The 71184-nt window shown below is 47.4% G+C and overlaps 2 protein-coding genes across 2 annotated transcripts in view; one reads left to right on the forward strand and one right to left on the reverse strand.

Annotated features, from left to right (window-relative positions):
• Positions 1-16379: 16379 nt before the first annotated feature.
• ZNF18 (zinc finger protein 18) lies at positions 16380-32925 on the forward strand (the record flags this gene model as incomplete). The annotated part of the gene is made up of 8 exons (XM_080713940.1): positions 16380-16766; positions 18607-18796; positions 19928-20019; positions 23487-23571; positions 25131-25276; positions 28328-28457; positions 29927-29938; positions 32138-32925. The coding sequence occupies 8 exons, from the start codon at positions 16380-16382 to the stop codon at positions 32923-32925; spliced, it is 1830 nt and encodes a 609-aa protein (XP_080570066.1).
• Positions 32926-37222: 4297 nt separating this feature from the next.
• DNAH9 (dynein axonemal heavy chain 9) overlaps positions 37223-71184 on the reverse strand; it is a gene marked incomplete at both ends in the record, with an annotated part of 402526 nt that continues 368564 nt past the window's right edge. The window contains 8 exons of the mRNA XM_080712788.1: positions 37223-37450; positions 41077-41466; positions 48457-48639; positions 52677-52847; positions 56720-56911; positions 59621-59812; positions 61454-61681; positions 65648-65775. Coding sequence (XP_080568914.1) covers positions 37223-37450; positions 41077-41466; positions 48457-48639; positions 52677-52847; positions 56720-56911; positions 59621-59812; positions 61454-61681; positions 65648-65775 — 1712 coding nt within the window. The remainder of the gene's footprint in view (positions 37451-41076; positions 41467-48456; positions 48640-52676; positions 52848-56719; positions 56912-59620; positions 59813-61453; positions 61682-65647; positions 65776-71184) is intronic.

The raw sequence follows: 71184 nt of genomic DNA on the forward strand, positions 1-71184 counted from the left end.
CAGATATTATATCAGGGGGAAGGCATGATATTGTGGGTTTAGCCATCCTCCTTTTTTTTTTTTTTTCTTCAGTACTGGGGATGGAACCCAGGGCATTCTACCTACAGGCTACACCCAAAGCTCTACTTTTTATTCTTTGTTTTGAAACAGGGTCTCACTGAGTTGCCAAGGGCCTCACTAAGTAGCTGAGCTTGTATTCGAACCCCTGTCCTCCTGTCTCAACCTCCCAAATGCTGTGGTTACAAGCTTGCACCATCACGCCCGGCTAGCCACCCTCTTTTTGAGTCTGGTGTGCAGTCAGGTGTAATGAAGCACTGATATAGGACAGGAGTTTCTCCACTTTTTGGTCATACATTCTTTTTAACCCTTGGTTCTGGAGATTGAATTGAGGGGTGTTCTACCTCTGAGATATACTCCTGGCCCTTTAAACATTGTTTTTTTCTTAATTCTGAAACAAGTTCTCATTAATTTGCTGAATGCCCCACTGAATTGTTGAAGCTGTTCTCAAACTGAAATCTTATGTCTCTACCTCCCATGTACTGGGATTACAGGCCTGCGTCACCATGCCCCCATAGTCACCACTCTTTATTAATAAAAATATTATAAAACACCAGGTGTGTTGGCACACACTTGTAATCCCGGCACTTGGGAGGCTGAGACAGGAGAATCACAGTTTTGAAGCCAGCCTCAACTACTTAGTGAGGCCCTGTTTCAAAACAGAAAATAAAAAATAGGGCTGAGGGTGTAGCTCTGAGGCAGACTGCCCCTGGATTCAGTCCCCGGTACTGGAAAAAAAAAAAAAATTATAGCTGAGCATGGTGGCACACGCTTGTAATCCCAGCATTTGGGATTGTGGTTCACGGACAGCCTCAGCTACTTAGTGAGGCCCTCTGCAACTTAGTAAAAACCTGTTTCAAAATAAAGAATAAAAAATAGGGAAGGAGGTGTAGCTTGAAGATCAAATGCCCCTGGGTTTCATCCCCAGACCTGCAATACATATATTATAAATATAATAATAATAAATATAAATAGATATAAAATAAATATAAATAAATAAATAAAAAATATAAATAGCAGTATTTGTATATATATTTTTCATAAATAATATGCTAGTATTATTTTGCCTCCATCTTATATACTGTAAAATATGCAAAAAGCATGTAAGAATGAAGAATGTTTTTAAATATTTATGTTATTTATTGAATAAAGTTCACACTAAAAATATAGTGGACATTGAATTTGAATATGTCTTATCTGAGAAAATCTTGGCTCAGCGTTCTGTGATACAGGGATGTGTGTGTGTGTGTGTGTGTGTGTGTGTGTGTGTGTGTTACTCAGGATTGAATCCAGAGGTGTTCCTTCTCTGAGCTACATCTCTGGCCCTTTTTATTTTTTGACAGTTCTCAAACCTGTGACACTCCTCTCTCAGAATCCCAGTAGTAGTAGTAGGAGGAGGAGGCATGGTGGTCACACTTCTAAATCCCAGTATTTTGCGGGGCGTGGTGGTGCACACTTGTCATCCCCGCGCTTGGGAGGCAGAGACAGGAGGATCGCGCAGGTGTGAAGCCAGTCGCACGCGCTGGCTTAGGAGACCCTGTTTCCAAATAAAAATGTAAAAATAGGTCTGGGAGTGTAGCCCGGAGGTAGAAGGGCTTCCAGGAACCCCAGTACCACCAAAATAAATAAATAAATAAATAAATAAATAAATAAATAAATAAATAAATCCCAGTATTTTGGAGGCCAAGACAGGAAGGACAGCACATTTGCGGGCCAGCCTCAGATACTCAGTGAGGCCCTCACAACTTAGCGAGACCCCATGTCTAACTATAGAATAAAATATTGGGAGACGGGTATAAGTAGGAGGTAGACTGCCCCTGGTTTCAATCCCAAGTACTGAAAAAAAATAAATAAAAGGATCCCAGTACTGGTATTACTGGCATGAGCCACCTCACCCAGCCAGAGATGATTTTTATTTTATTTTATTTTTTTTATTTTTGGTGGTACTGGGGTTCCTGGAAGCCCTCCTACCTCTGGGCTACACTCCCAGACCCATTTTTACATTTTTATTTGGAAACAGGGTCTCCTAAGCCAGCGCGCGCGGCTGGCTTCGAACCTGCGCGATCCTCCTGTCTCTGCCTCCCAAGCGCGGGGATTACAAGCGTGCGCCACCACGCCCGGCGAGATGATTTTTATTTTTATTTTTTTGTGGGACAGGGGATTGAAACCAGGGGCGTTCTATCTCTGAGCTACACCTCCATCCTTATTTTTTATTCTAGAGTTAGAAATGGGGTCTCAGTAAGTTGTGGAGGGCCTCACTAAGTAGCTGAAGCTGGCTGCGAACCTGGGATCCTTTTGTCTCAGCCTCCCAAGTACTGGGATTACAAGTGTGTATCACCACACCCAGCTCAAAGAGGATCTTTTAAGGTCTGTTTCTAAGTTTAGGCTTTTTTTTTTATACTAAATTTAGTGTTTGCCAAAAGTTAAAAAAAATTACAAAACCTCCAAATGGATAGAGTACATCACTGGCAGCACACAAAAAATAACGATATTGCATTTTCAACACCATCTGCTGATTAAACACAAGTTTTGATGAAATGTGACTACTAATTTCCATAGTCCTTGATATGAGTCAATAGCTCTGGTAAACTATAAGATACACTACATTTTAATTGTTTTAACTAATGGGCTTATGCTGATAAACACTAAAACTTTTTTTATTTTTTATTTTTTATTTTTTTTTGCATTTGTGATACTGGGGATTGAACTCAAAGGCGTTTTACCTCCAAGATATACCTTCAAACCTTTTTATTTGGGGAGGAGGGTACTGGGGATTGAACCCAGAAGCATTCTACCTCCAAGTTATACTCTCAGCCCAATTTTATTTCTTATTTGGAAATGGGGTTTCACTAAGTTGCCGAGGCTGGCTTTGAACCTGTGATCTTCCTGTCTCAGCCTCCCAAGTACTGGGATTACAAGTGTCTATTACCACATCTGGCAGTTGTTTTTTTATTTTGAAATAAGGTCTCACTAAGTTGCAGAGAGCCTTACAAAGTCGCTGAGGCTGGCCTCAAACCTATAATCCTCTGTCTCAGTCTTCCAGGTACTGAGATTAGAAATGTGGGCTCCCACACCCAGTCAGTAAAACTTTTTATTTGGAACATTTTATGTAAGGCTGCCAAACAGTTTTCATCAGACTTAATGAAATTTCATAAAGTACTTGATAAAATATTGTATGGCCTTGAGCTTTGCTTAAAAAAAAAGTCCCTTATATTTTGGAGCTATACTCATACTATTTGTGTATAAATATTATCTGTATACATAATTCATCTACATAATCTGTATACATATAAAATCTTTATACATGCAATCTGTGTATATTTTCATATATCACAAATGTACATGCCTATGTATAAGCCTATATATATAGCAGTGCAAATACACACACACACACACACACACACACACACACTTATTTTTATTTTTTTGTGGGACTGTGGATTGAATTCAGGGACATTCTACCTCTGAGCTACACCCCCAAATACAGCACAAATTTAATATAGCGTAAGCACCCTTATAAATAAATAGATAACATTCATTAATGACAGATTTCTGAAGCCAGGCATAGTGGTGCATGCTTGTAATCCCAGTACTTGTGAGGCTTAGACAGGAGGATTGCAGGTTTGAGGACAGCTTCAGCAAGTAAGCAAGTAATGAGACTCTCATCAACCTAGTGAGACACTGTTTTCAAATAAATAAAATCAGACTGGGGGAGTAGCTTGAAGGTAGAATGCCTCTGGGTTCAATACACACACACACACACACACACACACACACACACACACACCTCCCAGATTTCTAGTAAACTCACTCTTTCTTTCTTTCTTTCTTTCTTTCTTTCTTTCTTTCTTTCTTTCTTTCTTTCTTTCTTTCTTTCTATACTAGGGATTGAACTCAGGGATCTTCTACCACTGAGCTATGCTCCCAGCCCTATTTTATTTCTATTTTGAAATAGGGTCTCACAGCTGGGTGTGGTGGCACACACCTGTAACTCCAGTTTTGGGGAGGATGAAACGGAAGGATCACATGTTAGAAGCCAGCCTCAGCAATCCAGAGAGATTCTGTTTCAAAATAAATCAAGTTAGGGGCATGGTTTGGAGGGAAAATGCCCCTGAGTTCAGTGGCCAGTCTAAGTCTCCCGAAATTGCTTGAAGCTGGCCTGAAAACTGAGACCCTCTTGTCTTGACCTCCCAAGTACTGGAAATACAGTTGTGTATCACCACACCCCTGCTCCTAGTAGACTAATTCATATTTGTAATTATTTTGCTTGACTTTTGGTCAAATCCAATTAGGTCAACGTGGTGCTTACTTCCCAAAGTATCTAATAAAGTCTCAAGTTCCCAGCACAGTTCTGCTATTCTCTTGTCTACTCTTGTCTACCTTTGTCCATTTTTTGTTATGGTTAATCTAGTTAAAACTAGATAAGCCTGGCATGGTGGCGCACGCTTGTAATCCCAGCACTTGGAAGGCTGAGACAGGAGGATCGCGCAGGTTCGAAGCCAGCCTCAGCTACTTAGTGAGGCTCTCAGTAATTTAGTGAGACCCTGTTTCCAAATAAAGTATAAAATAGGTCTGAGAGTATAGCCCGGAGGTAAAAAGCCCCTGGGTCCCACCCTCAGTACCACAAAAAATAAAAATAAAAATAACCAACTAGATAATACAATTCACAAACCCACTGAACCCAGCACTTGTCAACCTCAGTCTGTCTTAGTATGATGAGAGCAAATAAAAACGTGGGAACTCACTGTCCACTGCTCCGTGACACAGACCTCCTTCCTCCTCTTCCCTCAAGACACCGCCCACACTGCCACCAAGTCTGTTCAACAGGCTACCAAATGAGGGGGCTGCTCCGTCCATTATGTCCAATACTGGAGAAGCTGGATTTCTTTCTTTCTTTTAGCTCCTAGGCATTGAGCCCACCTCCAAGTTATACCCCCAGCCTGATTTTATTTCTTATTCGGAAACAGGGTTTCACTGAGTTGCAAAGGGCCTGGATAAGTAGCTGAGGCTGTCCACGAATCGCGATCCTCCAGTCTAAGCCTCCCAAATGCTGGGATTATAAGCATGCACCACCGTGCCCAGCCTAGATTCTGTTTGTTTTTTGAAACAGGGTCTTGCTAAGTTGCTGAGGCTGTTTTCAAGCCCAAGATCCTCCTGCCTCATCCTCCCAGTATTGGGATTATAGATATGAGGCACCATACCTAGCTTTGATTTTCTTTTTTCTTTCTTATTTATTTTTTATTTATTTTTCAGTACCAGGGATTGAACCCAGGGGTATTCTACCTCCAAGCTACACCCCCGGCCCTATTTTTATTATTTATTTTAAAACAGGGTCTCACTAAGTTGCAGAGGGCCTAAGTTGCTGAGGCTGGCTGCAAACCTGGGATTGTCTTGTCTCAGCCTCCCAAGTACTGGGATTGTAAGCATGCTTCACCACACCCAGCTTGACTTTCTTCATTAAAAATAAAAATCATAGCAGGCCAACTGTATAAGTCAGTGTTTGAGTGATTACCTAGTATCACGGTTTGCATCTGATATGTCCCCATAGAGGCTACTGTATTGAAGGCTTGGTTCCAAAAGCAGCAAAGTTTAGAAGCGGAGATTTGGGTATATGATTGAATTATTGTTACCACATCCTGGTACCTGCCCCAAAAGCCAAGCCTTGGGAAAGGTTTGCAACAAGAAAAGAAGGAAAAGAAATGTATTGATTTACTAGTTAATTGGGGAAACCAGTTAACTTCAGAGCTTGGGAACAAGGCCCAGATTCTCTCCGAACAAAGGAATCAAGTCCCTTTTAAGAGGTAGCTCTTAAACTGGGCGTGGTGGCGCACGCTTGTAATCCCAGCATTCGGGAGGCTGAGACAGGAGGATCACGGTTCAGGAACAGCCTCAGCTACTTAATGAGGCCCTCTGCAACTCAGTGAGACCCTGTTTCAAAAAATAAAGAATAAAAAACAGGGCTGGGGGTGTAGCTCGGAGGTAGACTGCCCCTGCATTCCATCCCCAGTACTGCAAAAATAAATAAATAAATAAATAAATAAATAAATAAATAAAAATAAGTAAATAAAGACTGTGTTATAAACAGATTTTAGGGGAGCCACAGATAAAAATTCATGAAATCAAAAGTAACTTGGCAAAGCAATTTACTTCTGTGCAGAAGGGCACCAACACACTAGGCAAGCTGCTGCCTCAGACTTTTATTCCCTAACAGGAAAGCCACTGTGCTGTCCTTCCCCATTGGCTGGGGTATGGCTTGCTTTACACTCAAACGTGATTGGCTAGTTTTTTTTTGTTTGTTTTTTTTTAAACTGGGTAGATTTTACAGAAGGAAGAGACATGAAACTGGTATACTTGGGGGTAGAATAATAGACTGCAGTGTAGAAAAAAATGGCAGCATAACGCCGGGCGTGGTGGGCACGCTTGTAATCCCCGAGCTTGGGAGGCGGAGACAGGAGGATCGCGCAGGTTCGAAGTCAGCAGCGCACGATGGCTTAGGAGACCCTGTTTCCAAATAAAAAAAAAAAAAAAAAAGGAAAGAAAAACTGGCAGCATAGATGTCAAGGCTACAGTTACAAAACGGAAGCCTGCCAGATTTTTTGTTTGTTTTTGTTTTTGTGGTACTGGGGTTCCTGGAAACCCTTCTACTTCCAGGTTACAACTCCAAGACCTATTTTATACTTTTTTATTTGGAAACAGGGTCTCTTAAGCCAGCGCAGCTGGCTTCGAACCTGCACGATCCTCCTGTCTCCGCCTCCCAAGCGCGGGGATTACAAGCGTGCGCCACCATGCCTGGCGTCAAGAAGCCTGCCAGTTTTTATGTGATCTTGTAACTTTGATAGAAAAGATGGCTTTCTTTTCTTACACCTGGGAGTATAAATTGGAGGTAGAATGCCTTGGGGTCAATCCCCCAGAACCCTTAGAAATTACAGGCACAAAAGAGACAGCTGGAAAGCAAGGAATGTTACGGTTTGGTAGAATATGATTGTGGGGAAACTGTTCCGGGAATCCCTGCTACAATCCCGGACACAATTTCCCTCAAACCACAACAAAACTCAAAACTACCAAAAACAGAAAAACCGTGGGTTCTTGTCCTAAGCTAAGAATAAATATGCATAGCTTGGACAGTTGCTGAAGATTTAAAGAAGTTTATTAAAAAGATAGAAATACAGAAAATAGAAATACAGCCCCATGCCAAAATGGCATGGGGGGGGTGGCCCATGCCGACTCACCACTCCCCAGATACAGCACGTGGACCGGACTTTTTATACCCATCACCTCCATCTTGTTCACGCTATCCTGACGTAGTGAACGTCTCTGTAAGGTACCTCCCCCAGCCAGGTGAGGCAAGGTGTCTCCTTCCATGAAGGTCGACCCCTCCTACCATTTTAGCTAGTTTATCCAATCATGTAGATCTGTCTTTAGAGAAATGCCTAGTTCTCTTAAGATCTGTCTTTAGATAGAGAGAGGCCTAGTTCTCCTCTCCTATTGACTTGTTAATTGCTTTTAGCTAGGTTAATTTACATTGGAATAGTTGCCTGCTTTTAGGCAGAAATCAAGTACTTGCACAGATTTGCCCCTCACCCGATTTTTGAAATATAATAATCAGAGCTTTCTCAAATCTTCCTAGGCCATTCCCAATACTGGTACAGGGAACAACAGGCTTTATTCTGGGATATAACCTGGGAGGAGGCTGAAACAGGATCGTGGCTTGTGGACAGTCTCAGCTACTTAGGCCCTTTGCAACTCAGTGAGACCCTGTTTCAAAATAAAGAATAAAAAATAGGGCAGGGGGCATAGCTCGGAGGTAGAATGCCCCTGGGTTCTATCCCCAGTACTGCAAAACAAAACAAGACAAAACAAAAAACACAATATGGAAGGGAGCCACTGGCTTGGGGATTTTTATGGGGACAGGAAGCGGGAGAGCAGAAAGCACTCATGTATTCCTCCAATTGCTAGGCTTGACACCGGGCCAGAGTTGGTAAGCTTATGGGCTGCAGGTGGAAGTGGTGAGGGGTATTTCTCCGTTTGTGTGCCTTTTCTTTGGGTTGTTCTCGATCTCCTCTGGCAAGACCTCACAGTGTCCACAATAACAAACAAACAAACAAACAAACAAACAAAAGCCAACCTTCTGTCTCTTTTTGCTATTTTCCTCTGTAGCAAAACTTTATTTTTTATTTTTTGGTACTGGAGATTGAAACCAGGGGCATTCTATCTGCAAGCTATACACACCCCCAGCCCTACTTTTTATTCTTTATTTTGAAACAAGGTCTCACTAAGTTGCAGAGGACCTCACTAAGTAGCTGAGGCTGGTGTGAACCCACATCCTCCCGTCTCAGCCTCCAAGTACTGGGATTACAAGTTTGAATGACTTATTGCTATTTTCTGCTCACCGTCTTATGTCACTCTCTATTGGTCTGATTTCATTCAGGCTTTCTCTATTCCCAACCAGTCTTGGCTAAGTCCCCGCTGATCTCCTTGTGGCTAAAACCAATCACCACTTCTCAAGACTCATCTTCCACCTGATCCCTAGCATTTGATCCGGTTGGCCAATTCCCCTTCTTCGAACAATTGATGCACTGGGCTTTCTGGCTACGCATCTCTCTGTTTTCCTTCTACCTCAATGGTCCTTTAGTGTCTCTCTTCTCTGATAGGTCTTATTTCTTTGGCTCTGATAGTGCTACGGTGGCTATGTTACGGACTGGGAGAATATGGTTTTGGGGAAACTATCCCTGGGGACCCCTGTTAGGGTCCCGGACACAATTTCCCTCAAACCACAACAAAACCCAAAAAAAACAGAAAAACCGTGGGTTCTTGTCCTGAGCTAAGGATAAGTATACATAGCTCAGACACTGCTGAAGATTTAAAGAAGTTTATTAAAAAGATAGAAATACAGAAGATAGTTACAGCCCCATGCCAGAATGGCATGAGGGGGGTGGTCCGAGCCAATTCACCACCCAGAGATACAGCACGTGGACCGGACTTTTTATACTCACGACCTCCATCTTGTTTACATAATTCTGACGTAGTAAACCTCCCTGTAAGGTACCTCCCCTTACCCTGTAAAGTACCTCCCCCAGCAAGGTGTGGCAAGGTGTCTCCTTTCATGAAGGTCGACCCCTCCTCCCATCCCAGCTAGCTTATCTAATCATGTAGACCTGTCTTTAGGCAGAGAAAGGCCTAGTTCCCCTCTCCTACTGACTTGCTAATTACTTTGAGCTAAGTCAATCTAAGCTTCAATAGCTGTTTGCTTCCTGACCAAAGCCAAGCCTTTCTCTCTCCAGGTCTGCCATTTTGACACAATCATTTCTGAAAAAAAAAAAAAAAAAAAAAAAAAAAAAAAATATATATATATATATATATATATATATATATATATATATATATATATATATTCAGAGCTTTCTCAAATCTTCCTAGGCCATTCCCAATACTGGTACAATAGTCTCATTTCTATGTTGCTGTGGTCCAACATATCTTATACCTGTGTATGTGAGTGTGAATGTGTGTGTGTGTGTGTGTGTGTGTGTGTGTCAGAGAGAGATACTGGGGATTGAACCCAAGAGCATTCTACCTCTGATCTACACCTTCAGTCCTGTTTTATTGTTTATTTTTAAACAGGATCTCAGAACCGGGCATGGTGGTGCGGCATGGTGGTGCGTGCTGGTAATCCCAGTTCTTGGGAGGCTGAGACAGGAGGATCACAGATTCGAAGCCAGTCTCAGCTATTTAGTGAGGACCCCTCTGCAACTTAGTGAGACCCTATTTCCAAATAAAACATAAAATAGGCCTGAGGGTGTAGCCTGGAGGTAGAAGGCCCCTGGGTTCCATCCCCAGTATCACACACACGCACACATAAAAAAATAAAAAATAAAACAAAACAAAACAAAAAAACCCACAGGATCTCAGTTCCAGAGGGCCTCCTGTTGCTGAGACTGACCTTTAACATATGATCCTCCCAAGTGCTGGAATTTCAAGTGTGCGCCACCATACCTGTGATCCGTCTGTCTCAGCCTCCCAAGTACTGGGATTACAAGCGTTCTAGCCCTCTTTTATTATTTCCAAACAGGTTCTAAGTTGCAGAGGGCCTCAATTACTGAGGCTGGTCCTGAATCGGAGGCTCTCCTGTCTCAGCCTCGCAGGTTATCGGGTTTGCAGGCTTGCGCGGCGTTGGCCTAGATAGAGCCTTGCACAGGGCAGGCGCGCAATGGAAGTCAGCTTAGCGAGCAGCGTAAAGACGCTGGAAACTTGAATGAAGGGGATCGTGGGCGGTGGCGCGAGACGGGGCGGGGCTTCGCGGAGACCAATCAGAAGCCTTTCCTCAGTCCCAGCCCCGCCCCGCCCGGCTTGGCCCGCCCACCGCCGGAGGCGCGCGCAGCCTCCCAGCTCCCGGAAGTGCGCCCGAGCCGGCGCCGCGGGTCGAGGTGAGCGCAAGGGCTGGGCGGGCCCGGCCGCTGGCAGCCCCAGATCGGTTCTGGCGCCACCGACCTCTGCGTGGGTTTGCGCAGAGCCCCGGGAGCGGCGGCGGGGCCCGCGGGTGCGCGCCTCCGTGTGCCTGGGAGCGCGCACGGGTGCTGCGCGGCGGGAGGGCGCGGGGGAGGGGCGGCCCGGGCTGTTTGCGAACTGCAGATCCTTGGGGATGCTGAGACCCGACCCGGCTGTGATTCCCCGCGCTCTGGGGCGGCGCCAGGCTCCATGCTGGGTCCCCAAACCGGCCCTTAGCTGCTGCTTTCCTTTCAAGACTGAAATGAGCCTGGAGTCCCTGTGATCAGGGTGCTGTCGGCCGGGTTGGGGGGTGCAGGATGGAGACAACTCCATTGGTCAGCACTAACCTCGCTGAGTGCCACTAGCTGGTCCCAGCTGTTCGTGACAATCCCCCCAAAACGCCCCTGCAAATTAGCCAGCGTTGGAAGCTCTCCTTCCCAAAGTATGGGCTTCGCCCTAACCAGGTTTGAATCTATGTGGCTGCCACTTTGAGCCTCAGAGGTACCAGATCTCTAATCTAGAATACCTAGAGGCTTGGATATAACAGGAACAGTCACACAGCAAGCTGATAAATAGGAGACGTTCAACAAATGGTTACTCGTCTGTGTAATATGTGTAACTATGTATGTAACTTATGTTTGTATGTTAAGAATGCTTACAGAGCCGGGCGTGGTGGTGCACACCTGTAACCTCAGTACTTGGGAGGCTGAGACAGGAGGATCACAGGTTCACGGCCAGCCTCAGCAATATAGTGAGGCCCTCTGCAACTTAGTGAGACCCTGTTTTAAAATAAAGGATTAAAAAAATAGAGCTGGGGGTTTAGCTTGGAAGTAGAATGTTCCTTGGTTCAATCCCCAGTTACACACACACACACACACACACACACACACACACACACACACACACACACAGTGCTTACTGAGTTGCATGTCCAAAAATTAATTCTCAGCTGGGCACGGTGGTGTGCATGCTTGTAATCCCAGTACTGGGAAGCTGAGACAGGAGGATTGTAGGTTTGCAGCCAGCCTCAGCAAATTAGTGAGGCCTTGTTTCAAAATAAAATGGGGCTGGAACTGTAGCTCAGAGGTAGAATGTTCCTGGGTTCCATTCCCAGTAATGAACACACACACACACACACACACACACACACACACACACACACAAAGTTAACTCACTTGTTAAAGCTTTAGTAAATGTAACAAGTATACATTTTTGATAACCTTCAATTTTCTCATGAAGTTATTGTTATAAAAACTTATAGATGCTATAAAATAATTTCATTTTGAATAATTAAGATGTTATTCTTGCCATTATGGTATACAATGTCATTTCTCCTAAATGTTATCTAAATTACTGTCTTAATTAAAAAAAAACAGATTTTGTGTGTGTGTGTATGTGTGTGTGTGTGTGTGTGTGTGTGTGTGTGTGTGTTTGTGGTACTGGGGATTGAACCCAGAGGCATCCTACCTCTGAGCTACACCCCCAGCCCTATGAGAGTCTCACTATTTGCTGAGGCTGTCCTTGAACCTGTGATTCTCCTGTCTCAGCCTCCCAAGGTACTGAGATTATAAGTGTGTGCTATCACACCTGGCTTCATTCTTCTGTGTGTGTGTGTGTGTGTGTGTGTGTGTGTGTGTGTGTGTGTTTGACCAGGGATTGAACCCAGAGGCACTCTGCCTCCGAGCTCCACCCCTAGGCCTGTTTTTTAATTCTTTATTTTAAAACAAAGTCTCACTAAGTTGTGGAGGGCCTCACTGAATTGCTGAGTCTGGCCTGGAACCCTCAATCCTCCTGTCTCAGCCACTACACCGGGCTGACCGATCACTTTTGACTTGTGTAAGCTGGGTTTTATGCTTTGTGCAAATCTTTGGAACGTTTAAGGTATTTCCCAATTTCTGAGTTGACGAAACTAGACCCCTGGGCAGAGACTCCCACATGGATTTTATTTGGGCTTGGTTTTAGGTTTTGCTAGGTCAGATGAGAACAGGGCCTCTTCTAGTGTGTGGGCCGTACTCTTTTTTTTTTTTTTTACACTGGGGGTGGTACCCAGGGGGCCTTCTACCTCCAGGCTATCCCCCCCCTCCCCTCCTCAGCTGTATTTTATTTTTTTACTTGGAAACAGGGTCTAAGTTGCTGAGATTGGCTTGGAACCTGCGATCCTCCCATCTCAGCCTCCCAGGTACTGGGATGACAAGTGTGCGCCACCAGGCCCGGCTCTGGTCTTTACACTCGGCCTCTCTCAAATCCCAGGCTGCCTTGGGTGTTGGTTGGGGGCATCTGGAGTCCCCCGAGTCCCCAGTGGCAGGTGGGCTTGGCTGAAGGAACCGGGTCCCTGGAGGTGTGTCTTTGGGGGCTGTATCCTGTCCCTTCCCTCCTCCTATCCCAACCCCCTGTCTGATGCCCTCCCTGCTGCCCCCAGGCTTTACTTCATTTCAGTTCCACCAGAGCAATGGAGCCAGATCACCATGGACCTGAACTGTGAGCCAAAATAAACCTCTCCTCCTCCCTAGTGGTTTGCGTCGGGTGTTTTGTTCTCAGCGACCAGGAACTAACATGGGTGTTAAGGCTGGGAACTCCAGTGTCTGTCATTGCCCGTTGGCCTCTGGCATCTCTGGTTTGCTCTTTATCCTTTGTTGGGACTGCTCGGTCTTAAACCTGGCAGCTCCATCTTGCTGATGTGCAGTCCGACCCTTGTCTGAGGGCTTACAGGGGACCCCATGCCGACTTCTGTTCCCCCACTCCCTCCCTGCCCCATTTTTTTTCTTTCCAATTTCAGGGGCCTCAGTAGCTCCAGATCTAATCTCTTTCTCCTCGGCTTAGTGGGACCACCATTTGCTACTTGAATCTCAACTGCCCGCACTGTGGTTTGGAAGAAGTCTGCAGGCCCACGGCCAAGATAATCCTGGGGCCACCGCACGCACCTCTCTCCTTTCAGGGCCTGCCTTCTTTCTAGTCGGCTGATGGAGAGCTTGAAAACTTGCCTTATTTGTTTTTCCTAGTTTTGTAGTTGTTTTCTTTAAGTGGGTTAGTCTATATTACCAATTACTCTGCCCAGAAAAGAAGCAGAATTGCAGCTATTAAAAAAGCTAGAGTGTGCTGAGCATGGTGGCACACACTTGTAATTCTAGTATTTGGGAGGCTGAGATCGGCGGATTGTAAGTCTGTGGCCAGTCTCAGCTACTTAGTAAGGTCCTCTGCAACTTAGACCCTGTTTCAAAATAAAGAATAAAAAATTAGGCTAGGGGTGTAGCTCAGAGTTAGAATGGCCCTGGGTTCAATCCCTAGTACCACTAATAATAATAATAATAATAATAATAATAATAATGAATAAATAAATAAATAAATAAAAGGAAGAAGATAGAGTGAGCCAGGCATGGTGGTGCATGCCTATAATCCCGTATTTGGGAGGCTGAGATGGCAGATTTTTTTTTTTTCTTTCAGTATTGGAGATGGAACCTAGGGGCATTCTACCTCTAAGCTACACCCCATCCCTATTTTTTATTCTTTATTATTTTTATTTATTTATTATTATTTTTTTTTTGGTGGTACTGGGGGTGGAACCCAGGGGCCTTCTTCTCCTGGGCTATATACCCAGACCTATTTTATACTTTATTTGGAAACAGGGTCTCACCAAGTTGCTGAGAGCCTCACTAAGTAGCTGAGGCTGGCTTCGAACCTGCGTGATCCTCCTGTCTCAGCCTCCCAAGTGTGGGGGATTACAGGCGTGCGCCACCACGCCCGGCAGTTATTGTTTATTTTAAAACAGGGTCTCACTAAGCTGAGGCTGTCGGCGAACCGCGATCCTCCAGTCTCAGCCTCCCAGATGCTGGGATCACAAGCGTGCGCCACCACGGCACACGCCTCAAGACGGCAGATTTGAATCCAGCCTCAACAACATGAGACTCTCAGCAACCTAGTAAGACCCTGCTTCAAATCAAACAAACAAAAAGAAAACGGCTGGGGGTATACCTCAGAGGTAGAGTGCCCCTGAGTTTAATCCCCTGTATCACCAAAAAAAAAAAAAAAAAGAAGAAGCTAGCATCTTATACTGATCTTTGATCAAGCTAGAAACTTAAGTAGTAGTTTTCATTTTTTGATTTTTATTTTTTGTTACCGTTAGTGCCATGGAAGAATGAGGACCTTCAGCTCCTTTGTAATATTTAAGGATTGATCCAATCATCCACTCTTAGAGTACTGGCAAGAAAGCTAACCAGGAAAATAAAGTTTCTAATCCTTTTAAAATATCTTAACCCCTTGTGATTTACTATCTCTCTCTCTCTCTCTTTTTTTCAGTACTAGGGATGACACCCAGGAGCATTCTACCTCCAAGCTACACCCCCCAGCCCTATTTTTTATTTTTTATTTGGAAACAGGGTCTCACTGAGTTGCAAAGGGCCACACTAAGTGGCTGAGGCTGTCTTCAACTACCATCTTTCTGTCCCAGTCTCCCAAATGCCTGAATTATAAACTGGCACCACCACGCCTGGCTACTGTTTCTCTTTTCACTTTGTTACTTTCTTCCAAATTTCAATACTCTGTCAGTCAGTTTTGCGTCACTGTGACAAAATACCGGAGGTAACTTATGAAGAGGAAAGGTTGATTTTGGCCCAGGATTTCAGAGGTGTCAGTCCATGCTGCGTGCCCCGTTGCTTTGGGCCTGCGGTGGCATAGTGTATCATAGAGGGAGCGTAAGGCAGAGGAGGCCCGTCCACCTATTGTGGAAACATCTGATCCTTTCCACGTTAGCCCATATGCTTAGGGACTTAATGTTCTTGCCCAGCCTTATTTACAGTCTGCAGGTACAGAAGAGTTGTGTAGAAGAGCTGTTTGCCTGGAAGCCTGGAGTAAAAATGTTTTCATAGAGTCCATTTCATTCTTCTACATGGTCCAGACATTTGAAGATCAAGGGAGAATGTTGTAAAAGGGGTAGGGTGATGGTGGTGTTTAGATGTGGTATCGCTGGTTTGCTTTAAGGCATTCTGTCTCCAAACTATATCTTAGCCTTTTTTTTTTTTAATTTCAAAACAAGTTCTTGCTAGGTTGCTGAAGGTCTTACTAAATTGCTGAGGCTGGCTTCAAACTTCCCATTCTTCTGTTTCAGCCTCCCAAATACTGGAATTACTGGCGTGTACTACTGTACCCAGCAGCTTAGAGTCTTTCAAAATAGAATAGTGTAGCCGGGAGTGGTGGCGCATGCTTGTAATTCCAGCATTTGGGAGGCTGAGACCAGAGGATCGCCGTTCGTGGACAGCCTCAGCTACTTCATGAGGACCTTTGCAACTCAGTGACACCCTGTTTCAAAATAAAGAATCAAAAATAGGGCTGGAGGCCGGGCGTGGTGGAGCGTGCTTGTAATCCCCGCGCTTGGGAGGCTGAGACAGGAGGATTGTGCAGGTTCGAAACCAGCCTCAGCTACTTAGTGAGGCTCTCAGCAACTTAGTAAGACCAAATAAAATATAAAAAAAATAGGGCTGGGAGTGTAGCCCGGAGGTAGAAAGCCTCTGGGTTCCACCCCCAGTACCACACACACACAAAAAAAGTAGGGCTGGAGGTGTCACTCAAAGGTAGAATGCACCTGGGTTCCATCCACAGTACCACAAAAAAGGAAAAGAAAAAAAAAAGAATAGTGTATATACACTGAGCACTTTTAAAAGACCCTTCGTTGACTTCAGGGACACTCAGGTGGGGCGTGTGCACTGGTCTTTCTGAAAATGTGGCCTTTTCCTCTGTACAATATTTGATCTCATCCTCTCTTTTGCATTCCTGCGAAGACTTGGTTCTCCCCAGAGATAATTCTGCTTCAGAAACACTTTGCCTGGAAGGTGTCATCAAGCCAGACCATGCCCGTTGACCTGGGGCCGGCCCCGGGCCTGCCGCCCTCGCTGGCGAAGACCGAAGACCACCCGTTCTGGGGAGCAGATGCCGCCCCCCGAGGGGAGCTCTCCAGCCCCGAGACTGCACGCCAGCTCTTCCGGCAGTTCCGTTACCAGGTGCTGTCCGGGCCCCACGAGACCCTGCGACAGCTGCGGAAGCTCTGTTTCCAGTGGCTCCGGCCAGAGGTTCACACCAAGGAGCAGATCTTGGAAATCCTCATGTTGGAGCAGTTCCTGACCATCCTCCCTGGGGAGATACAGATGTGGGTGCGGAGGCAGTGTCCCGGCAGCGGAGAGGAGGCTGTGACCCTCGTGGAGAGCCTGCGCGGAGATCCCCGCAGGCTCTGGCAATGGGTAAGCAGGGCGTGTTGTCTGCCTGCAGCTGCGGGCTCCCCTGGAGCACGCAGGGGTGTTGGCTTACTTCTGTTATCACTTATTTAATTTCTGTGTTCATTTATTCATTGGTAGTACAGATTGAACTCAGGGACATTCTACTTCTGAACTAGACCCTCAGTGCTTTTTATTTTATGTATGTATGTATGTATGTATGTATGTATGTATGTATTTATTTATTTATTCTTGGTGGTACTGGGGGTGGAACCCAGAGGCTTTCTACCTCTGGGCTATACTCCCAGACCTTTTTTATATTTTATTTGGAAACAGGGTCTCATTAAGTTGCTGAGAGCCTCACTAAGTAGCTGAGGCTGGCTTCAAACCTGTGCGATCCTCCTGTCTCAGCCTCCCAAGTGCAGGGATTACAAGCGTGCACCACCACGCCCGGCTTTATTTATTTATTTATGGCACTAGGGATTGAACCCAGGGACATTCTACCTCCAAGCTATATCCCCAGCCTTATTTTTAAATTATTATTATTATTATTATTATTATTATTATTATTATTATTATTTTGGTGGTACTGGGGTTCCTGGAAACCCTTCTGCCTCTGGGCTACACTCCCAGACCTATTTTATACTTTTATTTGGAAACAGGATCTCTTAATTAAGCCAGCAAGGCTGGCTTTGAACCTGCACCATCTTCCTGTCTTCGCCTCCCAAGCGCGGGGATTACGAGCGTGTGCCACCACCCCCGGCTTATTCTTTATTTTGAAACAGGGTCTCACTAAGTTGCAGAGGGCCTCACTAAGTAGCTGAGGCTGTGTGCGAACCGTGATACTCCTGTCTCAGCCTCCCAAGTACTGGGATTACAAGCGTTGCGCCACCACGCCCAGCTTATTTATTATTTTATTTTATTTATTTATTTTTGTGGCACTAGGGATTCTACCTCAGAGCTACATCCCCAGCCCTATTTTATTTTTATTTTGAGACAGGGTCTCAGTAGGTTGATGAAAGTCTATTTATTTATTTATTTATTTATTTATTTATTTATTTATTTGTGGTGCTGGGGATGGAACCCAGGGGCATTCTACCTACGAGCTGCACCCCTAGCCCGATTTTTTATCTTTATTTTGAAACAGGGTCCCACTAAGTTGCAGAGGGCCTTACTAAGTTGCTGAGGCTGGCCAGGAATCTGGGAACCTCCTGTCTCAGCCTCCCACATGCTGGGATTACAGGAGTACAACACACCCAGCTAAGACATTTCTTTCATTCCGGTCACATAGGAGGTTACAAGGGTTACCTAGAACTCTGTGCCAGGAACGTCCTCGAACTTGTGATCCTCCTGTCTCAACCCCCCAAGTACTCGGATTATAGGCATGCACCACAATACCCGGTTGAATGGTATGTTCAGGTCTCAGCTTTTGGTGTCTTTTGGGGACATTTTATTTTATTATTTATTTATTTATATATATATTTTTGGTGGTACTGGGGGTGGTACCCAGAGGCTTTCTACCTCCGGTCTATGCTCCCAGACCTATTTTCTATTTTATTTGGAAACAGGGTCTCACTAAATTGCTTGAGAGCCTCACTCAGTAGCTGAGGCTGGTTTCGAACCTACGCGATCCTCCTGTCTCAGCCTTCCAAACGCGGGGATTACAAGCGTGCGTCACCACGCCCGGCTTTTTGGGGACATTTTAACTGGTTCCTACTGGACTAAAAATAAAAGTTGATTTTTTGTTTGTTTGGTTTTTTGCTGCCTGCCCATGAAAACTCTCTTGTGGTTTGTTCCAGATGGCTAGCTCCGTATCCTTCTGAAATCCCGACTGTGCATCCTTAATTTAGTACTGTCTGTTCTCTAGATCAGCATCCAAGTCCTAGGACAGGAAGTCCTATCAGAGAAGAAGGAATCTCCAAGCTGCCAAGTGGGTGAAGCAGAGCCCGGTCTCGCAGCGGCCGCTCAGGAGTTGGGACCTCAAGATTCACCCTCAGGGCCCCCAGAGCTACTGAGTCACCTGGTGAAAGAGGAATCCGACCTGGAACCAGAACCAGGTGCAGGGTGCTTCTTCAGGGCAGTGCGTGGTGCTCCATGGGGGAAATTTGGGGATGTGGTTGGGCTCGAGTGTGAGTTGAAATGATATGGTATCCCTGTGAAATTTGGAAACAGAGCCAGGCATGGTGGCATACACTTGTAATCCTAGTACTTGGGAGGCTGAGATAGGAGGATCACAGGTTCCCAGCCAGCCTCAGCAGCTTTCCTCAACGTAGTGAGACCCTGTACAAAATAAAAAGTAAAATAAGGCTAGGGGTAATGCTCAGAGGTAGAATGCCCCTGGGTTCAATCCCCAATACCACCAAAAAAAAAAAAAAAAAAAGAAAGAAAAAGAAATTTGAAACAGGATAGGTTAGGCCTACGAGAACCACTTTGACGTAGAGATTCAAAGTCTGTATTTTATTTTTCTTATTTTTTATTTTTTTGTGGGTCTGGGGATGGAACCCAGGGGCATTCGACCTCCGAGCTTACACTCCCTGCCCTATATTTTAGTCTTTATTTTGAAACGGGGTCTCACTGAGTTGCAGAGGGCCTCACTAAGTAGCTGAGGCTATCTGCGAACCCTGATCCTCCGGTCTCAGCCTCCCAAATACTGGGATTACAAGCGTGCGCCACCACACCCGGCTTAAAGTCTGTATTTTAAACCACATTATGACAGCCAGGCGTGGCGGCACAGGCTTGTAATTCCTGCAGCTTGAGAGGCTGAGACAGGAGGCTCGCACAGGTTCGAAGCCAGCCTCAGCTACTTAGGCTCTCAGCAACTTAGTGAGACCCTGTTTCCAAATAAAATAGAAAATAGGTCTGGGAGTATAGCTTGTAGGTAGAAAGCCTCTGGGTTCCACCCCCAGTACCACCAAAATAATAAATAAATAAATAAATAAATAAATAATAAAAATTAAACCATATTGTAACTAGTACAGTTCATTTGGATTTTGGTTCTGAGGAGGGAGGTGGGAGAAAATGAACGAGACGAGGAGTTTGGAGGGAGTTGGAGTGTGCTGGGGGGTAAATACAAGCCTTGAAATTCAGGTGACCAAACAGATCACTTGAATTTGTGGAAGCTTCTCTCTGCTCTGAGGAGTGGTTAAGGAACACATCTAGATGCTGAAAACTTTCTTTGCCCACTGCAGCCCTGAATGCCCCCCAGCTTCCCACCCGACCTGAGGAGAGGCTCATCAGAGACCAGGACTTGGAAGCTGCCCTGCTCCCGGCCGCGCCTCAGGTGAGCTGGGTTCCCGCTTCCCTTGCCCTCAGCCGGGCTTTGAGGGTCATCAGTGGCAATGGGATTGAGCCTAGGAGCCCTGTACCGCCGAACTACACCCCTTAGCCCTTTATGCACTGTATTTTGAAAAAGGGTCACACTAAGTGGCTGAGGGCCTCACTAAATTGCTAAGACTGGCCTCAAACCCATGATCCTTCCGTCTCGGCCTCCTGAGCATTTTGAGCCCCTTTTTTAAGTAAAATAAGGGTTATTGGAACACATGGACTGTGATACCATAACAGCAGATATTACAGCTGAGCTGACTAGTAAGTGACTGATTGGTGGGTGGCATATACAGTGTGGACACGCTGGGCCAGGGATTCGTACGCTGTGAGAGGTTCCACCATGCTACTCAGAATGGGGCTCAATTTAAAACTTACGATTGTGAATTTCTGAAATTTTCTATTTAATCTTTTTAGGGCCTGGTTAGCTGTGGGTGATAGGATCTCTGAAAAATGAAACTTGAATCAGGGACTACTATTTAGCACCAGAGAAGCCTTTAATCTAGGACTAATATATCCCCACTATGATATAATACTCTTGTTAGTATTTTGTCTTTTTTTTTTTTGTGGTGTTGGGGATTGAACCCAGAGATATTATACATCCGAGCTACATGCGTAACTCTATTTATTTATTTATTTATTTTGGTGGTACTGGGGGTGGAATCCAGAGGCTTTCTACCTCCGGGCTATATTCCCAGACCTTTTTTATATTTTATTTGGAAACAGGGTCTCACTAAGTTGCTGAGAGCCTCACTAAGTAGCTGAGGCTGGCTTCGAACCGGTGCGATCCTCCTGTCTCAGCCTCCCAAGCACGGGGATTACAAGCGTGTGCCACCACTCCCGGCTCTTTATTTATTTATTTGAATCAGGGTCTAACTAAGTTGTTGACAGCCTCACTAAGTTGCCGAGGCTGGCTTTGAACCTGTGATCCTCCTTTCTCATTAACCAGTAGAGTATACAGACATTAACCATTACCTGTTCTGCATTGCTTAAACACTGAGAATACGCAACAGCTTCAATTTATTATTGACGTGTGTGTCAATAATTTTGACACACAATGTCATTGTGTGTCAAACTCAATATTATTGAGTTTGTGTGTGTCTGTGTGTGTCCGTGTCTACTCTCTCCATTTAGCTGGTAAGTGATTACTAACCTCTCAAACAGACATCATCCCTACCTAATCTCAGTACACCTTCCCCAAACCAACTTTAGTTTAAAACTTGCTCCAGAAAGACCCTGAGGTTTGATGGGATCCTTTGAAAGCAAAGGGAATTTTTAAATATAGTTACTTCTAGTCTCTTCTGTGACTTAAGAGTTTCATGACGACATGTCGGAGTAATGAAATTATCTCACCATCAGCACACAGTCGTCCTTTGCTAAGCCACGGTTGAGTCGGACCCTCACCTAGACGGGAGCAGTGGTTGCATTTGGTGTATTCCCGTGACGTCAAGCGTACAGGGAAAGGACCACGGCTCCTCGTACAAGCCAGGCGTGGTGATATCTTGTCAACCCACAAGATGGTGCCCTTTTCACACAAAAGCAGAGATGACTGGAAGTTGGGCTTTCCCCTTCTCCGCGAATGTGAGCACTGAGCAGGCTGGCTGCCGCCGCTGGTCTCTCATCAGCAGTGAGCGCTCTCATGGAAATTTCTGCACCTTCTTGGCAGTTTCTTGAGTGAGTGTGTGGCTGTAAGGTAGAGACACTGTTCAGAAGCTCCTGGACCAACTTTTCTGGCTTTTGAACGAGCTGCTATGGCCCTGGTGGGCTTGGGGGCACGCACACGTTGCCCTGTGCTGTTTACAGTAAGGATCCTCTGGTGCCCATGCACGGGGCCCTGTATCCAGCCAGCCAGGCATCCTCTCCGACGCTCCTGGGTTGGCGTCCCCGCAGTCAGGATCTATGTTGTGACCACCGAGACGGAGGACTCCTGTCCCCAGCGGCATTTGTTCAGGCTGGGTATTTTCAGGAGGTTGTTAAAATAGCCCCACTCAGAGAGTACCAACAAAATGAACTCCTAGTCGCGCCTACTTTAAAACTTAAAAATTTTAGCCGGGCATGGTGGCGCACGCTTGTAATCCCCGCGCTTGGGAGGCAGAGACAGGAGGATCGCGCAGGTTCGAAGCCAGCCGTGAGCGCTGGCTTAGGAGACCCTGTTTCCAAAGAAAAATGTAAAAATAGGTCTGGGAGTGTAGCCCGGAGGTAGCAGGGCTTCCAGGAACCCCAGTACCATCAAAAACAAAACAAAACAAAAAAAAAACCTTTAAAATTTTACATAGAAATTCAAATAAAAAATGCAGTTCTAGTTAATAGTGGATGTCTAGTGGAGACCACGTTTCAGTTTCTCGTCCATCTCCACACTAAGAAATTAACTCCCCACATACTTTGGGCTTAGGACCTGCAAATTCAGCACTTCTCTGTCCCCGTCTTTCTGGGCCATGTTCACCTCTGTTTGGTGCACTAGGGGGCAGACTTGATCCTGGACGGAGGATGCCGTCCCAGAGTGGTATATTTTATGCTATAGGATGACGACCTCATAATTTCCTGTTCTACTTCTGCTTCCCAGCTATTTACAACATAATTCATGGCTGTGACCTGGGGGGAAGGTCCCCTGAAAGTTCCCGTAGTTCTCTCTGCAGAGCCTTGGGGTGAATCTGGCAGTACTTCTAGCCATAGTTGTCAGTTGTCCCGGGTTCCGCCTCCTGTTCCCGCTGCGAGATCACGTGGGGGAGGGACCCAGCTTATCAGAGTGCTTTAGTAGAGGCTCCTTACTGTTTTCCATGTGATCTCCACTCTTAAATAATGCAACTTAGCTGGGCGTGGCGGCACAAGTTTTTAATTCCAGGGCTTGGGAGGCTGAGACAGGAGGATCTCACAGGTTCGAAGCCAGCCTCAGCTACCTAGTGAGGCTCTCAGCAACTTAGTGAGACCCTGTTTCCAAATAAAGTAGAAAATAGGTCTAAGAGTATGGCCCGGAGGTAGAAAATCCCCTGGGTTCCACCCCCAGTACCACACACACACAGACACAACTTAAAAAATTATTCAGAACTTGCACTGTGTGTTCTAACCAGTGCAAGACATACTACCGTAAGGGAGTGTCATTCATTTAGCCCTGGGCCTCTTTGTTCCTTAACCTGCTCTCCTGTGAGTTCTTAGATCAGCTGATGGCCAGGATCCTAACTCATTTGGCTTACTGCCTCCTTTTCAGGGGAGAAAAAAAAAAAGCACCCGGTACCCTTCAAGAACTCCACCTTCTTTAAAGATCAAACAGGAAAATGTCCTGGCAAATTTGTGTTGTTTTGTGTATCAGTATTTCCTTCCAGTACCCCCAGGGGGCAGAGTCGCCCATTTTGGGACCTGCCCCTCTGCTTTCCTGCAGGTGGGGAGGGCGGGCGCTTTCCTTGGAGTGACTGTTAACTTTCTTCCCAGGAGCAGTGGAGGCACCTGGACTCCAGTCAAAAGGAGCAGTACTGGGATCTCATGCTGGAGACCTATGGGAAAATGGTCTCGGGAGGTGAGCGCATGAGAGTGGGCTTGGCAGAAGGAGGTGGAGCAGCCCCAAAACTCTCGGGCGTTTTCTGTGCACGCAGAGTGACATCGCTCAAACTCAAGTTCTATGGGTAAAAGATCATTAGAGACATGGGAACCAGGCTCTGAGTTGCAGAGGGCAGAGCTGTGATAAGACTTTCTTTGTATTGAAGCTGAGCTTGGACTGCGGGTTCAAGGCCAGCCTCAGCAACCCAGCGAGACCCTGTTTCCAAAAAAAAAAAAAAAAAAAAAAGCCGGGCGTGGTGGCGCACGCTTGTCATCCCAGCATTCGGGAGGCTGAGACAGGAGGATCGCGGTTCATGGACAGCCTCAGCTACTTAGTGAGGCCCTCTGCAACTCAGTGAGATCTTGTTTCAAAATAAAAAATAAAAAAATTGGTCTGGGGGTGTAGCTCGGAGGTAGAATGCTTCTGGGTTCCATCCTCAATACCGCAAAAAAAAAAAAAAAAAAAAAAGCTGAAGGTAGAACGTAGAATGCCTTTGGGTTCAGTCTCCAATACCAAAATAAGAATGTATTGTGGGGTGCCAGGAAGTGCATTACATACAGTAGCATCTTTAATTTACAAAGCAGGTGATGCTCTTCTCCCTTAAGGATGGTAGTTGGGAGTGGTACCCTAAAATGTGCTCACTGTTACGTAGTGCCTAAGTGCCAAGTTAGGATGGAACTCAGTTGTCTAGGCTCTTTCCTACTAAATCACTGTGGCTCAAAATAACCACTAGTGGGGGCCCCATAATGACCCTTTCACTAGCCTGATGGTGGTCTACAGGCCCCTCTGGTCACCTGTCCACCTGTTCAGATTCTTTGTGTAAGCCGGGTGTGGTGGCGCACGCCTGTAATCCCCGCGCTTGGGAGGCTGAGACAGGAGGTTCGCACAGGTTCGAAGCCAGCCTCAGCTACTAAGTGAGGCTCTCAGCAACTTAGTGAGACCCTGTTTCCAAATAAAATAGAATATAGGTCTGGGAGTATAGCCCGGAGGTAGAAAGCCTCTGGGTTCCACCCCCAGTACCACCAAAAAAAAAAAAAAAAAAATCCAGATTCTGTGTGTGTGTGTGTGTGTGTGTGTGTGTGTGTGTGTGTGTGTGTTGTGGTATTCATATTTGAACCCAGGAGCATTCCACCTCTGAGCTCCACCCTCCCCGCCCCCCAGGCCCCTATTTTGTGTGTATGAAGTTGCCGGGGATTGAACCCAGAGGCATTCTGTCTCCGAGCTGCACCTCCAGTCTTAATTTATTTGACTTATTTTGAAATGCTCTTGCTAGGTAACAGAGTCTCACTCAGTGGCTGAGGCTGGCCTCACACCTGTAATCCTACCTCAGCCTCCGGTGTGCCCCACCGTGCCTGCCCGGCCAGATTCTTGTCTGTCTGGCTTTCACCGTAAGTCCTAGCAAGCTGGGTTCTCAGATGCGTTTCCCAAGCCGCCTGCAGAGGCTTCGCGTTTGCCCTCATGCTTGTTCCGTGGAGTGACACGCCCGAGCTCCCAGACGTGCCACCCGTCTAAACACCTGTCCTCTTCTCTCTCTGCAGCGGGCAGCTCCAAACCTGAGCTGACTGACCCGGCGGGACACAGGGAAGAGCTGGCAGGCCTGCCCTTCCGTGTCGGTGAGGAGATCCCTCGACCGCCCTGCGCGGGGCAGGGAGTGGTCATTGTCTGGCCTTTCCTGACTTACGCCGTTAAGTTGGGCGCAGTGGCGGGGGCATGAGGACTGGTTTCTTTGCACTGGTCACAGCCAGCTTATCGGGTCTGTCTGCTTCGATGCCACACCTGGGTCTCCTTGTCTCTGGCTGTAGGGCTGTTGGCAGATCTTAACCACGAAAGGAAACCCACGTATCGGATCTGTGGACTTCATTCTTGTCTCTTGCAATAGCTTTCTTCCTCAGAGAGAATTAAGGTTTGCATAGATTGAGATGTATACCAATACAGATAGCATTCTGCGACCAAAAAAAAAATATATATATATATATGATGTGCACAGCTGTTATTACCATCTCTAGCAAGTAACTTAAGTAACTAGACTTGTCTTTTTTTTGTGTGTGTGTGTGTGTGTGATACTGGGAGTGGAAACCAGGGGCTTTATCTACCTCCGGGCTATACTTCCAAGATCTATTTTATACTTTATTTGGAAACAGGGTCTCACTAAGTTGCTGAGAGCCTCACTAAGTACCTGAGGCTGGCTTCGAACCTCTGCGATCCTCCTGTCACAGCCTCCCAAGTGCGGGGATTACAAGCGTGTGCCACCACGCCCGGCTCAACTAGACCTTTCTTATTCTGGTTATGGTGAATAGTAATCACCCAGCCTCAGCAAAATCGAACAAGCAGAAAAACATGTTTTATTATTTTCATGCACTTTTTTTTTTTTTTTTAGATACTACGGATTGAACCCAGGGGCATTCGACCTCTAAGCTATACCCCCAGCCCAGTTTTTTTTTAGTTCTTGATTTGGAAACAGCATCTCACTAAGCTGCAGAGGGCCTCACTAAGTAGCCAAGGCTGGCTGTGAAGCCGGATCCTCCTGTTTCAGCCTCCCAAGTAGTGGGATTGCAAGCGTGCACCACCACGCCTGGCTCTCCATGCACGTAACATTCACTAAATACCAGTATCAACAAATATTTCATATACATCATAGATTTTTAAGAATGGTAGCCGGGCGTGGTGGCACACGCTTGTAATCCCAGCATTTGGGAGGCTGAGACCGGAGGATCGCGGTTCGCGGACAGCCTCAGCTACTTAGTGAGGCCCTTTGTGAGACCCTGTTTCAAAATAAAGTATTAAAAAACAGGGCAGGGGGCATAGCTTGGAGGTCAGATGCCTCTGGGTTCTACCCCCAGACCTGTTTAAAAAAAAAAAAAAAAGAATGGTAAAGAAGAAATGTAGAAATGTGGATTTATTCTGTTAAATAGCAGTCTCTGCTTTTTATATTCTTTTAAAAACATGGCAGTTATGTAAAACCCTGGTTTTGATTTTTGTTTTTAGTACTGGGGAGTAGACCCAGGGGTGTTCTACCTTCAGAAACACCTCTAGGCCCCCTTTTTTTGTACTGGGGTTTAACCCAGGGACATTCTACCCCGGAGCTATACCCCAAGCCCTTATCTTTATTCTGAAACAAGGTCTCACTAAATTGCTGAGGGTCTGGCTAGGTTGCTGAGGTTGGCCTCTGATCTGTGGTCCTCCTGTCTCAGCTTCCTAAGTGCTGGGATTATAGGCATACTCTACCATGCCTCTGCAGCACTTTCTATTTTTTATTTTTATTTTTTTTTTGTGGTGCTGGAAATTGAACTCGGGGACATTCTCTCTCCGAGCCACACACCCCAGCCAGATATTATTTCTTTATTTGGAAACAAGGTCTCACTAAATTGCTGAGGCTGGTCATGAACATACATTTCTTCTGTTTCAGCCTCCCAAGTACTGGGATTACACACATGTGCCACCACACCTGGCTTTTTTCTTTCTTTTTTTCTTTTTAAACAGGATCTTGCTAAGTTTCTGAGCATCTCTAAATTGCCGAGGCTGGTCTTGAATCTGCTATCCTCCCATTTCAGCCTCCCAAATAGTGGGATTATAGGCTTGTGCCACCACGCCCAGAAGCAAAAATGATTCTTTCTTTCATTCCTTAATATTTATTTATTTTTTGGGGGGGCACTGGGAATTAAGCCCAGGGGCATTCTACTCCTGAGCTACACCCTTAGCCCTATTTTATTTTTTATTTTCAAACAGGGTCTCACTAGGTTGATGAGAGCCTCACTACTTGCTGAGGCTGCCCGTGAGCCTGCAATGCTCCTGTCTCAGCCTCCCAAGTACTAGGATTACAGGCGTGCACCACCGCGTTCAGCTAAAATGATTCTTAATTTCTTATCTGGTCTCAGGCATGATGGCACATGGCTATAATCCCAGTACTTGGGAGGCTAAGATCACAGGTTCGAGGCCATCCACAGAAATTTTGTGAGATTCTATTTCAAAATAAAAAGGGCTGGGGGTATAGCTTGGAGCTAGATGACCTCTGGGTTTAATCCCCAGTACCAAAACACCAGAACCCAAATAATCCCCAGCAACATGGACATGGTGGCACATGCTTGTAATCCCAGTACTTGGGAGGCTGAGATAGGAGGATTACATGTTCAGGACCAGCCTCAGCAATTTAGTGAGAGCTTGTTTCCAAATTAAAAAAATAAAATCATTTTTATTTGGAAAATACAGTTTTCTGGGGGTGTGGGGTGGAGGTAGAATGTCCCCCGAGTTAATCCCCAGCACCACAAAATAAAATAAATAAATAAATAAAAAGAGCCGGAGAAATAGATACATAAAAATATCCCAAACAAAATCAGGATAACTAAACTGGTGAAAAATGTTTTTTTTTTATGAACATGACCGATAAATGATATCCCATATTATTTTTCTTAATACAGAAAAAGTTAAATCAAGTTGATAAAAAAAAAAAAAAAAAGACTTTCCCGGTAAAAAATGGACAGCGGTCTTGGAAAATAAAAAAGTAGGTCAAAAATGTGAGGAAACGTTCATCCTTTCATAAGTAGGAATTTAGAACTTAAAATAATGAAAGCCCATCTTTCAGTTCTCAGTGGCATCTATTTAAAAAGCAGCGAATACGTAAGTATTTATTCACCTCGCCTCTGCCCTTCTTTCACATACAGAGGATGGCAGAGCCGCCCTGGAAACTGGGTTGCCGGTAGGTGTCAGGAGCCCTTAGTACTCACGCCCCTTGACACAGTTATTCCGCTTTGAGGAATGCCTTCAAGGTATTGATAGGAAACATAAGAAGAACAGTTATCACAGCGTTACTTATAGCAGCAGAATCACAGTAAACATCGGTTTCCACAGTAAGAGGATGCTAAAATACGGTACGTGTTTATTTTGATACCTTCCTGATGGCTCATCACTCCGGCCTTTAGGTCATTATTTATAAAGGCTTTTTTTTTTTGTGTGTGTGGTACTGGGAATGGAACCCAGGGGCCTTCTACCTCCAGGCTACACTCCCAGACCTATTTTATATTTTATTTGGAAACAGGGTCTCTTAAACCAGCTGAGGCTGGCTTCAAACCTGCGCGATCCTCCTGTCTCAGCCTCCCAAGTGCTGGGATTACAAGTGTGTGCCACCACGCCCGGCTTAAAGCCTTTTTTTTTTTTAAAGATGGAGATGATTCCTTTGCCATTCGAGCTGGGCTGGGCGTGTTCTAATGTTTAACAGTTGTTGATCCCCCCTTCCCAGTAGATGCCTAGGTCCCTGGCAGGTGATTGGAAGGACTTGGGTCTTTGAAAGAGAAAGGTAAAGAGCATCTCTTAAAAACTGTGTTGTCAGGCATGGTGGTGCACGCTTGTAATCCCAGTGCTCGGAGGCTGAGACAGGAGGATCGCAGGTTCGCAGCCAGCCTCAGCTACTTAGTAAGGCCTCTGCAACTTAGTGAGACCCTGTTTCAAAAATAAAAAGAATAAGAAAAAATAGAGCTGGGGTAATAGCTTGGAGGTAGAATGCCTCTGGGTTCATTCCCCAGTATCTCAAAAAAAAAAATAAGTGAATTTTTTTTTTTTGTGTGTGTGTGTGTGGTACTAAGGATTGAACCCAGGGGCATTTTATCTCTGCACTACACCCCTAGCCGTATTTTATTTTATTTTTTTATTTATATTTATTTATTTATATTTGGTGGTACTGGGGTTCCTGGATGCCCTTCTACCTCCAGGCTACACTCCCAGACCTATTTTTTTACATTTTTATTTGGAAACAGGGTCTCCTAAGCCAGCGTGGCTGGCTTCGAACCTACGCGATCCTCCTGTCTCCGCCTCCCAAGCGTGGGGATTACAAGCGTGCACCACCATGCCCCGGCTTGTTTTATTTTATTTTTATTTTGAAATAGGTGTCAGGTTAACTCGAACCTATGATATTCCTGTCTAAGCCTCCCAAAGACTGGGATTTACAGGCATGTACTGTGGAGATTCCTCCCCGGCACTTGGGAGGGAGAGAACTGAATTAACGACTCGGACAATTGACTCCTCTCCTGCAACTGACAAAATTTATTCTCTAAAACTAAGTTTTTTATACCCTTCTCCAGTTTGGTTAATTATCAAATCCTCACTTGGGAAAGAGTAAATACCAAAATACAATGGGGGATAGATTGTTAAGATACAATCATAAGCAAGACAAAAAGACTTCCTGAGACATTATAGGACTTGTGATTAAGATCAGCCCCCTGCCCTCACCGGTGGGCCTTAGAGGGCAAATTCGGAACAGGACAGGAGTCATACCCAGCGTTTTTGGAGGATCTGACCTTTCCTAGAATCTCCTTTAACTCTTTCAGAACCTTTCGTTCCTCAGGCTTCGTCATCCGTCAGTGTACCACCACTCCCAGCTAGCCTCTTTAGATCTGTAAGGATAAAGTTATAAAAGTTGAGAATAAATCCTACCATCAAAATAAAAATCTTAGCCATAGGCATCATTAAGTAGTAAATCATCAGCTGGGTGTGGTGGTGCATGCCTACAAATCTCAGGACTTGGAGGCTGAGACAGGAGGATTACAGAATTCAAGGCCAGCTTTAGTAACTTAGTAAGACCCTCAGGAACTCAGGAACTTAGCAAGACCCTGTTTCAAAATTAAAAAAAAAAAAAAAAAAAAATATATATATATATATATATATATATATATATATATATATATATATATATATATATATATATATATATATATATGGGCTGGGGGTGTAGCTTGGAGGTAAAATGCCCTTGGTTCAATCCCCTGTCCAAAAAAAAAGTAAAAAGTAAATAGGTTGGGCATGGTGTCACATCCTTGTAATCCCAGCATTTGGGAGGCTGAGACCAGAGGATCGCTGTTTGCAGACAGCCTCAGCTACTTAGTGAGGTTCTTTGCAACTCAGTGAGACCCTGTTTCAAAATAAAGAATAAAAAAAAAAAAATAGTGCCGGGGGTATAGTTTGGAGGCAGGATGCCCCTGGGTTTCATCCCCAGTACCACAAAAAGAAAGCAAATAATCAGTCTAAATTATGAGAAAATATATAACTGCTTTGTGAGTTAATAAAGCACGTGTGACTGGGTGCAGTGGCCCACAACCTGTGGTTTCAGCTCGGCAGGAGGCTAAGTCAGGAGCTGGAGGCCAGCCTGGCAGCATAGTGAGACCCCACCTCTAAAATAAATAAATAAAAGATAAAATCCACGTAAATGCTGGAACCAAGCAGAGACCAAAGAGATTCATTTTTAGGTTATAGTTCCGATGCATGGCACCCACAGTCAAATGACACGTGAATACATTTAATGAATTTTGGGGTTGCTGGTGATTGGGAGACCGTGTTAAACTGACCAATCTCACTGTTCACAATCCTACATAGATAATATGATACCAACATTTTGTTGTTGTTTGCGGTCCTGGGGATTGAACCTGGGGACATTCTACCTCTGAGCCTCCCCCCCCCCCGCCACCCCGCTTTTATTTTATTTTTTATTCTTCAGTTTGAAACACGATTCTTCAGCTGGTCTCACTAAGTCCCAGAGGGCCTCACTAAGTAGCTGAGCCTGACCGAGAACCCGTGACCCTCCTATCTCAGCCTCCCAAGTACTGGGATTGCAAGCGTGCACCACTACACCAAGCATGCTATCGATTATATCTGAAATAGCATATACAGATAGGTTAATTTAAAAAAAAAAAACCTGGAATTATATGCTCATTATGTCTGATAGGCCTGTTGAGGTTGATAATGGTCTTCTTGTATTAGTATACTTTTTTTTTTTTTTTGGTGGTACTGGGAATGGAACCCTTCTAATTCCGGGCTACACTCCCAGACCTATTTTATATTTTTATTTGGAAACAGGGTCTCCTAAGCCAGCGCAGTGGCTGGCTTCGAACCTGCGCGATCCTCCTGTTTCCCGCCTCCCAAGCGCGGGGATTACAAGCGTGCGCCACCACGCCCGGCTAGTATACTTTTTTCTCTTTTCAAATTTCTTTTTGTGATCATATTTCTCTTATATAGAATCAGATAAAAATGGAGCATTTAAAAAAGTACTGCCCACCCGTACCGTACTTATTTTTCCTGGCCCCTAAGAAGTGTGTGCTAGAAGCCGGGCGTGGTGGGCACGCTTGTAATCCCAGCATTCGGGAGGCTGAGACCTGAGGATCGCGGTTTGCGGCCAGCCTCAGCTACTTAGCGAGGCCCTCCGCAACTTAGTGAGACCCTGTTTCAAAATAAAGAATAAAAAATAGGGCAGGGGGTGTAGCTCGGAGGTCGAATGCTCTAGGGTCCCATCTCCAGACCTGCAAAAAAGCAAAGGAGAAGTGCGTGCTGCTCACTCATGGGGGGTCAGGAAAGCCCCCTCCTGTGCTGTCCAGAAGTCCTCAGCTCCGAGTGGGCGGAGCCGCCTGGCCTTGAATCCAGAGTGTCCAGGCTGGGTGCTCGTTTTCCCCCCACTCAGGGATGCTCTCTTAGTGAAAGGATGTGTTCCGATGACGTCTTCTTTGACAGGTGGGTTAGAAAGCGGGACATAACACTGAGCCTCTTCAAGCCTTCTTTCTCCTTTCAGGAGACAGACAGGAGAACGACAAAGAAAACCTAAACCTGGAAAACCACAGGGCCCAGGAGCCTCTGGATGGCTCTTGCCCAGCCTGGGGCGAGGGCCCTCCTCGGGCCGCCTGCAGGGGCTCCTTCGGTGAGGATGAGCCAGGACCCTTCGGGGAAGGAGGAGGCCCGCCCGAGGTCGCAGAGAGCCTTCAGCATGGGGGCGCTGGGGCACAGCCGTCTCCTCAGGAGAGGAGTCCTGGGAAACAGCTAGGCCAGTGTCCGCCCAATCCTCCCCCAGTGGAACTGTCCGCGGCGTGGCTGGAGGCGAAGAGAGAGGCCCCCCAGAAGGGGCAGCCCAGAGCCCCCATGGCCCAGAAACTCCCCACCTGCAGGGAGTGTGGAAAAACTTTTTACAGGAACTCACAGCTTGTGTTTCACCAAAGAACTCACACCGGAGAGACATACTTCCAGTGCCCCGTCTGCAAAAAAGCCTTTCTGCGGAGCTCGGACTTCGTGAAGCACCAGAGGACGCACACGGGAGAGAAGCCCTGCAAGTGCGACTTCTGCGGGAAGGGCTTCAGCGACTTCTCGGGCTTGCGCCACCACGAGAAGATCCACACGGGGGAGAAGCCCTACAAGTGTCCCATCTGCGAGAAGAGCTTCATTCAGAGGTCCAACTTCAACAGACACCAGCGGGTGCACACCGGGGAGAAGCCTTACAGATGCTCCCACTGCGGCAAAAGCTTCAGCTGGAGCTCCAGCCTCGACAAGCACCAGCGGTCCCACCTGGGGAAGAAGCCCTTCCAGTAGCCCCTGCCTGTCCCCCGCCCCGTCGAGACGCCTCCCCTGGAGGAGCCGCACCCCTAAGCACGTCCGTGCTCCCCTCTCTGCACGGATAGGAGGGGAGAGGACCTGGATGACGTCTGGGTTGGAACTCTGTCGGCTTCAGGGTTCAGTTTTGTTGTGTGGCTGAGTTTTCTCCTGCGTCAGGAAAAAGAAGTGTGTGTGTGTGTGTGTGTGTGTGTGTGTGTGTGTGTGTGAGAGAGAGAGAGAGAGAGAGAGAGACAGACAGACAGACAGACAGACACTGGGAATTGAACCCAGGGGCATTCTTTGGAGCTACACCTCCAGCCCTATTTTATTTTAATTTAATTTTTCTATTTTGGTACTGAGGATTCAACGCAGAGGCATTCTGCCTCTGAGCTATTCCCCCCCAGCCCTATTTTATCTTTTTTTTTTTTTTTTTTTTTTGGTGGTACTGGGGTACCTGGAAACCTTTCTACTTTCGGGCTCCACTCCCAGACCTCTTTTTATACTTTTAAAATTTGGAAACAGGCTCTCTTAAACCAGCGAGGCCGGCCTCGAACCTGCGCCATCCTCCTGTCTCCGCCTCCCAAGCGCGGGGATTATAAGCGTGCGCTACCACACCTGGCGCTATCTTTTCTTTTCTTTTTTTTTTTTTTTTAATTTTGAAACAGAGTCTCACAAAGTTGCAGAGGGCTTTGCTAGGTTGTAGAGGCTGGCCCTAAAACCTGCGGTCATCCTCCTGTCTCAGCCTCCCAAGTACTGGTGTTAACAGGTGTGCCCTGCCACGCCCAGCTAGAAGGAAGTCATTATTATGTTATCGTTTCAGTCCCTCTCATTTTGGACTCCTTGGGAAGAAGTTTTCACTAACAGATCGGTCTTGGAGGCATTTTCTAGGGAGAGTTTAGCTGGAGTGGCATGGTCACCATTCATCAGAAGAACCTTGAGCCAGTCTTTTAGGACTGGGGTTTTAGCAGGTTTTTTGTTACAGAAAGGGGGCATAGGGCCAGAGAGTCCATATGTGTTTCCATACTAGTGAAAAGTTGTTTGAAATAAATTTTGTTGAGTCACTTCCTATCTTCTTTGAGTGTTGACTACCTCGAAGCTCGTTGTTTTACTCAAAGTCCTAAGTGGAAGCTGGGCTCCAATATTGGCCTCTAAACCCCTCAAGTACATTATGTAGCAGGAGCAGTGATAAGAAAGTGTTAATCTAGAGCTCAGGTTGAGCAGGGCGTGGTGGCGTACGCTTGTAATCCCAGCACTGGGAAGGCTGAGACCGGAAGATCGCGGTTTGCGGACAGCCTCAGCTGCTTAATGAGGCCCTTTGCAACTCAGTGAGACCTGGATTCAAAATAAAGAATAAAAAATAATGCTAGGGGTGTAGCTTGGAGGTTAATTGCCCCTGGGTTCCATCCCCAGACCTGCAAAAATAAATAAATAAATAAATAAATAAATAAAATAGAGCTAAGTTTGAGCCGGGTCTGGTGGTTCACACTTTCAATCCCAGTACCTGGGAGGCTGAGGCAGGAGGATGGCAGGTTTGAGGACAGCCTCAGCAACTTAACGAGACTCAGCAAACCAGGGAGACCATGTTTCTTTTGTTGGTACTGGGGGTAGAACCAGAGGCTTTCCTACCTCCGGGCTATACTCCCAGACCTATTTTATACTTTATTTGGAAACAGGGTCTCACTAAGTTGCCGAGAACCTCACTCAGTAGCTGAGGCTGACGTGGAACATGCGCGATCCTCCTGTCTCAGCCTCCCAAGGGCTGGGATTACAAGCGTGCGCCACCACGCCCGGCTTGAGACCATGCTTCAAAACAAAAAAAGGAAAAAAAGGGCTGGGGGTGTGACTCGAAGGCAGAATGCCCTGGGTTCAATCCCCAATACCCAAACCAAAAAGCTCAGCACGTGAGATCCTGGCCAGTGCTGGGCGCGCCTGTAGCCTCAGCTAAGTCTGACCCTGGTATCCCTCTTTGGAACTTCTCTGGCACTTAATCCAAACTTTTTCCCTTTTCCCTAGCATCCCGCATGGGCTGTATGCTTAAGTGCTATCTGCTCTAAAATTATCTTTACTATCTCATTTTGCCAGTAGGTGTTAGGAAGAAATCCATAATATCGATCCTGCTCTTAATACTGTCCAGAGGTTTATTAACATATATATCTCACCTGTCCGATCATCCTTGTCTTCCAAAGTCGCAGGCCCCCCAGTGTCCTGCGCTCTCGGACAGTGAGACTTCAGTCCTCAGCCGCTTTGGTAGTCTCGAGTGGCTGACTGCCACGTTCTGGGGGAGGCTCGGGAAGGAGGCTGCTAACCCGAAGGCCAGAGCTGGTTCTCAGAGCAGATCAGCCGGCAGCAGGCACTAAACCACGAGATGCTGGCGGACAACGGGAAGTGCTGCTGGAGGGGTGGGGATCCTCTGCCAGGAGACGAGGGAATAATTGGAAGAAAGACTACCTGACTTTCCTTACCAAACATTCTGGCTCACAGAGCTTCCTAGGACATAACCCCAAACTGTGGGGCCCTTTGGGTTTCCAGTAAGAGACACAGGGAAACCGTTTACTTCCAATCTCCCAGCTGTAACCTCCGTAATCACAGGGCTTAGACAAAAACAGACTGAGTAGCCGGACACATGCCTGTAATCTTAGGAGGCTGAGACCAGACGACTGCAGGTTCAGGGCAGCCTCAGCGGTTTAATGAGACCCACGGCAACTTACCCAGACTTCTTTCAAAACAGTAAGATGAACACCCTGTGTGGGGAAGGGATAAGGAAATAGGGACGGAGCCAGGGGAGAAAGCCCACCAAGTGCTGTGTGCATGGGCGTCACTATTGCTGTGATTTGCATTGTGATGTGAGACCAATAAAAGTATATTAAAAAAAAAACAAAACATAAAAGCCGGGTGTGGTGGCACACGCTTGTAATCCCAGCATTTGGGAGGCTGAGACAGGAGAAATGCGGTTTGCGGACAGCCTCAGCTAATATTCAGGCCCTTTGCAACTCAGTGAGACCCTGTTTCAAAATAAAGAATAAGCCGGGCGTGGTGGCGCACGCTTGTAATCCCCGCGCTTTGGAGGCTGAGACAGGAGGACCCCGCAGGTTCGAAGCCAGCCTCAGCAACTTCGTGAGACCCTGTTTCCAAATAAAATAGAAAATAGGTCTGGGAGTATAGCCCGGAAGTAGAAAGCCCCTGGGTTCCACCCCCAGTACCACAAAAAATAAAAAAATAAAAATAAAGAATATAAAATAAGGCTGGGGGTACAGCTCAGAGGTAGAATGCCTCTGGGTTCCATTCCCAGTACCACACATACACACACAAGAAAAGATAAACTGGGACTGGGAGTGTAGTTGGGAGGTAGGATGCCTCTAGGTTCCGTCTTCAGTCACACACACACACACACACACACACACACACACACACACACACACACTTATTGAGTAGATATGTAAATTTTGGTGGTACTGGGGTTCCTGGAAGCCCTTTTACCTCTGGGCTACACTCCCAGACCTATTTATTTATACTTTTTTATTTGGAAACAGGGTCTTTTAAGCCAGCGCGGCTGGCTTCGAACCTGCACGATCCTCCTGTCTCCGCCTCCCAAGTGCGGGGATTACAAGCGTGCGCCACCACGCCTGGCGGTATGTGAATTTTGAAAGATAAGTCTGCACATCCCTTCGCCTCTCCAGGGATCAAGCAAACTGACCAACTCATCAGTTGCTTGTTTCCTGTGTTATTTATTTGAATGCAGCCACACCCACCATTAACATATCATCTAACTGCTTGGGAAATACAGCGGCAGAGTAGTTGGGACAGACCAGTGGTTTGCAGAGCCTCTGATACTATCTGGCTCTTTACAGAAAAATTGGGGCGACTCTTAGACCAGGCTAATGTTTCTCTTAATGTGCATGCAAATTGCCCAGACAGCTATTAAGAAGCCGATCCTGATTTGCGGGCGATGGGGAGAGAGCTGTGTAGCAAGGCCAGGCCCGGGTGTCTGGGACTCATTTCCTTGACCCCTTCATGACCACTTAAGACTCAGCAGACTCTCAAAGCCCGGCCTAGACACAGCTGAAGAGTAAGTAAACGGCTTTATTAGGAAAGCTTCAGCTCTACAGAATCCTACCATAGTTCCTGGACCCAAACCGCAGGTGAGCGTCTCGTGAGTTCCCTAGAGGAATTCCACAGAAGTTGCGTGCTCGTGATTTCATAACGCTCTGGGTGTCCGCGTCGACCCTCACCCACCTGTCAGGGGGCCTCCGGCCCAGCCTCTTTCCCCCGGTTTCCTCCGCGGCTCTGCGGGAGGCTAAATCTGCAGGAGCAAAGCTACTCCAGCCAGAACCCACTTGGATGGGCTTTCCTTAGTCTTGAGGTTGAAAGTCCACACGTAGGTGGGTCCCCGCTGGCAAGTCTTGTACACGGGACAGGCGTAGACCCCGCGGCAGTCCTGCTTCTCTGCAGGAATGGCCTTGATGAACATCACGGGCATGGCGGGCGTCAGCTCCTTCAGCTTGGCCTCGGTGATGACCCCGGCCTAAGAGAAGGAACAGGAGAGCCAGCTTAGATCAGACTCCAGCCGGCCAGCCAGCCTTGCGAGAGACCTGATGACCTTGCTGCCTTTCTGCCTGCTAGCTTATTTTTTTTTTAATTTTTTTTTTTTTTTTTGTGGTACTGGGGTTCCTGGAAGCCCTTCTACCTCCGGGTTACACTCCCAGACCTATTTTTACATTTTTATTTGGAAACAGGGTCTCCTAAGCCAGCGTGGGGCTGGCTTCGAACCTGCGCAATCCTCCTGTCTCTGCCTCCCAAGCGCAGGGATTACAAGCGTGCGCCACCACGCCCGACCTGCCTGCTAGCTTCTTTAGTAACCCATAGTGGAATGCAATCTGATACTTGGAGAACACATTTTTATCTTTTCAGCCTAAAACACTCTTCTTTTTTGGGGGAGTACAGGAGATTGAACCCACCGGCATTCTACCATCAAGCTACACTCCACCTTTTTTTTTTTTTTTTTTGGCAGTACTGGGGATGGAACCCAGGAGCATTCTACCTCCAAGCGACACCCCCAGCCCTATTTTTTATTCTTTATTTGGAAACAGGGTCTCACTGAGTTGCAAAGGGCCTCTCTAAGTAGCTGAGGCTGGATTCAAACCTGTGCAACCCTTCCGCCTCAGCCTCCCAAATCCTGGGATTACGAGCATGCGCCACCATGCCCGACTTCCCCCGCCATTTTTATTTGTTTATTTTTGTTTTAAAATAGGATCTCACTAGGTTGCTGAGAGCCTCACCAAATTGCTGAGGCCGGCCTCGAACCTGGCCATCCTCCGGTCTCAGCCTCCCAAGTACTGGGATTACACAGGCGTGCCCCACCACGCCCAACTTCAAAATCACTCCTAGATGGAGAGCTCCAAAAGTTTTTATTCGTCGTGTACAGATTTATCCCTCCGAAGCGTGACTAGTTTTACTTTTTTGTTCGCAATTTTTGAAGACCGTTGAGCGCAGCCGTCTGACAGATGTCATGCTAGGTGCTAGGAATTTTAAGGAGACGGAGCCCACGATCGCTGCCAGCAAACGCTTTAGATTTTAGGGCTTTGGCTCTACCCCGATTCTGCATCTTATTTCAGTTTCATATGCAATCTCATCCGCCTCTAGAGCATGTCAACTTGGTGAGCAGAGCTGCATTTATCTTTAATCATGTAACAGGGATCTAACCCTTTTGTAGCTTTCCAGATGGGGCCCTCCCTAAGGTTTCCTGAGACATCTCAATAGAGTTGTCGAGAGAATAGCGCATTCATGCCTATCAACACAGATTTATAATTATTGTCTTATACAGTTGTCCTTTTAGTCAGATAGGAGAAAAAGAGAATTGACAAATAAAAGTGCATTTGTACTGCCTTTCATATTTATATATGTAAACATCTTTATTGCTGTGCGTGTGTGTGTGTGTGTGTGTGTGTGTGTGTGTGAGAGACAGAGACAGACAGAGACAGAGAGACAGAGAGACAGAGAGAGACACACACACACACACACACACACACACACACACACACACACACACTGGGGATTGGACCCAGAGGTACTCTACCTCTGAGCCACACCCCCAACCCCATTTTATTCTTTATTTTGAGACATGGTCTCACAAAGTTACTCCATGTTGGCCTTGAACCCGAGTTCTTCCTGTCTCACCCTCCCAAGTACTGGGATTCTAGGTGTGCGCCACTGTGCCTGACTGCCCCATGGGCTCTTTGAGGGGGCACTCTTTCTAGATCACATGTCTAGTAAGTTCATACTTGCTTTAGAGGGGTTTTTTTGTCCTTGTTTATTTTATTTTCCCAGCCTTCTGTGCTTATTTGCTAGTTTCCTATCTTAAGGTGACTCAAAAAAAAATATATATATATATATATTTTGTGGCACTAGGGGTGGAACCCAGGGGCTTTTCTACCTCCGGGCTATACTCCCAGACCTATTTTATACTTTATTTGGAAACAGGTCTCACTAAGTTGCCGAGAGCCTCACTAAGTAGCTGAGGCTGGCTTCGAATTTGTGCGATCCTCCTGTCTCAGCCTCCCAAGCGTGGGGATTACAAGCATGCGCCACCATGCCTGGCTGTCAAATTTTTTTTTTTTAAATTGACCTTCAGTGAGGAATTCTTTCAGAATGTCACTTTGTTTGGCTGGACTGGGTTTTTGTTTTTTGATACTGGGCACTGAACCCAGGGAACATTCTACCTCTGAGCTACATCCTCAGCCCTTTTTATTTTGTATTTTGAAACAGAATCTTGCTATGTTGCTGAGGCTGGCCTTGAACATGTGATCCCCTGTCTCAGTCTCTCATATACTGGCGCCCAGCTCAGGATTCTACACTTCTCCTGTCTTTGCTCTTCTTCACTGGTGTAGAAGGCAGAAGGGACTGCTGCCCTTCTACAGCTCGTGAATTTTTAAAGACAGGACCAGGAGTTTAAATAAATATCCCAGGTCACAGGGTAGCAGAGCCCACTCACCACAGTGCTAGTTCAGAACAACACCCCAGGCGCCATTCAAGTGTCTTATGTAGTAATGATTTGATTTTTCACTGTGCCATTCTCCCTTCTGACTGCGTAGCGGACTGAGATTTTGAGAGACACCCCAGGCCCCAGAGCGAATCCCTGGCGGTGAGGCGAGGAGATTCTGATCTGGCCAGCCTGGCTCCAGAGTTCTCTCTTCCAGCCCACCCATAGCTCCCCCTGGCCCGCCTGCCCTTTTTACGCCACCCTGAGAGCTGGGTGAAGATGATCTGTAGGAATGGAAGGCTGGCTACATAAGAAGTTTCAGGGCATCCCTCTGAGTAGCTATACTTTATGGGAGGCAATGCGAACTTATCATATATATATATATATATATATATATATATATATATTTTTTTTTTTTTTTTGTGGTACTGGAGATTAAATGCAGGGGCATTCTACCTCTGAGCTCCACCCCCAGCCCAATTTTGTATTCATTCTCTCTCTCTCTTCTCTATTTCTCCTCTCTCTCTCTCTCTCTCTCTCTCCTCTCTCTTTGTGGTACTGGGGATCGAACCCAGGGGCATTCACCTCCAGGCCACATCCCCAGCCCTATTAAATTTTTATTCTTTTTTTGTGGTACTGGGGTTCCTGGAAGCCCTTATACCTCTGGGCTATACTCCCAGACCTACTTTTATATTTTTATTTGGAAACAGGGTCTCTTAAGCCAGCGAGGCTGCCTTCGAATCTGCGCTATCCTCTTGTCTCCGCCTCCCAAGCGTGGGGATTACAAGCGTACACCACCACGCCCGGCTAATTTTTTATTCTTGATTTTGAAACAGGGTCTCACTAAATTGTGGAGGCCTCCCTAAGTAGCCTAGGCTATATCCTTGAACCTGCAACCCTCCTGTCTCAGCTTCCCAAATGCTGGGATTACAAGTGTGCGCTACCACACCCGGCTCCAATCTTTTATTCTTGATTTTGAAACAGGGTCTCACTAAGTTGCGGAGGGCCTCACTAAGTAGCTGAGACTGGCCGCGAACCTGAGATCCTCCTGTCTCAGCCTCCCAAGTACTGGGATTACAATTGTGCGCCACCACCACACCCGGCTGGCGATGTGTATTTGGTCCCCCCCCCCCCCCCCCCCCCGGTGTCCTTTGGCGCATGGCGGGGTTTACCTGTGTGTCCCAGCGGGCGCCTTCCATGTAGAGCCCGTGGATGTAGGCCCCTTCCCGAGGGGGGCTCCGGAGGTCCTCCCTGTTCTTCTTGGTCACATCACAGTGCAGAGCTACCTGGTCCAGTGGCCACTCATTCTTGCGGGCCGTGGACTGCATGATGGCGGTCAGGAAGGACTGGGGGTTGAAGAATCCCGTCAGCCACACGGTGGCGGGCATGGCAAAGTCACCCGTCCAAGCCTCCAGCTCCTTGATTCGGTTGAGGAGGTCCAGGAACCAGGCTGCCAGTCCCGCAGTGGAAGGGTAGGCTCGCCTGGCCCAGGGCTCGGGCACCGTGTCGAGGTACAGGGCGTTCTGAAGGCTCTCCATGTCGCTGGTCATGGTCAGCTCTCCCTGAAGACAGAGCGGGGAAGGGGAAGAGGGAGAGGGTAGGAAGTTTCCAGAAAGAGAAATAGAAACAAACTAACCCCAGAGACCTCTAATGCACGGGACCCAGGCGATGGGATGAAACCAGCGGTGGGTGCCTGGCAAGTTCTTTCTCACGCGGGCTGGGTTCTTAAAACCTTTCTCTAAGCGCCTCCCAGTTCTTGAAAAGCCAAGACAGGAGGGTGGGAGGATCTAAGACAGCCTCGGCAAGTTGTGTAAGCAAGACCCTCGGTAAACCTAGCGGGACCCTGTCAACAGATGAATGGATAGCAAAACTGTGGGAAATACACACAATGGAATTCTATTCAGCCATAAAGAAGAACAAAATTATATCATTTGCAAGAAGATGGAAAGCCCTGGAGAACATTATGTTAAGTGAGATCAGCCAAGCACAGAAGGAGAAGGTACATACGTTTCCTCTAATATGCCCAAACTAGGAAACACAGAGGATACCAGTGGGACTCCAGATAACGGAGGGGAAATATCAGCAAAGTTTGAATGGAAAGATAGGAGAGGAGGAAGGCTGATCTTGATTAATGAGGGTCTACATCTGAACATGTGTAAAATTATGAATATGACATGGTTAACCTGGACAACCATTGGTGGGAGGGGGGAAGGGAAAACGGGGGCAGGGGGGAGAGGGCACCAAATATAGTTTAAATGTATACTATTTATGTTCAATAAAAAAATTGTTAAAAGAAAAAATATATAAAAGGCTGAGGGTGTAGGTCAGAGGTAGAATGCCTCGACAGATTGGCCAGGGGTACAGGTGGCGTGATTCTGTAATCCCAGTACTTGGGAGGCTGAGGCAAGAGGATTGTAGGTTGGCGGTCAGCCTAGGCAACTTAGTGAGACCCTCATCCGCTTAGTGAGACCCTTGTCTCAAAATAAGAAATGCAAAAGCTCTGGGCGTGGGGGCGCACGCTTGTAATCCCAGCATTCGGAGGTGGAGACAGGAGGATCTCGGTTTGTGGTCGGCCTCAGCTATTTAGCAAGGCCCTTTGCAACTCAGTGAGATCCTGTTTCAAAAATTAAAAAGGCTAAAAAATAGGGCTGGAGGTGTAGCTCAGAGGTACGATGCCCCTGGGCTTCATCCCCAGTACCACACACACACACACACACACACACACACACACACACACACACACACAAAGGGATGGGGATGTTGTTGAGAGGTGGAATGCCCCCGATTCAATTCCCAGTAACACACACACACACACACACACACACACACACACACACACACACACGGCCTAATAGAGTCTTTAAAAATTGGAATACTTAATTCTTAACACCCTTCAGAAATCTAAACTCATTTTGATAGCAGAGGAACATAAAATCTGTAACTTGGCTTTCTTAAAGAGTTCTCACATCTGCTTCTAATAAGATTATAATTTATTCTGACAATGATTTTGCACTTAATTGGATGTGCAAGTGGTAGAAACTTAAAGAACGTCCTGTGTCTTCACTTTTTCCAGCTCAATAGGGAAGCAGGAATGATTCAGGAAGAGAAGCAACCACCTTGCAGTCAGCTTTCTGAATTCAGCACTTCTGGTGACCTTAAGAAGGGACTGACTTTTCAGAAGAGGAGCTTAGAAGAAGCCAGAGGGAACCCTACCTCCAGCTCACTAAGTACAGCTGTCTCCCCTTTGAGGAAGAATGTATCTATGGTCCAGGCTAGCACATCCTCAAAGGCGCTTGGCAGAAAACATTCGCTTCCTAAAATATCATGAGGTTGGTGGAGGCTGAGGATGGGTGAACAGGAACTTTCTGTGGCTGAACTCTGGTTATGCCCCCCTCCCCATACTCTTTTTGGTCCTAGGGATTGAACCCAGGGACATTCTACCTCTGAGCTACACCCCCAGCCCTATTTTTATTCTTTCTTTATTTTTTTGGTGGTACTGGGGATGGAACCCTCCTACCTCTGGGCTACACTCCCAGACATATATATATATATGTAAATATGTATATATATACATATATACATATACATTATATATATATACACACACACACACACACACATACATACATACACATTTTTTCTTTTTGTTTGGAAACAGGGTCTCTTAAGCCAGCGAGGCTGGCTTCGAACTTGCGCGATCCTCCTGTCTCCACCTCCCAAGCACGGGGATTACAAGCATGCGCCACCACACCTGGCTTTATTCTTTATTTTGAAATAGGGTCTCACTGAGTTGCAAAGGGCCTAAGTAGCTGAGGCTGGCTGTGAATCTGCGATTCTCCTGTCTCAGCCTCCTACGCACTGGGATCACAAGCGTGCGTCTCCATGCCCGGCCTTCCAGCCTGAGTTTCTGAGCTCCTCTGGCCTGAATGTTTGCAACACAGAAGAACATCTGCACCTCTTTGCTCACTGGTCGGGTCAACAAAGAAGACTTGACATTCTGGACTCCTTTGGGGTCCTGCGCCAGGCTTTCTTTGTCCCCGTGGCTGGGGAACCGTGGGAGAACTGCAGGCCGCGGGGCTTCTTTTCCTGGAGATGAGGGCCACCTGGCTGTAACCTTAACTACTGTATTCAGCCCTAAAAATAAATGCTTTCATAATCGGTCTTTGGGATAAAATAAAAACCTGCTTTTTGATTTCTTTTCTTGTGGGCCTTCATTCCTTTAAGTCAGGGAGGTAGCCAGAAGCTTGGGTTTATAGGACTTTACCCTTTGGGGGTGAGGGGCAGGAACCTCCATTGGGAAAGGGGGCGTCTGAAGCAGCCGCTGCCCCGGGGCCAGGGAAGGGGGCGCGATGCCCAGGTTCTTCCTCTTTGAGGGGCTCCAGGATGCACTCCCCAGCTTTCTCTTGGCAGGGGATTCATCCCTTGCGAGAAGCTTTCGCACAGAGGCCAGGAGCTCGGTCGGTAGTAGAAGTGATGAGGGTCCCAACCTCTGCAGTTTGCATGAGGTTGTCTCCCAAGGTCGCAGGTGGTGACCATGCAGCAGGCTCAAAGATGGGTCATGGGGGCAGCGCCTTGATCTATCTGTCCCTGGCCTCTTCCCGTTTCTCTGCTTCCAGGCACCAGGAGTCGGGCATCTTTTGGGCACCTTTTCCCTGGCGCGCCCTGCCACCACTATGTTTATGCCTTGGAGCTGTTCTACTGTGGACCGAACCTCTGAAACTATGAGCCCAAAGACCAATTTTCCCCCTCTGAGTTGCTCTTGCCAGGTATCTCGGTCACAGCGACAAAAAGGTTACCAAAAACATACCCTTTCCAGTCTGGCTTTCGGGCTCATGTTGATGGCACCTGTTCGTGTTTGGAGGGCCAAAGCCAGGCATCTCTCCCAGATCTGAGCTATGCCGTCAACACCTGGCACACAGGACAGATCCCCACGCCAGCAAGTGGGCTTTATGTCTGAACATCTTTACGTGTTTATTTATTTTGGTACTGGGGATTGAACCCAGGGACATTCTACCTCTGAGCTACCCCCTCAGCCCTGATTTATTTATTTTTTTTTTAAATTTTGAAACAACGTCTTACTAAGTTGCTTAGGGTCTTGTTAAATTTCGTGGGTTGGTCCTGAACCTGCGATCCTCCTGCCTCAACTTCCCACGTACTGAGATTACAGGCATGCGCCACTGTGCGTGGCTCATTTTCATATATTTAGAAGCGACTTCAGTTGACCAGGAGGGGTAATCAGCCATCAAAACAGAAAAAAATCTGATTCCATCAAATATTTGAATAATAAGCTGGGCGTGGTGGCGCACGCTTGTAATCCCAGCATTTGGGAGGTGAGATAGGAGGATCGTGGTTCTCAGACAGCCTCAGCTACTTAAGTAAGGTCCTTTGCAACTCAGTGAGACCCTGTTTCAAAATAAAGAATAAAAAATAGGACTGGGGGTGTAGCTTAGAGGTAGAATGTCCCTGGGTTTCATCCCCAGTACCGCAAACAAACAAACAAACAAGCAAAAAATGCAAAACCAAACAAAACTTTTTTTTTTAAATAATAAAGAGTAATTCCGAGCCCTGTCCAGACCCTAGGGTGACTGAGGCTCTATCTGAGCTATCACTGCCCAAAGGAAAGGGGTGCAAGCCACAAAGATGAACCACGTAACAGTTTCAAGGTTTTGGTTCAAAAAAGCAAAACTGGTGAACTTGTTATAATGAATATAGTATATACATACATACATACATATATATGCATAGATGTCTATGCACATATATGTATTTTTGTGTGTGTGGTACTAAGGATTTAACCCAGTAACTCTCTACCACTGAGCCATACCCTGGCCCTTTTAAATTAATTAATTTATTTTGTGGTATGGGGGATTCAGCCCAAGGACATTCTTTTTTTTTTTTTGTAGGTTTGGGGACAGAACACAGGGGCATTTGACCTCCGAGCTATACCCCCTGCCCCATTTTTTATTCTTTATTTTGAAACCAGGTCTCACTGAGTTGCAAAGGACCTCACTAAATAGCTGAGGCTGGCCATGATCCTCTGGTCTCAGCCTCCCGAATGCTGGGATTACAAGTGTGCGCCACCACGCCGGGCTCAGCCCAAGGGCATTCTACCTCTGAGCTACACATGCAACCTTATTTTATTTTTATTTTTATTTTATTTTATTTTTAAAGTACTGAAGATGGAACCCAGGGACATTCTACCTCTGAGTGACACCCCCAGCCCTATTTTTTATTCTTTATTTTGAAACAGGGTCTCACTGAGTTGCAAAGGGCCTCATTAAGTAGCTGAAGCTGGCCACAAACGCACGATCCTCCCGTCTTAGCCTCCCAAATGCTGGGATTACAAGTGTGCACCACCACGCCCAGCTCCTTATTTTTATTTTGAAACAGGGTCTTGCTACGTTGATGTTAGTCTCACTAGTTGCTGAAGCCCTCCCTGAACCTGCAATCCTCCTGTCTCAGCTTCCCAAGAACTGGGATTACAAGCCTGCAGCACCACGCTTGGCCTCCTTTTTATTTTTTATTTTGGAGACAGGGTCTCACTGAGTTGCCCCAGCTGGCCTCAAACTCTGGACCTTCCTGCCGCAGTCTCCTGAGTTGCCGGGATTCCTTCCAGGTGTGTGCGCCCGCACTCAGTCCTGACAGCAGTCCTGAATGGAGACTGCCCTGTCTGTTGTCCACCTAGGGATGGGGAAAAAAAGGTCCTGATGACATCTGGGTCCTTCGCTCACCTGAGTGGATGCAGCTCCAGCCTGAGCAGGTGAACGCCTGCAGTGGGCTTTGGGTTCCCACTGTGCATCTCGGAAGACCCTTTCCCCCTTGTTGCCGGCTGTACTAATCTACCTGTCCAAAGCCTCCTCTACGCCACTTGCTCTCTGGAGCCTCTTCTTATCTTGTTACCTGCTTCTTCTTTCTTCTCCAGGTTCTATTTGGCATTTAATTAATTCTGCCAGGCATTATTATAACCCGTGTGTGTGCGTGCTATTACTATAAGACTGTCTTTCTGGAAGGGGAGGCTCCACTTCCAGCCTCCTGAAATTTGCCCCAATAGTCCATCGATCAACATTACTCCAGTGAGACTGAGGGGCTGCGCGACCCTTTGCCTTCACCCGGGCGTGCTTCTGGATTCACAGAACGGCAGCCGGGGCTCTCAGAAGGAAAGTTGAGCAAGCAAACTGGAAGTTAAATGGGTAAACAGTGACTGTGTGAAATTGCGCGATTCAATAAGCGAAGATTACAGCGGCGGAGCCGCTCAAGATAATTGCTAAATAGATACCTGTTTGCCAGTGACAGGCAGAGAGTCCTTGTTTACATTTGAGACTGCCCTGTGGAATTTTTTTGTATGCCATTTGAGTATAAGCTGGTACAAAATTTGGAAATATTACCGAACACTGTCGGCCTTTAACACCCCAATTCCTGTCCTATATTTCTTCTTATTTCTCTCTGTCCGTGTTGGGGAGAAGAGGAAATTAAGAAGTTAAAAAAGAAAAAAAGAAACAGCTGAGCGTGGTGATGCATGCCTGTCATCCTGGTACTTGGGAGCATTCCCTCCTGCTGAGACAGAAGGACCGCAGGTTGATGGCCAGTCTCTGCAACTTAGTGAGACCTTGTTTCAAAATAAAACATAAAATAGGAGCCGAACATGGCGGCACACACTTGTAATCCCAGCATTTGGGAGGCTGAGATCGGAGGATAGTGGATCGTGGACAACTTCAGCTATTTAGTGAAGGCCCTTGGCAACCCAGTGAGACCCTGTTTCAAAAATAAAAAGACTAAAAAAAAGGGCTGGAGGGGTATCTCAGAGGTACACTGCTCCTGAGTTTCATCCCCAGTAACACACACACACACACACACACACACACACACACACACACACACACAATAAGGATGGGGGTATAGCTCAGAGGTAGAACTCCCTGGGTTTCATGATTAGTACCACAAAACAAAAAACAAAACAAAACAAAATAAGAAACCCAGCCAGGGAATAATCCTTCCTGCTGAGATAGGAGGATTGCAGGTTCATGGCCAGCCTCAGCTACTTAGTGAGGTCCTCTGCAACTTTGTGAGACCCTGTTTCAAAATAAAGAATAAAAAAAAAAAAATAGGGTCAGGGTTACAGCTTGGAGGTAGAATGCCCCTGGGTTCAATACCCAGTACTGGCCCCTCACCCCCAAAAAGCAAGCAACCAAACAATAAAACAAAACAAATAAAAAACAACAACAACAACAAAAGAACAGGGTATGTAATATTGTATATCTTGGATAGAATGTCTCTGGATTCAATCCCCAGTGCCACAAAATGAAAAAGAAAAAAGAAAGAGAAACAAACAACAGTAGGCTCTTTCCCTGCTCAAGAGTAAGGTCAGGGCTTGTGCAGTATCCCGGTTCTTTCTGACAAGACGCTGGGTAGGCTTTGGCTGGTGGGAGCGACACCCTTTTGGGGCCTTCATTCAGGTGACCGCAGGACAGATGCTCTCTAGCTCCTGGTGCCTCCCGCGCTCCTCTTTCCCCAGGGGTCCAGCGGTGTCCCTCCCCTGCCCCGGCCTCACTCACCTTGAGGCCGAGGTCCAGCTCCCTCAGGGAGCGCCGGATCTCTTGGGTGAGGGCGTTCATCCGCTCACACTCCTGCAAGGCCACCACGACGTAGGGGGTGCGCTCCTCCACCTTGGACATCAGCTCCGGGATATTAAACTCATCCGTTACCCGCTCCAGTATTTCCTCCAGAAGGGCCTTGACCTGACCAACGCAGCAGAGGACGCAAGGTCAGAAAGAGGACCCCGTCCTCCTGTGGCAGGCGCCAGGGGTGCCAGGCGCCCACCACCTCTTGGAAAACTGGGATCGGATGACCAGGGTCTCTCTTCTGGAAACTTGGAATTGAGGCGAGAGGTTCTGGGTGATTTGGGGGCGAGCAGTTGGAAGCTGGGATGGGCCCTGTGGGTGGAGGGAGTGTGTGTGTGTGTGTGTTATACATTCATTAACTCTCTTTCAGCTGGGGACAATCCAGTCTCCCTTGGAAAACTATTTCTTCTCCGTTGTCCTTGGGGGACCACCAATGGGCCCAGTTTCTCCTGACCCACGTCAGGCCAATCAGATAATCTTTCCCCAAAGCAGGGGAGTTTGAAGCCTGGGATCCCTGGAGCCAGTGGGCAGGGGGAAGGGGATGTTCCGAAAGGGCCTGTCCACTCTGCTTTGCCCCTGCGACCTTAGAGCCATGGTGGTACTTGTTCTTTCTTACACTGACTTCTCGGAGGTAGTGAGCTATTTCTTCCCTGGACTGGCGTCCGTTGCTTACAACCAAAGAGCCCTGGTTTAAGCTGACACAGTTCCGCTACCAGGTCCTCACCCAGCTGTAAGCAAGTCATTTAGGCCTTACGCTTTTTACCTGTAAAAATTTCCAAGAGTGTCTGTCTCATCCCGTCGGGCCCCACCCCGTGTCCCCAATTCCAGAGTTGATTCGAAGCTCAAATCAAAGGAGGTGATAAATGTGTCAGTGCCTGCAAGCTGTAAAGACTGTATAAATGTAAAGGGCGGTTAAGATCCACCTTGCCTTGTGTCGTTAACATATAATAATTCTCCAGGGAAGGAGCTGAGGTTGGGGAAAAAAAACCTAAAAACCCATCATCCCATCAGGAATGGGTCTCCCGTGCTGTCAGGGCAAAAAAACGGAATGGATTTTTCTTTTCTTTTATTTTTTTGCCCAAGGCTGGTTTATTCTACCCAGTCTCTGAAACTCAAGGCCAAACCTAGGGACCCACAAAACAAAACAAAAACAAACGAAAAGCCGTGCGTGGTGGCACACGCTTGTAATCCCAGCATTCGGGAGGCTGAGACAGGAGGATCGCGGTTCGCGGACAGCCTCAGCTACTTAGTGAGGCCCTTTGCAACCCAGTGAGACCTGGTTTCAGAATTAAGAATAAAAAAAAATAGGGCAGGGGGTGTAGCTTGGAGGTTGAATGCCCCTGGGTTCCATCCCCAGACCCGAAAAACAGAACAAAGTAAAACAAAAACAAAAACAAACAAAAATCAATAAAAAACAAAAAACAGAGAGGGGAAGCCTCTTCCAATCCCCCAAGCCAGCTCAGTGCTATCCCAGTGCCTTCCCAGTGCACTGGGAGGTGCAGCCTCAGGCCAGAGGAGCTGAACTGAGTGTCCCTCTGTCTCTCCAGTAGAAGAAGAATGGTGGCCTCGTGATGGTGACCATGCCCATGGGGGTGCTGCAGTGCAACCTCCATGCTAAGGTGTCTACTGAGGCAGGTAAGCCCCACCTCGGCTCTCCATGTGGCTCTGGCTGGGGCTGCGGGGCCCTCAGGAGAGCTCCAGTGGTCTGGCACGGGTTGGGCAAGGGTGGACCTTCCAACCGTCCCGGGGGCAGCAGACTCAGGTCTTCTCTGCCACCCAGGTCTGAGGCCACTATCCGGCTGATGCTTCTGCCTCTGAGTCTCATGTTTAATCTCAGTACGGAATGGATTTTTAATGGGATCTGAAAGCTACTGCCAGGGTAGATGACAAATGCCTTAAATTGTATCATATTTTTGTCTCTGAGCAGAATTGGAAGAAACAACTTTCTATCAGTGAACTGCCATTCAGATGCTATTTGCAAAAGCATAAAACAAGAAAGTGCGGAGGGATTTTCCCAAAACACTTTGACTGTGGGGACACCGGGTTCCATCCTGTGGTCTCTGATCAGGCTGAGAAAAGCTTGGAGGGCTGAGGAGGGAGAGGGTGGACACAGAACGGGGAAGGTCACAGACACAGATAGGTCTCTCCTGCCCAGGGAACCCCAGGCCCCCTTCATATGGGAGGAGTGGGCTCCCAGAGACGGGATCTACTTGATATCCACAAGCAAACACTTCTGCTAGCGGGCATGGTGACGTGCATTTGTAATCCTAGCACTTGGGAGGCTGAGACAGGAGGATCGCAGGCTCCAGACCAGCCTCAGAAAACAAACAAACAAACAAAAACCTGGGGCTTCTATTCTGATGACACCACTTGAGATCTTGAAGCCAAAGTTGGAAATCCTTTAGTATCCATCAGGCGGCTTTCTTGAAGTCAGCCCCTGCAGCCCACACACGTTTGATAACCTGACCCTTAATCTTGCCAGGATGTGGCCCCATCACCCAACAGGAGCTCTGATTCGAGGCCTCCATCCCGGCAGGACTGCGGCTGGCGAGTGTACACTCTCCCGGAAGGTGAATGAGTTCACCTTGGGAATGAATTTTGCAGAGCACTTTCACGGCTGCAGCCCATTCCTTTCTGCCTTCTGTGACACCGCATCGCGAACGGGGCCCCCATCTTCAAAGCCAAACCGCATCCTTGTTGACTGCACAGCTCCCCTGCACCTCCCGGGGTCCTCAGGACGTCCTCGGTCAGGAGCACTGGACTGTGTGCTCAGAGACTCTTGGGCGAGAAGTCGTTCACCCAGAAAGGCCTTTCGTTAAAAGGAGTGCATGTATCCACGGGGATGTTCAATTGTCAGAGAGCGGAGCGTTAGAAGAAGCAGCGCCACGCCCATCGTGACTCAGTTTGCCCAAAACAAAACCAAACCCAAACACCAAAAAACTGCAAAATCAAGTCTCAAGCTTCTCAAACCACACTGTTCAGCCCCAGCCTTTCTTCATCATGGAAAACAAACTGAATAAACACTTCTTTGTTTATTTATTTTTTATGTGTGGTACTGGGGATGGAACCCAGGGGCGTTCTACCTCCAAACTACACCCCAGACCTGTTTTTTAATTTCCTTCTTTCCTTCCTTCCTTTCTTCCTTCCTTCCTTTCCTCCTCCTCCTCTTCTCCTCTTCCTCCTCCTCCTCTTCTCCTCCTCCCTTCCTCCCCTCCCTCCTCCTCCTCTCCTCCTCCTCCTCCTCTTCTTCTCCTCCTCTTCTCCTCCTCCCTTCCTCCCCTTCCTCCTCCTCTTCTCCTCCTCCTCCTCCTCTTCTCCTCCTCCCCTCCTCCTCCTCCTCCTCCCTTCCCTCCTCCTCCTCCTCCTCTTCTCCTCCTCCCCTCCTCCTCCTCCTCCCCTCCCTCCTCCTCCTCCTCCTCTTCTCCTCCTCCCCTCCTCCTCCTCCTCCCCTCTTCCTCCTCCTCCTCTTCCTCCTCCTCCTCCTCCTTCTTCTTCTCCGTCTCCTTTTTCTCCTTCTTCTCCTTCTTCTTCTTCGTGTACTGGAGATGAAACCCAGGGGCATTCTACCTCTAAACTACACCCCCAGCCCTATTTTTCATTCTTTATTTTTGAAGCAGGGTCTCACTAAGCTGCAGAGGGCCTCACGAAGTAGCTGAGGCTGGCCGCAAACCTGTGATCCTCCTGTCTCAGCTTCCCAAGTACTAGGATTACAAGTTTACGCCACCACTGCCTGGCTTAGACAAACTTCTTTTCACCCCAGTAACAGGAACTTCTTTTTTTTTTTTGTGGCACTGGACACTGAACCCATCCAGGGACATTCTACCTCTGGGCTATACCCCCAGCACTATGTTATTTTTTATTTTCAAACAGGGTCTCGTCAAGTTGCTGAGGGTCTTGAGAACTTGTTGAGGCTGGCCTCAAACCTGCAATCTTCCTGTCTCAGCCTCTCAAGGACTGGGATTACAGGTGTGTGCCACTGGGCCCAGCTGGGGAAGGTGTTTGATGTGCCCGGGCAGGGAAGGGTTCTTGGAGGAGAAGGCCTAGTACCTCAAGGCCGGCCATGCTGTGCCTGGTGTGTGTTACCGGTGGCCAATAGAAGAAGGGCGACCACTTACAAAACCCGGGGACAAGCTCAGGCAGTCCTGACCACGTACCTTTTCTCCTCTCGTAGCCCCGGCTCCATCTCCAGCCTGGCCCTCCCGGGGCTGCAGTTCCAACACGGTGCGGAAGAGCTTTTCCGAGGTCTGGGTCAGGAAGCCAATCTCTGCGTTCGGGTGGAGGCCGTAGAGGTAGGGCGACTCTGGGGGCAGCTCGGCATCTATGTACTGAAACCAAGAACAAGCTCACCTAAAGAGCAACCCAGGAGTCGGCTGCGGGAGCGCAGGCCTGGGATCCCAGGACTTGGGAAGCAGAGACGGGAGGATCGCAGGTTCGCGGCTGGCCTGACCTTAGTGAGGCCCTTTGCAACTCGGTGAGACCCTGTTTCAAAATAAAGAATAAAAAATAGGGCTGGGGGTGTAGCTCAGAGGTAGAATGCCCCTGGGTTCCATCCCCAGGACCACAGAAAAAAAAGGAAAGAGAGAGAGAGAGAGAGAGAGAGAGAGAGAGAGAGAGAGAGACAGACAGACAGACAGACAGACAGACAGACAGACAGAGACAGACAGACAAGCAATGCTAGGCTGGGGATGGTGGTCCATACCTGCAATCCCAGGACTTTGGAGGCTGAGACAGGAGAATAGCATCCCTCCTCACTACATCCCCAGCCCTATTTTTTATTCTTTACTTTGAAACAGGGTCTCACTAATCTGGCTACATGGCTACACCTCCAGCCGGACTTTTTATTCTTTATTTTGAAACAGGGTCTCACTAAGTTTCAGAGGACCTCACTAAGTAGCTGAGATTGGCCTCAAACCTGCGACCCTCCCAAGTCCTGGGCTTACAAGCGTGTGCCACCACGCCTGTCTCTTTGGACTTCCTCCAGCACGCAGCACAGTCCTGGACCCTTGGCAGCTGCGTTATAACCATCTATTAACTCATGGATTTAACACTGTTGTAAAGAAAGGAAAGCCCAGCTCAGTTCTTTGGAAGTGTGTAAACCACAACTGGAAAAGAGATGCGGGCTACTTAAGATGTTTCTTCCTTTACCAGCTCCAGCCTCTTGGTGGATTAGCCCATGGACACTAGGGGGCGCTCTTGCAGCACTTTCCTAGGTATAAAGCTTTGCCACCCTTAAAGGTAGTTAAAATTTTATAGCCGGAGTATGGTGTCACACACTCCTAATCCCAGGACTTGGGGGGCTGAGACAGGAGGATTGCATGTTTGAGGCTCGCTCCAGCTACTTGATGAGGCCCTCCACAGCTTAGTGAGACCCTGCTTCAAAATAAAAGAATAAAGTCGGGCGTGGTGTCGCACGCCTGTAATCCCCTCGCTTGGGAGGCTGAGACAGGAGGATCGCACAGGTTCGAAGCCAGCCTCGGCTACTTAGTGAGGCTCTCAGCAACTTAGTGAGACCTTGTTTCCAAATAAAATATTAAAAAAATAGGTCTGGGAGTATAGCCCGGGGTAGAAAGCCCCTAGGTTCCACCCCCAGTACCACCACCAAAAAAAAAAAAAAAAAAAAAAAATAGAATAAAATCGAAGTGGGGGTGTAGCTCAGAGGTATTATGCCCCTGGGTTCTATCTACAGTAAAACACACACACACACACACACACACACACACACACACACACACACACACACACTTCCACTTTTTTTTTTTTCTTAACGAGTCTTACTGCTTTTAGCTTTCTCATAGGTACAATTTTTTTTTTGTAGGTCAAATGACTTTCATGACTAACTCTCTTAAGATTATTTATTTATTTTAGAGGGCCTCACTAAGTAACTGAGACTGGGCACAAACCTGTGATTCTCCTGTTTCAGTCTCCCAAGTAGTAGCAGGGTTACAAGCATGTACCACCATGCTCGACAAGTGTTATTTATTTATTTATTTATTTATTTATTTATTTATTTATTTATTTATTTATTTCTGGTGGTACTGGGGTTCCTGGAAGCCCTTCTATCTCCGGGCTACGCTCCCAGACCTATTTTATATTTGGAAACAGGGTCTCTTAACCAGCGCAATCCTCCTGTCTCCGCCTCCCAAGCGCGGGGATTACAAGCGTGCGCCACCATGCCTGGCAAGTGTTATTTATTTTTTTTAAAAAATGTAGTGCTAGCCGGGCATGGTGGCGCACACTAGTAATCCCAGCACTTGGAGGTGGAGACTGGAGATTGTGGTTTGCGGACAGCCTCAGTTACTTAGCGAGGCCCTTTGTTTGTAATCCCAGCATTTGGGAGGCTGAGACAGAAGGATAGCGGTTTGAGGACAGCCTCAGCTACTTAGTGAGGCTCTTTATAACTCAGGGAGACCCTGTTTCAAAATAAAGAATAAAAAATAGGGCTGGGGGTGTAGCTCGGAGGTACAACACCCCTGGGTTTCATCCCCGGTACTGCAAAAAAAAAAAAAAAAAAGTAGAGTTTATAGTTAATATTACAATGACCAGCATTTCCCTTAAGTTTGGTACAAACTTTAGTAAGTTTATATTTGTAGCCATGTCCAAATATCCAGCAATAATTTTTTTCAAAAAATGATCTTTTAGCTGGGCATGGTGGTATAGTCTTATAATCCCAGTACTTGGGAGGCTGAGCAGATTCGCGGCCAGCATCAGCTACTTAGTGAGGCCCTCTACAACTTAGTGAGACCCTGTTTCAAAATAAAATATAAAATTGGGTTAGGGGTGTAGGTAGATGCCCCTGGGTTTGATCCCAAGTTCTGCCAAAAAAAAAAAAAAAGCAGTAAAGTGGATGAAAGGCAGGAAATATACATATGCAGATTAAGATAGCCAGAGAACCTGTCAGTATCAGCTTCTTGGGCTCTATCAGACTAGAGGGTCACCCTTCAGTCTTTACTCTCAGTATAAAGAAAGGCAGAAAAAGAAGTTTACACATTAAAACAATTGAATCTTTAATTCTCAGTAAGAGAAAGTTATCTTTTATTTCAGAGGTGTTTCTTTCTTTCTTTCTTTCTTTCTTTCTTTCTCTTCTCTCCTCTCTCTCTCTTTCTCTCTCTCTTTTCTTTTCTTTTCTTTTCTTTTTTCTTTTTTCTTTCCGGTATGGGAATTGAATCCAGAGACATTCTACCTCCAAGCTACACTCCAGCCTGATTTTATTTCTTATTTGGAAAAAGGGATCTCACTATTTTGCTGAGAGCCTTGCCAAGTTGCTGAGGCTGGCTTTGAACCTGTGACCCTCCTGTCACACCCTCCCAGTACTGGGATTACAAGCGTGCGCCACCACACCCGGCTTGAGGTTGTCTATTTCGATCTGGCCATAAGAGCATTCCCTCTTATGGAATTCAGAATCGCTGATTTAAGCATTACCAAAAGATTGCTGAGTTCTTCCTTGAAATTTAGCTCATTAATAATAGCCTTGTCAGTATCCTGAATATAAAGCAACCAAATATCTGTCCCAGCTGCTATTTGTAGAAAACAGGAACAAACAGAATTATTGAATCAAATGTCGAGAAGAAAACAAGATTTTGAGCCAGGCATGATGGCGCACACCTGTGATCCCAGTGCTTGAGAGGCTGAGACAGGAGGATCGCAGGTTCAAGACAAAAAAATACAGCAGTTTAGTAAGACCCTGTTTCAAAACAAAACCAAAGAGCCGGGCGTGGTGGCGCAGCTTGTAATCCCAGCATTTGAGAGGCCCTCTGCAACTCAGTTTGACCCTGTTTCAAAATAAAGAATAAAAAATAGGGCAGGGGTTGTAGCTCAGAGGTCAAATGCCTCTGGGTTCCCATCCTCAGACTCGAAATAACAAACAACAACAAAATAAAATAAAAAGGGCTAGGGCTGTAGCTTGGAGGTAGAACGCCTCTGAGTTTAATCGCCAGTTACCTCTCTCTAAAAAGTCTCCACAAGTTCAATTTTATCATTAAATCGAGGCTAGAAATTGTCTACCTCTGAAGCTGAACAGGAAAATTTGGGGGAGAAAGCAGAGCATCAAAGGTGATCTAAACTCAGTTCCTTAGCCTGTTTTTCCCGGCCCCTACCTGAACCTGGCAGCCACATACCAGCATGCACGTTCTCGGTCCAGCGGGGCGGATGGGTGGCTCACCCAGGTGTCCCCTTGTGAGCACCGTCATGGGAGCCTCACCTGATGATAACCGTTGTAATCCATGTTGCCCGGGAGCGGGAACCCCTGGGCCAGGGCCAGCTCCCCTTCTAACATCTCCGGCTTAATGAATTCCTCCAGGTAGGTTCTGCAGAGCCTCCGGTCCCAGTCGTCTGTGATGTGGCCCCCGTACAGGATCTCACCGAACAGGTAGCGCAGATCGTCATAGGGCACCTGTGAGACGGGAGGGAAAGGAGGAGATTCCCAGCAGGCACTGGGGCTGGCCTGCCATGTGGGCAGGGCAGGACGCGGGATTCCTGAGATGGGAGCGAGGTCCTTCCTGTTTATCTTCATTTCCAGGGCCCCACAACGTGAGGCATGACGGGGCGTCCACTAAGGAATCAAAGGATTGCAACTAGGCTGAGGAGAGGCAAGGCGTGGCCCCCCGAAATATAGTCCTCCCTTCTTTTATAGTCATTAGCGGTGACAAGGAAGCCAGTCTCCTTCTGGAGGCACTTTATTTTTACTGTGTGTGTGTGTGTGTGTGTGTGTGTGTGTGTGTGCGCGCGCACACACGCGCGCGCTTATATGGTATTGGGGATTGGACTCAGGGGCCTTCTACCTCTGAGCGACACCCTCAGATCTTTTAATTTTGGAACACTGTCTGGCTAAGTTGCTCAGTGTCTTGCTAAATTGCTAAGGCTGGCCTCGAATCTGCCATCCTCCTGTCTCAGCTTCCCAAGTACTGGGATCATAGGCACATGCCACCATGCTCAGCTGAGGAGCCTTTATTTAATTAATTTGTTTTTGTGTTATGAGGATTGAACCCAAAGGCATTCTACCTCTGAGCAATACCTCCAGCTTCCTTCCTTCCTTCCTTCTCGTCTTCTTCCTCCTCTTCCTCCTTCCTCCTTCCTCCTCCTCCTCCTTCTTCTTCCTTCTTCTTCTTCTTCTTCTTCCTCCTCCTCCTCCTCCTCCTCCTCCTTCTTCTTCCTCTCTCTCTCTCTCTCTCTCTCTCTCTCTCTCTCTCTCTCTCTCTCTTTGGTGGTACTGAGGATGGAACCCAGGGGCATTCTAACTCTGAGATACACCTCTAGCCTTATTTTTTTAAAATTCTTTATTTAGAAACGGTATTCTCACTAAGTAGCTGAGGCCCTCACTAAGGCTGAGGCTGGCCATGAACCTGTGATCCTCCTGTCTCAACCTCCCAGGTACTGGGATTACAAACGTGCACCACCACACCTGGCACCCCCAGTCCTTTTTAATTTTAACTTTTTATGAGTTGAATTCGAGGTTTATAAAGCAGTACCCTGAGACAATACAATTCTATGTAAAATATAAAACTTCGAAATTATAATTTTTAAAACACTGCCATTTTGCAATGCAAATATGAAAAACTTGGTAATAAAATCAACCATAAATCTGTAGCTACTGCATGAATAAATTAACAAAACATTATTCAGAGTCATAGACAACTTGAATAAATAGTCTTTTCAAGTTCCTGGATGGAAAGTGTGAATAATAAGACATCAATTTATGACTCGCTATAATTACTGGAACATATGGCCATTAATTTGTATTTTGAAACAGGATTTCACTAAGTTGCTGTGGCTGACCTCAAACCTGCAATCCTCCTGTCTCAGCCTCCTGAATACTAGGATGATGATGATGATGATGATGATGATGATTATTATTTTGTGGTATTGGGGATGGAACCCAGGAACACTTTACCTCTGAACTACACTCCCAGCCCTATATTTTATTCTTCATTTTGAAACAGGGTCTCACTAAGTTGCAGAGGGCCTAAGTAGCTGAGGCTGGCCACGAACCTGCGATCCTCCTGTCTCAACTTCCCAAGTACTGGAATTACAAGCAAGGACCATCATTCCTGGTAGGTGAATGTCAAATGGAGAGAAATGAAGACCATGGTACTTTTAAAATTTTCTAGCTGGCCATGGTGTCACAAGCCTGTAATCCCAGTATCTGGGAGGCTGAGACAGGACGGTCAGAGGTTGGAGGCCAGCCTCAGCAACTTAGGAGACCCTTCGCAATTTGGCAAGACCCTGTTTTGAAATAAAACATAAAATAGAGCTGGGGTGTAGCTCGGAGGGAGAATGACCCTGAGTTCAATCCCCAGTCAAAAGAGAGAGAGAGAGAGAGAGAGAGAGAGAGAGAGAGAGAGAGAGAGAAGGAAGAAGGAGGAGGAAGAAAGGAGGAGAAGGAGGGAAGGAGGAGAGAAAGAGGGGGAGAGAAGGAGGAGGAGGAGAAGGAGGAAGAGAGGAGGAGAAGAAGAAGAGAAAGGAAGAGAGAAGGAGAAGGAGGAGAGAAGGAGGAGGAGGAGAAGGAGGAGGAGGAGAAGGAGAGAAGGAGAAGAAGAAGAGAAAGAGGAAGAGAGGAGAAGGAGGAGGAGGAGAGAAGGAGGAAAAGGGAAGGAGGAGGAAGAAGAGGAGAAGAGAAAGATGAGGAGAGAAGGAGGAGGAGGAGAAGGAGGAGGAGGAGAGAAAGAGGAGAGGAGGAAGAAGAGAAGAGAAAGAGGAAGAGAGGAGGAGAAGAGAAAGAGGAAGAGAGGAGAGGGAGGAGAGGAGGAGGAGGAGAGGAGGAGGAAAGAAGGAGGAGGAGGAGAGGAGGAGGAGGAGAAGCGAAGGAGGAGGAGGAATAAGCAGGAATCCAGGTCCTTCTTCAGTTTTGGGGCACTATGGAGCAGCCGGGGCGCCCTTGGCTGGTTAACCGGGAACCCACAGGAGCTGAGCGTGGCCTCTCCCTCCCCAGCCCGCCTGCTATGCTCTGAGTGAACTTGGGAACAATTCTTGGGGAGAGGGGGCGGAGGTCCCAGTCTGGGCCCCAGCGTCTGGGCTCCTCATCCCGCCCAGTGGGGTGCGGGGTGCAGGCCTGGGGGCGCACTCCCTGCGGCCCCCACAGAGGCCCCCGCGGCCCCTGGTCTACCTTGGCGTTGGCCTCCAGGAAGTTGTGCAGGACGCTGACGGAGATGGTGAGGTCCCCGGTGCTAAAGGGGTAGGAGCGGTTCCAGCCCTGCGGTCCAAACTTGCGCCTCTCCGCCACCACAGCGTGGAAGTAGCAGAGGGCGAAGAGGATGCTCTTGAACTCCGTCTCCCGGGAGCACATCTCCAGGGTGTCCTGAAAGGACAGCAGAGCGAGCTCCAGGGACGTGGGCACACGGCGGCCCTCCCCGGGCAGGCCAGGGCCGGCGGCCATCTGGATCAAACCATCCTCTGTCCTGGTTGTGGGGAGGGCTTCAGCTACAGGAAGATGATGGTACCCAGGATAGGCGGGGGTCAGGTTTGAGGGGAAATTCTGCAGGGGTTGGGTTTTCTTTTCTTTTCTTTTTTCTTTTTTTTGGTGGTACTGGGGGTGGAACACAGAGGCTTTTCTACCTCCAGGCTGCACTCCCAGAGCTATTTTATATTTTTATTTAGAAACAGGGTCTCACTAAGTTGCTGAGAGCCTCACTAAGTAGCTGAGGCTGGCTTCGAACCTGTGCGATCCTCCTGGCTCAGCCTCCCAAGTGCCGGGATTACAAGCGTGCGCCACCACGCCTGGGGTTGGGTTTTATTTATTTATTTATTTATTTTGAAGATTTAAAGTTTATTAGAAAGATAGAAATAAAGAAAATAGAAATACAGCCCCATGTCAAAATGGCATGGGGGGGGGTGACTCGAAATGAATACACCCTGGGGCTGGGTTTTAAACTTAACATTTTTTTTTGAGGGGGTACTAAGGATTGAACCTAAGGGTATTCTACCTCTGAGTTATAACCCCAGCCTGGTTTCATTTTTTTTTTTTTTTTTTTTGGAACTGCGGATGGAACCCAGGGCCATACTACCTTTGACCTATATTTTTATTCTTTATTTTTATTTTTTTATTTTTTATTTTGGTGGTACTGGGGTTCCTGGAAACCCTTCTACCTCTGGGCTACACTCCCAGGCCTATTTTTTTATTTTACATTTTTTTTTATTTGGAAGCAGGGTCTCCTAAACCAGCAAGGCTGGCTTCGAACCTGCGCGATCCTCCTGTCTCCGTCTCCCAAGCCTGGGGATTACAAGTGTGCGCCACCACGCCCGGCTATTCTTTATTTGAAACAGGGTCTCCCTGAGTTACAAAGATCCTCACTAAGTAGCTGAGGCTGTCCTCGAACCGTGATCCTCCGGTCTCAGCCTCCCAAATGCTGGGATTACAAGCGTGCGCCACCACACCCAGCTTCCCTGGCCCTGTTTTATTTTTAATTTTCAAACAGGGTTTTGCTAGGTTGCTGAGAGTCTCACTATTAGCCTTGAACCTGGGGACCTCCCATCTCAGCCTCCCCAGGACTGGGATTACAGGTGTGCACCACCATGCCCGGCTCCTCTTCTCTGCTGCCTGACTGTCACGGGGCCAGGAGCCTTGCTCCACCATCCCTCCCCGCCATGATGTTCTCTACTGTGCCACGGCCCCAGAATCAGTGAAACCAAGTGACCCCTGGGCTGTCACCTCTGAAACCATGAGCTGAAATAAGTATTTTTTCTGTGCTGAGGCGATTTTCTCGGGTATTTTGTCACAGTGGCGGAAAGCTGACCAACACCGGCACCATGCTGCTACAGAGGCGGAATATGAAAGGTGAGAGGCGGTGCTGAGGCCACGGCTGTTGCTTCATGAGAGCAAAAATTTAGTAACTGAGCCGGGCATGGGGGTGCAAGCCTGTAATCTAGTACATGGGAGGCTCAGACAGGAGGGTGGCAGGTTGGAGGCACCCGCCTCCCTCCCCGCCCCACAGCGCAGTACCTGCGTGAAGTTGTCCAGGGCCTTGTGCAGGTTGGCGTGCATGCCCGCGGGCGGCTCGTTGGTGATCTTAATGGAGTTCTCCAGGATGCCCTGGGGGACGACGTGACCCTCAGGGGAGGGCGCGGGTTCCGCGCTGATGAAGACCCTGAACGCTGGGTGGCTGTCCTGGAGATGCTCCTCCAGTTTCTTCTCCAGGGTGCCGAGCCACTTGGCCACCAGGTGGATATTCTGACGGGAAGGAATCAACCCCCCAATTCAGACATCTTGCTTTGCTCCAGCAGCAGAAGACAGTTCTCTGGAAGAAGCTAGAGGGGGCGCATGGCCTCCGCCTCAAATCATTTTTAAGAATACTCTTAGCCGGGTGTGGTGGTGTGCGTTTGTAATCCCAGCATTTGGGAGGCTGAGATAGTAGGATCGTGGTTCACGGACAGCCTCAGCTATTAGCGAGGCCCTTTGCAACCCAGTGAGACCCTGTTTCAAAATAAAGAATGAGCTGGGTGTACACGCTTGTAATCCCCGCGCTTGAGAGGCTGAGACAGGAGGATCACGCAGGTTCGAAGCCAGCCTCAGCTACTTAGCGAGGCTCTCAGCAACTTAGTGAGACCCTGTTTCCAAATAAAATATTAAAAAGGTCTGGGAGTATAGCCCGGAGGTAGAAAAGCCCCTGGGTTCCACCCCCCAGTACCACCATAAAACAAACAAACAAATAAACAAAAGAATGAAAAATAGGGCTGGGGTGTAGCTTGGAGGTAGAATGCCCCTGGGTTCAATCCCCAGTATCATTAAAAAAAAGAAAAAAAGAAAGAAAGAAAGAAAGAAAGGAAGAAAGAAAGAACTCTATAGTGTATATCTACCACATTCTCCTTCTCCACTCATCTGTTGAAGGACACCTAGGTTGGTTCCATAATTTGACAGCTGTGAATTGTGCTGCTGTAAGCATCCAATAATTTTTATAGGCTGTGATAAAATAGATGTCATGTGAAATTTACCATTCCAGCCACCTCTCAGTGCACGGGGCGCATTTGAAGTGCCTGACGGCTTTGCACACACTTGCGCTGCGGTGCACCTGGGCGCCTTGCAACCGCAGAAAAATGTCTTCCACAGCATCACAGGGTATTGTGATATCCAGTAGTGGTGACCCCCTAGCACCCTGCTATGTGGAGTGCTATCACTGGAAAACCTATATTTTTTTCCAGCATAGTGTTCTCAAACTTGACTGCATGTGAGAGTCCCCCAGAGGTTTTGCTCAACCAGATTACTGGGCTCCATCCCAGAGTTTCTGATTTAGTAGAAGAGCTGAGCTTCAGAACTTGCCCTTCCTTCCTTGCTTCCTTCCTTCCTTTGTATTGGGGATCAAACCCAGGGGCTATCCTACCTCTGAGCTACACTCCTCATCCGGTTTTAGTTTTCATTTGGAAACACGGTCTAGCTAAGTTGCCGAGGGCCTCGCTAAATTTTGCCGAGGCTGGCCTTGAACCTGCGATGCTCCTGTCTCAGCCTTCCAAGTACCGGTGTGCGCCATCACACCCAGCCTAGCATCTGCGTTTCTAACGAGGATCCAGGTGATGCCATCACTGCTGAGGTCGGGACCACACTTTGGGAGTCTAACTTGTGGTTACAAAGCAATTCCAATTCCCCGCTAGTTGACACCTGGATTAACCGAACTCCTGGGAGTCAAGAAGAGGATGTCCAGACCAGCACTCCTGGCATTTACCTAGTTAGATAGAGATGTGGAATCTCAGGCCCCTCTCAGACGTCCCGAATCAGCGCCTTTTAATGAGATCCTCCAGTAATTTGTCTTCGTGTTAAAATTTGAAAGCCGTGGATTTAAACTTCTTCAAACTGGTTTTCCCAAGTCAAGCCGTCTCTCCCCCTCTCTGGACCATTCTATTAATGGTTGCCAAACTTATCTTCCTAAAACACCCTGAGTCCCACTGTTGTATGAAGTCTTTCTATTTTTATTTTATTTTATTTTTATTTTTATTTTTTTTGTGTGTGTGGTAGTTGGGGTGGAACCCAGGGACTTTCTACCTCCGGGCTATACTCCCAGACCTATTTTTGTATTTTATTTGGAAACAGGGTCTCACTCAGTAGCTGAGGCTGGCTTCAAATCTGTGCGATCCTCCTGTCTCTGCCTCCCAAGCATGGGGATTACAAGCGTGCGCCACCACGCCCGGCTCTGCCTGTGTTTTTATCAACACCCAGGTTTACTTTTGAGCACCGTACATAAGGCACCTTTTACTTGGGGGAGGACAAGCACTTGGATTCTTTGCAACGTGTTTTATTATGATGGGCTGATAAAACCCTCCTGGCTCAACATCCCAGGAAAGAGGCTTGCAGAACCTGAAATATACAGATGGGCACCAGGCGTCCTATTAGGACCACAATCATTTGGTCGCAGAGTCCTTTTTTCTCCTCTACAGAAAGAGGAATGCCAATCATGTTTGCTGTGCTCACTTATTTTACAAATAACCGAAGGGAATGGGTTTTTTTTAAAGGGCTCTGTATAACTGGCCGAGGCTGTGGAAGAGTTAGCGGTGGTGTTGGGAATGAAAATCTGTTAAAAATTATTTACAAAAATCACTTGGTGGGAGCAGAGACTTTAGTGGCTACCTGGACAGCAGTATTGGTAACTAGCTGCTGCTTTAGGGACTCCAGCTCCGCTACTGGGCAGGGCCAGGGAATAGAACCTGGGTTGGGTGCAGGGATCAGAGTCTGCGTCACTGGGTTTATGGGCCTGGGAAACCCACCCCTCTGCCAACATAGGAAGGGAGGAAGAGGAGGCTAGTCTGAGCCTCTATCCCAAACCTAGGTCCTGAGAAATCAGCTCTCCTTGGGGTTGTTGGGGTAGGATTTCCAGTGAGTACCATGGGATATTGTGATGTGTCCATTTGAGAAACACTGGCTTGATAATTACTTATGTAGTCTTATTCATAGGATTCTTGAAGCCATTTGCTTACTGATACCATTGAAGAACTTCTTGAAGGGGATATGATGCGGTCTCTCTCTCCTCTCTCTCTCCTCTCTCTCTCCTCCCTCTCTCCCTCCCTCCCTCCCTCCCTCCCTCCCTCCCTCCCTCCCTCCCTCCCTCCCTCTCTCTCTCTCTCTCTCTCTCTCTCTCTCTCTCTCTCTCTCTCTCTCTCTCTCACCGGGTATTGGACCCAGGAGCATTCTACTTCTGAGTTTCACAATGCAAGGGCATCTTCCTCTGAGCTACACCCCGAGCCTATTTTGTTTTTATTGCTTACTATGAAACAGGGTCTCACTAAGTTGCAGAAAAGGCCTCAATAGTAGCTGAGGCTGGCCGCAAACCACAATCCTCCTGTCTCAGCCTCCCAAGTACTGGGATCACAGGCGTACCCCACCTGTGCCTGGCTGGGTTTTCCAATTTTTTTTGGGGGGGGGTCTGGGGATGGAACCAAGGGGCATTTGACCTCCAGGCTACACCCCCTGCCCTATTTTTTTTTATTCTTTATTTTGAAACAGGGTCTCACTAAGTTGCAGAGGGCTTCACTAAGTAGCTGAAGCTGTCTGCGAATCACGATCCTCCGGTCTCGGCCTCCTGAATGCTGGGATTACAAGCATGCGCCACCATGCCTGGCTTCCCAAATTTTGAAGAAGGAACTTATTGACTATTTTTACTTTTCTTCAAAGGCTCTCTCAAGTTCTTAGGCTGGGAGACACTGTACCACAATACTCCTGACCACTCTAGTTCAGTATATCAAGGGATTCTTAAAGCAGGAGTAGCTCGGAGTCCCAGGAGAGATTTCATAAACCAACAGAGATCTTTTGCTTGTGTGTGTGTGTGTGTATGTGTGTGTGTTGGGGGGGGGGCAGACATCTAGATGGTTTCTCACTGGGAGAAACAATTTTCCTCCGCAATGCCCGAACAACGGGGATTAAAGAGAGATCTTTGAGCTGGGCGTGGTGGTTCACGCCTATGACCCCAGCCCTTGTGAGACTGAGACAGGAGGATCGCAAGTTCAAGGCTAGCCTCAGCAATGTAGTAAGGCCCTTAGAAACTGAGACCCAGCTTCCAAATTAAAAAAAAAATAATAAAATAGGCTTAGAGGGGTAGCTCGGAGGTAGAATGCCTCTGGGTTCAATCCCCAGTATCAATGAACACATAAATAAATAAACCAGAGAGATGATACGGCGTCGGGACTGACCCAGATCAGGGCGGAGGGGCCGTACCTGTAGAATAACCCAGTGACCTTTCTTGGCAGCGAGGTCCAGCGCAGCCTCGGCCACCACCTCCTGTCCTTGCCCCAGAGACACGTTGTGGAAGTTGCGGTTGTTGAAGGTGTAGCCGAGTTTTCTTCCTAGAAGGAGGACGGAGTGGCTTTCATCACTGCTTGGGTCTAACGAACGATGCTACTTCATGGTCCTAAGGAAATATCTCCACCTCGAAACCCAGATACGCCCGGCCCGAGCCTTACTTTGAAACAGGGTCTCACCAAGTTGCTGAGCCTGGGTTCGAACCTACTATCTTCCTGTCTCGGCCTCCTAAGGACTTGGACATTGGTCCATGATCTTTCAGAGTACTGGTGTGAAAAGGGCCCAAGACAGAGCGTGTGGGTGTGGTCCCTTTGAGCTTGCTTTATCTTCTATTTTTATATCTTGTTGTCCCTGGGACTCTACTGGGAGGTGTGGCTACTAGGGGCAGGATTCAGCTGTTCCTGAGCTTTACTGACATTCCATTAACTTCTAACCTAATTACTTACAACACACAGAAAGGTTTTACTTACCTGGTTTCCATGAATGAGAGTGAGAGAGACAAGACAAGGAGGGATATGACTGCATTGTTCTACTTTATGTATCTTTTGTTTTGTGGTGCTGGGGGCCTGCTACCTCTGAGCTACTCCCCCAGCCCTATTTTATTACTTATTGGCTAACAGGGTTTTGGTAACTTGCGAAGAAGGGCCTTGCTAAGTTGCTGAGGCTGGCCTTGAACCTGTGATCCTCCTGTCTCAGCTTCCCAAGCACTAGGATTACAAGGTGCGTGTCGCCACGCCTTGCTCTTTTTATATGCATCTTGAGAAGGGTTGTTGGTGTTGGAAAAAGAGTAAACGAAACCAGGTGTGGGCATGCCTGTAAATCCCAGTATTTGGGAGGCTGAGACAGGAAGATCGCAGGTTCAAGACCAGCCTCCGCAATGTAGTGAAATTCTCAGCAACCTAGCTAGACTCTGTTTCCAAAAACAAAAAATAAAAAAGGGCTGGGGATGTAGCTTGGGTGTAGAATGCCTCTGGGCCCAACCCTCAGTGTGGCAACCACACCATTAAAGCAAGGCCAAAGCCGGGCGTGGTGCCGCACACGTGGTGGCGCACGCTTGTAATCCCAGCATTCGGGAGGCTGAGACCTGGAGGATCGCGGTTCGTGGCCAGCCTCAACTACTTAGTGAGGTCCTCTGCAACTCAGTGAGACCGGGTTTCAAAATAAAGAATAAAGAGTAGGGCAGGGGGTGTAGCCTGGAGGTAGAATGCCCCTGGGTTCCATCCCCAGACCCGCAAAAGCAAAACAAGTAAATAAAAAAATAAACTGAGCGTGATGGCTCATGTTTGTAATCCCAGCATTCGGGAGGCTGAGACCTGGAGGATCGCGGTTCGCGGACAGCCTCAGCTACTTAGTGAGGCCCTCTGCAACTCAGTGAGACCCAGTTTCAAAATAAAGAATAAAAAATAGGGCAGGGGGTGTAGCCTGGAGGTAGAATGTCCCTCGGTTCCATCCCCAGACCTGCAACAAAACAAAACCAAAAAACAAATAAATCAAGGCCAATGCCCACAAATTGCTATCCAAGCCCAAAGAAAACACACACAAAAAATGGCCTTAATAAACAGAAGCAATTCTGCTTCTACGTTAATACGATCCCATAACATCTAGATAGAATTATAAACCATTCTTTAGATAAAAGGATCATAGACTTGTATAATGCCATGAAAGAAGTCATTTTTTTTTTTCTAGAGGGATGGAGTCGATGAGAGAAAAAGAAGAGAAATTAAAAAAAAAAACAGAAAAAGAATAAAAATCTGGACTCAAAAAAATGACTTTCAGAAGAAACAAAATCGAAGATGTCATCTGCTGCTTTGTGCAAGAAAGGCTTTGAGAACAATCTGCTAATGCCAGACATTTCTTTTAAGTACTACAAAGAAAACGCACAGACTCTCCTTCAACCGCAGGGGCTAAGCGAGAGGGTGACTTTTGTATTGAGAAATCGCTATTAGAGCGCCCACGGAGGCGAACCCAAGAAATACCTTTATTAAACTATAAATCCTAGTTGGCAATATCTCCTAGTTGGGGAGATAACGGCTAATTCCAGAGAAAATACCAGGATAAAAGGTGCTAGCATTATTATATGGTTTCTGTGATGTTTTTGTTCGCCAAAGAGCCCATTTATCTTCTTTATTAGTGAGAGAAGGATTGAGGGAGAGAGACGCTTCGTAAAGATTAGTTTGAAAACTGCAGGCCCTGGGTGGGTGGGAGCAGAGTCCAGCGGCCCTGGCCGGCCAGGCTCTGCGTGCATGGCGCTGGGCCCGAGGCAGGATGGCGATCCTGACTACAAACAACGCATCTTGGAAATTTGGAGAAGGGAGGAAAAATGGCTGGGACTCTCACCGACTCAACACCCACCAAACCCGGGTGTTCAAGGTGAACTTGTAGAGTCCCTCCTCTTGCATCTCGAGGGCCCTCGAGATGTCTAGGTCATGAGCAAGCCCTTCTGGGTGCAATCCTCCTTCACCTTCTCACCTTCAAGTTGTCTGGAATTGTGGTTTTCACGCCTGCCTGCCTGCCATCCATCCATCCATCCATCCATCCATCCATCCATCCATCCATCTATCCTTCTCCCTTTCCTTTTTTTTTTTTTTTTTTGGCAGTACTGAGGGTAGAACCCAGAGGCTTTCTACCTCCGAGCTATACTCCCAGACCTTTTTTTTATATTTTATTTGGAAACAGGGTCTCACCAAGTTGCTGAGAGCCTCACTAAGTAGCCGAGGCTGGCTTCGAACCTGTGCGATCCTCCTGTCTCAGTCTCCCAAGCGCTGGGATTACAAGCGTGTGCCACCACGCCCGGCTCCTTCTCCCTTTCAAAAATTTTTTTTTGTGGTACTGGGGTTTGATGCCAGGAATGTTCTACCTCTGCGCAACACCCCCAGCCCTATTTTATTTTTTATATTTTTATCTTTTATTTTGTGGTACAGGGGTCTTCTATCTCCGGGCTACAGCCCCCATCTATTTTTTAATATATATTTTAGTTGGAAACAGGGTCTTACTAAGTTACTGAGAGCCTCACTAAGTGGCTGAAGCTGGCTTCAAACATGCACGATCTATCCTCCTGTCTCAGCCTCCCAAGTACTGGGATTATGAGCGTGTGCCACCACGCCCGGCTTCTAACCTACTTTTAATAGTCTCTGACGGAAAAGAAAACGGGGCTAAGAACAACGGAAAGAGGCTTGAAGCACAGAACCTGTCGTCTGGCCACAGACACTAAAGGAATCCTGCTCCTTTGAACCCATTTGGTAGCGGGCAGGCTTACGCAAGCAAATCGAAGTGCCTCCATCACTCAGCAGCGCCAGGGAAGAGGAAACAGAGGAGGCAGGAGAAGCCAAGGTTGGGATAGACAGCTTCTTTCCGATCACAAAATAGACATGACCGGATTCACTTTGTCAAAGCCAACCGGTTGCTTGAACCAAAAAGGAAGGAGACCTGAGCTAGAGAGAGAGACCCAGTGACAGAAAGACCAGGGATGAAGACAGACTAGGGCTGAAGCCGACCTCCCCACCCCCGCCCCTTTGAAAGGATGTGGCTGCGGGAAGATGGGGCACACCGAGGGGCCTCAGAGCCAGGCGGCCTCCTCGTCATTACCGCACCCACCGCACAATGGCACCTGGCTTTCAACTATTCAAAGTCTTTGCACATCTGAGATTTCGCTTTGATCCTCGCAGTCACCTGTGGGGGTAGGAAAGCATCTGGGGTGCTGTCGAAATGAAAATAAACGTGCAAATTAGGGAGTGTGCGTGGCTCCTCTGGGCAGAAGGCGCCAGGAGAGAGAAGAAAGACCTGACAGCACTGTTAGAGGATTAATCAGAGCCGGCCAAGAGAAAAACAGCCGGGACAGGAGGCCGCGGTGGAGTTCCTGTTAAAACAGGGGTCAAGAAAAATAGATGGAATTCTCTCCGTCCTCCTCCTTCTCCTTGTTCATTGACCCGGTGGCACAAAAGTATCAGAGGCATTTAAATTCCTAATCAGGGGTCAGGAGAAGAGCTATAGAAGTTGGAGGGAACTCTGAGATTTGTGGGACGTGCATTTTTTTTTTTGGGGGGGAGTGTAATCATGACAAGAAACACATCTTTTTTTTTTTATTGCGGTACTGAGAATGGAACCCAGGGGCTTTCTACCTCCGAGCTATACCCCTAGCCCTGTTTTTTTATTCTTTATTTTGAAACAGGGTCTCACTGAGTTGCAAAGGGCTTCACTAAGTAGTAGCTGAGGCTGGCCTCGGACTGCGTGCGATCCTCTTGGCTCAGCCTCCCAAATGCCGGGATCACAAGCGTGTGCCACCACGCCCGGTTAACAGAACACTATTTAATCTGGCTCTTGGTGCTTTGGACCTGTACCCAATACTAAGAGCTGCCATAGTTGCCCGGGGTGGTGGCACTTGGGAGGCTGAGATCGGAGGATCGCAGGTTCACAGCCAGCCTTAGCAACTCAGCAAGACTCTTGACAATTTAGTGCGGCCCTCTGCGACTTAGAGAAACCCTGTTTCCAAATTTAAAAATAAGAAACAAAAGAAGAAAAAGAATAGGGCTGGAGGTATAGCTATGAGGTAGAATGCCCTTGAGTCACCCCCCATATCGTAACAAACAAACAAACAAACAACTGCCATAGTTAAATAAAGGAACAGAGACATGAAGGAGAAAAGAACATTAATGAAGCCCAGTGTGGCGGCACAGGCTTGTAATCCCAGTCCTTGGGAGGCTGAAACAGGAGGATGGCAAATTTGTGGCCAGCCTCAGCTACTTAGTGAGGCCCTCTGCAACTTAGTGAGACTCTGTTTCAAAATAAATAAAGAGTTAAAGATAGCGCTGGGGGTGTAGCTCAGAGATCGAATGTCCCCTGGGTTCAATCCCTGGTAACACACACACACACACACACACACACACACACACACACACACACACGGACATTAATCAAATGCCCAAAGATGGGAAAGGATTCTAGGCATTTTAAGAGTTGAAAGAAAGGAATACAATAAACTGTCTGATGGTCTACAGAGAAAGTGAGTTTCCTTAATACACTGGGGTGGGGGACCCTGGGGAAAGGGTTTGAGACAGCAAAGAGGACTTCAAATTGGAGAATATGGGCTCAATGGGCAACCGGAGTAGATTTAAGGGTGGGCAGCGTGTGTGGACCCAGAATATGTGTTCTAAATGGGTGATTTAGGAAATAAACCATCAAGAAGGCAGGGAGGGAGGAAGAGAAAGAGAGAGAGGGAGAGAAAGAAGAAGAAGGAGGAGGAGAAGGGGAGGAGGAAGAGGAAGAGGAGGAGGAGAAGAGGAAGAGGAGCAGGAGGAGGAGGAAGAGGAGGAGGAGGAAGAAGAGGAGGAGAAGGAGAAGGAAGAGGAGGAGGAGAAGAGGAGGAGGAAGAAGAGGAGGAGGAGAAGGAAGAGGAGGAGGAGAAGAAGAGGAGGAGGAAGAAGAGAAGGAGGAGAAGGAGAAGGAAGAGGAGGAGG

Source organism: Muscardinus avellanarius (genome assembly GCF_963383645.1).
Source record: "Muscardinus avellanarius genome assembly, chromosome: 16".
In the NCBI taxonomy this organism is placed as follows: Eukaryota; Metazoa; Chordata; class Mammalia; order Rodentia; family Gliridae; genus Muscardinus; species Muscardinus avellanarius.